Source organism: Macrobrachium rosenbergii, chromosome 55 (genome assembly GCF_040412425.1).
Source record: "Macrobrachium rosenbergii isolate ZJJX-2024 chromosome 55, ASM4041242v1, whole genome shotgun sequence".
Classification (NCBI taxonomy): Eukaryota; Metazoa; Arthropoda; class Malacostraca; order Decapoda; family Palaemonidae; genus Macrobrachium; species Macrobrachium rosenbergii.
The window spans coordinates 76,307,663-76,377,662 of record NC_089795.1 but is presented as its reverse complement, the minus strand read 5'-3'; the positions used below and the strand labels follow the sequence as shown (position 1 = coordinate 76,377,662).

The window sequence follows — 70,000 nt, the reverse complement described above, 5'->3', positions numbered from 1 at the left end:
ATATATATATATATATATATATATATATATATATATATATATATATATATATGTATGCATACATATATGTTTATGTTTGTATATAAATATATATATTATTAAAGATAAATATGAATGGACACTAACCATACGAAAGGCTAGTGAGTACTGTCATGCAGTTATTGCAAGAAGATTGCACAAAATAGAAACTGAAGGTGAACTCGAAGCTAGGCAATAAATGACAATAGCCTCTGAACGCAGCTCCTAAGGTTTACCGGTAAAAGGGCAGTCTCTCTTTCGAAGGCTCGCTCTTTCCTTATTACATGCGAAGTGATGTGTAATTACCACCGAGCTCCGCAGGTCTGGGCAAACATCTACTTACAGGCAATTGTGGCTAAACGACTCTGTCTTTATTCCTGCCACCTGTGATTAAGCTTCTGTGATTAACATTCTGGTTTTAGGTTGAACATCGATGAGGCCTCTGTTTCGTTCCGTCTCCGCGACTCGAAATAAAGGAGATACTTAGCAACAAGGTAATAACTGCAGCGTAAAGATCCCGGGAGTACAGTTGTAGTCGGAATGCATTATTACAGTTGGGGAAACAGCACAAATGACAAGATTCTAAGCGCGAGTAAGTCGAGATGTCAAGAGGTCATTATTGTGGCTATTGGAAATACACACATACGCACAGACGTGTATATATATACATATGTATATGTATGATATATAATATACACACATGCATACAAGCAAAGTCTGTGTTGAAATAAGCTATCTAGCTATCCAGTGTACTTTATATATATATATATATATATATATATATATATATATATATATATATATATATATATATATATAAATATATATATATATATATATATATATATATATATATATATATATATATATATATATATATACATACACACACACACACACACACAATATATATATTATATAATATATATATACTCAGAAATGAATATAAGTATAATCTATGCTTTAAACACACAAAATTATCTAGATATAAATTACACAAGTATCAGAGTTGGGTGCACTTTCTTCCTGACTTACGTTTTATAAGAAGTCACAGTCTTCTATACTTAAGAAAAAAAAAAATCAAACACATGCTGATGAGATAACCAAGGAAAATAAAAATCTTGGTTTTGAAAGTTGCTGAGGGAACATGACCAACACTTTAGTTCGAACTTGTCTTTTCGTTACTTTAAGTTTCCTATTGTGCCGGCTTTGTCTGTCCGTACGCACTTTTTCTGTCCGAACTCAGATCTTAAAAATTAATGAGGCTAGAGGGCTGCAAATTGGTATGTTGATCATCCACCCTCCAGTCATCAAACATACCAAATTGCGGCCCTCTAGCATCAGTAGTTTTTATTTTATTTAAGGTTAAAGTTAGCCAGGATCGTGCTTCTGGTAACGCAACAACACAGGCCACCCCGGCCGGCTGAGATTTCATGGGCCGCGGCTCATGCAGCATTATACCGAGACCATCGAAAGATAGATCTATTTTCGGTGGCCTTGATTATAAGCTGTACAGAAAACTCGATTGCTCCGAAGAAACCGGCGCATTTTTTACTTGTTTAGAGGTGCTCTGCATGCTTGTTTCTATAGCTTTCAAGTGATTTGTAGTTTTTTTTATAAGGCGTCATAAAATCAAAGGTCAATGACTTATAATCATTTGATTTCAGCCCTCAGTGTCATTATAAAAAAAATATTTGTATGAGGCTCTATCTGTCAACTGTTTCTAATGCGACCGACTAGTTTGACAAATACGAACTGAATTGCCTTAGGACAACCGAACGCTCGCAGTCCAAATGCTGTCATTTCTAAAACGGCATCATTCATTTTAAAAAAGCAAAACCAGTGACATGAACTTCCATTTTATCTCTCAGGCTATGGACCTCCTACCTTCATCTAATCTTCTGAACAGTCGGGTACAGAGACATGAATGTAAACAACAGTATCATTATCATTAACAAAAATAAATGCAGAACAAGGAAAACCAGGGCTCATTTCTAAAAAAAGAAAGAAAAAAAAAACGCATTCTAAATGACAACTCTGATCCAAAAACATACATTTCACAGACTGCATTTATGGCAAAGTACGGCAATAAAGAGAGAGAGAGAGAGAGAGAGAGAGAGAGAGAGAGAAAGGCCTTGTTACAAGAAAACATTTTGACATTTGAACAGAGGAATTTGCCACTTAACAAAATACCACGTTATTTAAAAGGCTCCTCTCTCTCTCTCTCTCTCTCTCTCTCTCTCTCTCTCTCTCTCTCTCTCTCTCTCTCAAACAGGTCTACGATGATCATGGAAAGTTAAACCTGTAATTATCCAAGTAGTCGTCCCGAGAAGAAGCAGTCAGCTTCTGTATGACGTAACAATACCCACTAAGTCTTACGCCACATGAGAAATTAACGTCAGAAATACGCCATTAATGACTATTTATTTTTTTGGTTTTGTTTTAAACAGGCCGTTTTCCAGCGGTTTCAAGGTTATACTTTTGAATGTAACCTTTCTTAGGCATATGAAATCCACTTTTCAAGAGAGCATAGCACTAGCGGAGCGGGGCCACAATTTTATATTATATATACTGTATATACATATATATACTGTATACATATATATATATATATATATATATATATATATATGTATATATATATATATTATTTCTTTAATCGATTTTTTATTTTTTCCCATTTTTATATTTATTTATGTTATTATTATCTAAATCTTCAATATTATTATTTTATCATTATTTTTCATGGGTGGGGGCCGCGTGCCCAGGTGTCCCCACCCTGGATCCGCTAGTGGAGTATAGTTATCCTCAAGAATTCACACTCTTTTCTTGTGAATATTTTTATATACATGATAAAAATTTCTGCATTCAATTTCACTGCATTTTCAGTCCACAGGAGAGCAGAGGCCTTGCTACTTTGTGGTTTTTTATTACTGTATACTTTACTTTTCAATGAAACCGAATTCATTTCACATTGTAAGAGCTTACTGCTGTATCTCAGTTATTTTATCTATTCTCTGTTATTTTATTTGTTATTATTTGCTTGGCTCGCATCTCGGTCGTGATTTTGTCTTTGTTGTTAGCTTAAGCTGGCACTGTGCCAGTATAGGGCCTGGCTCCTGGAGCAGCCCGAACAGTGGTCCGCCTTTCCTATTGATCCTATCAGTCTGCGATCTTCCTTTAAGGACCCTTCACTTAAAACCACTGTTTGAATCTGTAACCTTTAACTCATCTTGAATTTCTGATTCCCAGCTTCATATCCCCATAAAACAGACTCACTGTCTTGCTGCTAAAGACAGCTGACATCTTGGATCCATGATCTTTTATTCGCAGTGCAAAGAGCGCGCATGCGCACAATCATCACAATCGAGTTAATAAGGCCATCATCCACTCTGTCCGCCAAAACAGGAAGTTTTGACGTTATAATCGCTGTCGGGAGGAAATAAGGTTTCACAGGTTAATCTCATCTACCTGGAATGAAGGCAGAGGCTGCTGTTGCTGCCACCGAGAGTTTCCTCATAATGACATTTCATTCTATGGGTGTGAGCTCCTGCTGCCAGAGGTCAGGTCAGTCTCATTTGAATGCCGCGCCTTTTTCGTCCGACCTTGATCGATGTAACTGGTGAGAGTCAAAGTCGCTTATTATTTTTTCATTACATTTTGAGAGTCACTGCCAATAACTGATAATAATCTGGGGTTCGGGATGATTACGGAAATACTGGGGGAGAAATCTGAATGCTCGGTGTTATTTTGTTTGATAAGTGACGGAAGACTATCGTCGTCATGCATTCCCCGGAATTAGATGCTATTATTCGAGGCATTTGGAGTGAAATACTTCATCGCTCGTGGAGGTACATGACTGGTATGCCATTTAGTTGCGACTGACTACGCAGCATCCTCCTTTAACACAGGTTCCATTACTCTGCAGAAAAGGTACAATGTGGTATACTCATCTGTCTGCTCGACAGCGAGAAAGTTTTATCTGTAAACATCCAAAGATCGGCTAACTAAAGAAGGAGACACGAGGGATCATCTAATTTAGTTTCTTGAGAGTTCCTCCTTAATGCATGTACTCGAATTAAAATCTAATCACTGCATATAACTCATACCATAGCAAGGAAATAACCATCAATATTCATAATATTTCCAGCATCACTGAGGCATGGGTCTTGAAGGTAAAAGTGCTGTTGGTGATGAGAATCATGAAGTTCGCAGCAGCCGACATAAATAGTAATAAACTACATAAATGGTAATAAACTACATAAATAGCAATAAACTACATAAATAGTAATAAACTACATATAATTGGAAAGCAAACGCCAAATAAATTGATATATCTCAATTATGGGAAATATTCCTATTACAGCGAAGTAGCTAAATCTTTGTTTTCAGCTGACATAAATTCGTAAATTTGACTTGTAATATTGTTTCGTTTTGTTGAACATACTTCGATAACGTTCAATTATTCAGTTTTAAAGTGCCGTAGAAACTAACCTGACACAAACCAATCGACGATAAATACGTATAACAAAGTTCAAATACTGTCGGCATGAGTTGGGTCGACCCTGGTGTTACGCATAACTAACAATATACGCAGAGCGCTTTATTTAACAAAGACACAGGGCGCCGGGGAAGGGTGGTGTTGGGGGGGGAGGGTTAAAAGATTAGCTGGACGGCTTGTCACATTTCCCTGCAAATCTACAGAGCCTCTGTTGACCCAAGAATGAATTATGTACCTGGCAGATAGTTAGTTTGCGTGGGTCACAAACGGGGTGAAGGGAAAGGGCTAGCAACATAATCTAAAATGGTGTTTTCAAGCGCTGTGGAAGAGAAAGCGTTGAATCGAAGGTAGCCCCTAATATTGTCAAGTATTCGGAATAATTAAATACAGTGTTATTTATGCAGAAGGAGTCACAGAGTATGAGAATGGTTCAAGATCAGTTAATCAGTGCCTTGGTTATACTGCCCAGCAGACTACAACATTTTTTGTCCTATACCTCTCCTGAGATCAGCAACCAATTCCTTTCACAATAAGAGGAACAGATAACTGCTCTAGGGTTGCATCATCTGGATACTGTACTATTGTCTATCCATGGTCATCAATAATGCCAAGAAACACAAGTCTTTGATTACATCTTTGTTGACTAAAACACGACATACGACAACTGTCAAGTCGTTCACTTGAAACCTCTTGTGAATATGCCCTAGATCAGTTCTCAACAACTTAATTCTGAAGTTTACGCAAGAGCCTTTAGGTTAACCAAGCCCTGATCAAAATCAATTTCATCAAGTCTAAGATGACGTCTTTGTCAAGTTTTATTTAATCTTTTCAACTGACAAATTACATCGACATCACTTTTTGGCACAATTACTTTTTTGCCCCTCAAATTTTAAAAGTCTGGCAGTTTCCTTATTCAAAAGATAATCGGTGTCATGTCACAAGCCAACACGGAATTAATAATTATGCATCAGAGTTTTCACCCCTGATATTATCATGAATTTCCTTCATGCGTGTTTTCCTTAATTGTGTTTGCGCAGGGTGATAAGCCATGGAAACTGCAACATGCCATTACCAGTGTCAAAACACCAGAACTCGCAATTATTCTGCTCTCTCTCTCTCTCTCTCTCTCTCTCTCTCTCTCTCTCTCTCTCTCTCTCTCCAATTAACGTTTTTCCAGGTTGACAAGTCATTGAAAAGAAAACACAAAATTTCATGTTGACAACGAATGCATGTGCAATTACATTCGTATTAAAGCACGATCTTGAAGTGTGCAACATTTTTGAAGAGCAACTCGTTATTGCACTGGGTAAAAAATGGGTAATTGGATTAACCCCCGCCCCCTCTCTCTCTCTCTCTTTCTCTTTCTCTTTGTATAACATTTTTGAAATGCAATTCGCTATTTCATTGGGTAAAAAATGCATAATTGGATTACCCTCTCTCTCTCTCTCTCTCTCTCTCTCTCTCTCTCTCTCTCTCTCTCTTTGTATAACATATCTGAAGAGCAACTTGTTGTTACTTTGAGTAAAATAAATCATAATTGGATCATCTTTCTCTGTCTCTCTCTCCCTCTCTCTCTCTCTGTTTGTCTGTCTGTCTGTTTGTCTGTCTGTCTGTCTTTCTCTCTCTCTCTCTCTACTCATATACAGAGAGACAGAGAGGCAATCCAGTTTTGTATTTTTTACTCAGCGTGAAAATTTAACACACTTCATGCTTAGATAGGAAAATAATGGCACATGCGTTCGGTGTGCGAGTGTGTGTGTGTGTATGTGTGTGTTATTGTGCATGCACATTTTTTCTTAATACCAAGCCGTTTTCCTTAATAAGAGATACCTTTGGGATAAGGGCAAGATAACTATTGCAACTACATTCATACTTTAACAGTTCAATCGTGGATGGACCCACTATAAAAAGATGCACAAGCTCATCCTTCCTGTGATTTCTCGAAGGCTTAGGGATTCGGAGGAGCCTAGTGTGCCTGGTCCTACAGAGGGGCTAGCTTCTGGTGCTTCCCAGAGAAGCCTAGAAGTCACTGAACAACAGAATGGGTCATTCTAATTTTCTTATGGACGCCACAAAGGGGTACCTGACAGTCTCATCCTATAGTACCAGCTTGCACTTCTTAGAGGAAAATGTATCTAGGCGACCTATCTATCTATCTATCTATCTATCTATCTATCTATCTATCTATCTATCTATCTATCTATCTCTATATATGTATATATATTATTTTCAACATTAAGTTTTCCATAATGCGTGGGGCTCCAGAAAAAAACAACAACACAACAGTCAATGCCATATTTGTACTTTTCCTGCTGAATCGAAGATGAACCACTTATGCAGAACACTTCCTTAACAGGAGCTGTTTCATGCCCTTTCACAAAAGGCTCATCATCAGTGCATCATACCCTGCAAAAATGCACTCTCCTGATTCCTGGATATTATGGGCCTTCCTTTGCAATACCTCTATCACACCACCTATCCAACCCTTGTCAGTCTTTCTCCTCCTCCAGACACTTCTAATTAGACACTTTTCATCAGCCTATCATCATCCATTGTTTCCACATGACCAAGCCATCTCAAAGCACTCTGATCAATCCTTGCACGTACACTAACTTTTATACCACCTCTATGCATCTTCTCGTTTCTTAGCTTTTTTTCATACATCACATATACTATACAAACAGGAAATTTCAAGAGCTATAAACTATTTTCTTTCAATTACATCTAACATCCACACTCAACAGAGAACCGAAGTCTCTCCCAAATCTTTTGCACACATACCATACCCTTGTCTTATATCTACTTTACACAGACCAGATACTTCTCCAGATACTTCTCCATTCACTTGGCCTCCATCAGCAAATTTTTAATTGTATTCAACAACTTATTTTGTATCCCAAACATTCCCAGCACCCTCCACGTTAAATCCTTTTTCTAACAAACGCTTGATCCACACAAACCCCTTCTTGCCTAAACCAACACTGTTCTTCCCCCATCCGTCCTTCCATAATCTGTCTTACTTTCTCAGTATCCTATTGTTTGCCTTCCTTGGTATACTAAGTGACTTTATGGCCCTACAGTAATTTCTACAGTCACCTCTATCTCCTTTACTTTTACGCAATGGAGTAATTATTCCTCTCGCCTATTTTTCCGGAATATTGTTTCATCCAGTCGTACCTTACACACCTCGGTTAGCGACTTAATCACACTATCATCACAGTACCGCAGCATTTCATTGTAATCTAATGATCCCTTTGTGCCTTGTCACTCTTCAGTTGCCTAATAAATCTTTCTGCTCATATGTCATTCAGGGTTGCTTCTTCTATTCTCCACATTCAACAGATCTTTAAAATACTCAATCTATCGACCCGAGACTGCTTACCCATCAGGCAATATCTCTCTATTTGCATCTCTTAATCTAGGAGTTATTTGTTTACACTGTGCGTATGTGCAGTCATACATGTACATCAAACTAACTGAAAGCACTTGAAGAATAATCGTCTCACTTCAATATGCACTGGACATAAAATCGTCACTGAAAAAATAATTTCTGATGTCAAAACAGTTGTAGCATTAAAAACTGAATTCTAGAGACGTTAGAGCTTTTGCTATTACACTCCGTTCCCTCTCACATACGACATTATTTAGACCTTTTAATGAAAGCACATTTACAAATATATACTGAGTCACAGACACTTTTTGACAGCGTTCCAGAAACTCCGAAGCAAGCGGTTCATGATCCTAGCAGAAGTTGATGGCTCTTGTTGTTAAACAAACTGGGGAGACAAAGACGCTGAGAGAGAGAGAGAGAGAGAGAGAGAGAGAGAGAGAGAGAGAGAGAGAGAGTCAGCCACTAAAGTACCATGGTCTTTCTTGATGACTCATTTCGAGTGAGGGCGAGGGAGAGACTCGACCGCAAAAGGATCGCGTTGCTCCTACATGACTCCTATTTGTTCAAAAACCCTGGAGAGAGAGAGAGAGAGAGAGAGAGAGAGAGAGAATGGGAAGCCCTTACCTTCGTTAAGGTCATAGTAGCGACTGAGAGACGAATGAGTATCCGAGACGTGGATTCGAGGCTTATATACCTTCGCCAGGGGTCCAGCCAACGCCCCCTTGTTTCAGCCCGCCCCTGCAAGGTGACTGACTGCTCCTCTTCCCGTTTTCCTCTGGCTCGCAAACGTACAATTTCCTTGAAATTATTGGGAATGTTTTTCCCCTCTTTTCTTTGTAATTATAAGACACCTGAGAAGTAGAAGGAAATAATTTTTTTTCTTTTGTAGTTTGTAAAGGCAATGCATATGTATATGAATAATAGCCGCTATTTATTGAGGCTAATAACTTCATAAACCTGTAGATGATTGTATACAACGAGATCATATTCCTCTGTGTTGCATAAAATATTTTATTGGTAATAGGAGAAAAAGGGGGAACGTCACAATCAATGATAAAAGGAAAATATTATTATAATGTACAATATCAATCAAATATATTATTATTAAGACCAATTCCGGCGACTGAACCATTAACGTAGTATAAATTTGAAGTTTCCAGTCCCATTTTTCTTATTTACTTTAAGCTACTATTGTTCACTGTACTCAGTTGAAAGACCTAATTTTACTTTCATTTAAATTTATTTTGGAAAATTATAAAATTTGTTTAGAATTATGAAATAGAAAATACAGTAAAAGACTTTAGATCACTGGCAGTAAATAACAGAGCAAGAAACAGCAATTGTTCCAAAAACGAAGTTAATTTACGACACAAAAAACACAGTACAAGACTTTAGATCACTGGCAGTAAATACTATAACAAGAAACAGCAATAGTCCCAAATATGAAGATAATTTATGAAAAAGTCTTGAAGGGTAAACGGCAGTATTGAAGAATCAGAATCTTCAGCCGACCTGTTTCCATGTCACCTTTGGTAGTGTGGAACAAGTTACTCATCGCGTAGAGAATGAACAGACGATCAATGGATTCTTGTCGTGTCATTGGTAACTTGACAAAACAGCTAATTCTTGGTTTGACGTTCTTGCAAGCAAAGTATGCTTGTAAATCAGAAAGGGAACTTTGTCATTTTGAAGCCAAATATCATGGAAATTCCAGAATATCATCAGAACAAGTAAAATGTAATGCAGATTGTAGCTATTATTTTCCGATACGCGATTTAGGCATTATGATGTAACAAGTTATTGCAGAAAACAATGAAAAGAAAAGTTCTCTATGGATAAAAAGGCATCTTTGAAAGAGGCTTTAACTATAATAATAATAATAATAATAATAATAATAATAATAATAATAATAATAATAATAACGTTAAAAATCACAATTTCAATGTAATAAGTTGTAAAATTAAAAATTCACAACTATATCGCACCAATTGTATTATTGTATTATTTAAAAAAATGCTGCTGCATTATTGTATTATTTACAAATAATACAATCTATTGATATAATTGTTTAATTTTAATTTACAACAACAACAACAACAACAATAACAATAATAATAATAATAATAATAATAATAATAATAATAATAATAATAATAATAATAATATCTTCGGGTTCCATTACCAGACAAATTCGACTGTAGTGAACATTAAGAAACCGCAAGCATAAAACCTCTTTAGAACATTATGATAAGTAAATTGCACAGCTTATACACTAGGAGACGGTGTTTATTGACTCCATTCACACGCGATCTTTTGCTAGAGCATGAATATTACTTTCATATTTGTATAACTATCAGAAGAATATTAGGGTTGTGGATGAATCAGAGGCCTTGTAAACGTTTTTTTGTGACAGATCGTACGTAGTTTTCTCTGCATTGATTTCACGCAGTTCTTGACAGAATTATCCATCTGGTAGCTAGACTCTTGTAGATAGAGAGAGAATTTTTTTTTCTTAAAGATACCACAGTTTTTTATTCATTTGATATTGAAAACAAACTGTGCTTATCTGGACATTGCCGTCCCGTGTTTGTCAGAATGAATGTCATGGTGAAATCCATTAGTCCTTGAAGGAGGACGCATAATGATTTAAACTGTTAAAAAAAAAAAAAAAAAAGAATAAGGGCTAAGTTAAGAATAAAATTAGCTAACTCAAGTAAAAATAAACCTTTACAAAGGTCAAAGAATAATATTCAAACTGACCCACAATATTCTTCAGTAGTTCAACTGACCACCACTGAAAGAGAGAATGTTAAGGTAACTCAGGAACATCAGGAATTAATCAAGGGAACAGAAACGCATTTTCTCACGATGAAAATAATCATCAACCACAGGATGACTTCGCTACATGGCTATTTGTAGCCGAGTCCTGCGCTAGATTGTAGAATTGGGAAAATTATGGAATGCAGAATTTCCCCTATCTGTCTTGTGGCGTTAAGTGATGTGAAGAGTATGTCCTCATTCTTCATGCGTATTTGCAGAAGACATTACGTATGTCCGTATTGAAATAAAGATTACAATTTTCATTAAAAGTAGAAGTATTTGTTTTTTTGAAATTACTGTTGATGGATGTACTTAATTAATTCACATGATAGTGGCCTGAGTCCGAGTTCCTAAATGAGGGCTAAACCTTGTTTTTCGGGATTCAACGAAGAAAAATGTCGTGTCAGATTACGATACTTTGTATAACGCTACTTGCAAAGAGAGGTTGTGGGTCAAGACTTTTTATATTGATATTCACAGCTCTAAAAAGAATATCTGAAAGATTCAGACCGTTTATGACACCGGTAAGTAACGGCAGTAGAGGGCTGATGCTAATAGTCTGTCAGGGATTGGATGGACATTTATAATTAATTTTGTAATTTAATGGAGAGGAGATGCGATAATTCGCTAAACTAGAGATGAGACGATTACATGCAAGCAATATTTTTAAATTTTCATATTTAATTACGAGGATGACATTAAGGATATATTATTGATGAAATGTGCATTCAGTAATGTAACGTTCACACAAATAATCATATGTAAATGGAATTTTTCGTTATATGTATCATATTCGTCCAAGTGTTTAAGCAGAATAAAAGAAATGAATAAGTGACTGATTAAACACCCCTCCTTTGACAGTTACGTGGTGTAGACAGTTTTTTTTTTAACACGTGACTGCAGACAGTCTCTTTCTCCACAGTACCCTCAAGATGAGAACCAATATTCTCTAAAGAAGTTTTTAAGCTTGGAAAATACAGTTATGTTGCTTTGATATGCAAAATAACAAGCTACTGAAATTCTTGAAACTAACCATAACAATGATTTTGACTTTTGAGTAGAAAGGTTCAGACAGAAGAGACTTTTAAACAGAAAAAAACATAAAATGTTTTTAATTTCAACTGAAGCAGTAAAAAAAGGAAGGGGCGGGGATAGCTTTCAGAGGCATGGGGATGAACTTACTAGATCCAGATGAGAATCTAACTAAAGGTTTTTTATATATTTTAAGATCACTTGAAATGGTACGTCTTCGGTGAAGGAGAATCTTAAGTAATAGCATGTGACCAAAAATTACATTTTTGCAGTTATGAGCAAAATACTGATAATGCTAAAAATGACGTTCACTGAACTAATTTATAGCGTTAATAGTCTCGGAATCTGGTCAAGTGTCCTTAAGAAAAGAGGAATACGTAAATGTAAAATGTAAACGATAAAGAAGTCTAAAAAAAAAAAAAATCAATTAAAAAAGCATGGAAAATGGCAACTCCAAAATTTCTGTCATATAAACAATACAATTTAATCTTAATTAAGATTATATATATAAATATATATACATATAAATAAATAAATAAATATATACATATATGAATAAATATGTATATGTACATATATATATGTATGTATGTATATATAGACATATATACACATATATAAACATATACATATGTAATATACACACATATATATATATATATATATATATATATATATATATATATATATATATATATATATATGACACAATTACAGGAGAACACAAAATCAACAGGATGCTTGCAAGTAAGATCATGTGCTGGGTTCAAGGTCGACTAAATTTAACAACAGCAAGAATTATAGCTGAGCTGATATTGTAATGAGCGTGATTTACAAAAAATACTGTCAGATGTTTGTTGCAATGCTGATGAACTCTGAATTAATTATGATGAACAAACGCAATCCACACTCACATATACATACACACACACAAATAAATATATATATATATACATATAAATATATATATATATATATATATCAAATATATATATATAAATGTATATATATACCCTATGTAAATATATATACATATAATACGTATAAATTTCTGATTGACCTCAGGAATCAAGACCCAAATCTTTCAACTTTGAATGCTAAGGCACCACTAACATATATATATATATATATATATATATATATATATATATATATATATATATATATATATATATATAATGTGTGTGTGTGTGTGTGTGTGTGTGTGTACTATATATATATATATATATATATATATATATCATATAAATATAATATATACATGTACATATAAATATAATATATGTATACATATAAAAAATATATATATATATATATAAAAATCATATATATACATTCCTTTATATATATATATGTATGTATGTCTATATATAGATACCTATAATATGTATATATGTATGTAAGTATGTATTTATATATATATAGATTGACTAATTATAAATATATATATAGATTATTTGATTACAAATATATTGTTATAGGTTTGTTTGCAAATATATTTGCATTCACTTATACAAACATACAAACACTCAGAAAATATATGTATTTAACTAATCTAAGCTAAAGAAAATTAAAATCGAAAGACAAGCAAAAACAGAAATCACTGTTGCAGAGAACTGATGATACTGCAATTACTGTAAAAAGAGAGAAATGAGTTTATCTCTTATTACCAGGTTGGAAAACTTTCTCCAAATCTGAATGATAATTCCTGAAATAATACTGGCCGCCTACTTTCACCGAAATTTCATATGCATTTAACGCTGAGGTATGACTGATTGATAGATATGAAAGTGTACCATTATAATTTAAAAAAATATGTTAGCATCGTAGAAAATAAGTGTTGCCAAAGCGTAATGCTGGAAACCATGAACAACAAATACAGTGAATTGAAAAAAAGTACGATTAGTCTTTTGAGATTTTTTGTTTAAATGTTCGTTAAAAATTTCTGCTCCAAAGTAACAAGTATTAAACAAAGAATATCCCTTAATGTCGAGTTCATTTGATCCTAAGGGAACAATTTACACCCAAAGGGTGTATGAGACACCCTGAGGGTGTCACTCCCTTTTCTGAGCGTCATTTAGGATGCTTTTCGTGTGTCTGTCTGACACATAAACACATATTCATACATACATACATACATGTATGTATGTATATATATAATATAAATAAACAAATAAATAAATTATATATATATTATATATATATATAATTATATACATATAAATAGATATATAATATGTATACATATATATATCTATTTATATGTATGTATATATATATATGTGTATGTGTGCGTGTGAATTAATAGTAAGGTAGTCTACGTTTAGCTCTTAGAAAATCAAGTACTTTCCTCCAAAGCTTTTTACCTTTTCGCATCTGCGTGCTTATTTGCTTGTCACGGCGTAACGCAACTAAAGAGATGCGCCAAATTGAACGTGGTGTTAATTCACATACCAGGCAACTCTTTATCTTTATTTGCTATGAACGGTTACCCAGAGTGGTTTTTCTCCAAATTATTATTTGTGTTTGTTTCAAGAAAGCGATTTTCGTTTCTATTTGCTCACCAGAGCACATATTAATACTGATATTGGCATCATTGATATTTCATTTATTAGATGATTCTGTCTGCCACTTTTCCCGTCAATCCGCCTAAGGTTGATTCACATTATGACATCACGTCACCGGCACATCAGGTCACATCAAAGTACGTGAGTATTTCTTTCATGTAATGGACTTGTTCACACCATCACGTCACCATCAAGCACACGGCATCTACCGTCACTTCACGACACGTTTTCTTGGAAAAAATATTTTGACGTGACGTGACGGTGCTTAATGCAAGTTCCTAACACTAAATCTGTGAAGCGCCATGACTACTGGGAGGTTGGGCACGAAATGAACGGGATCGTGATGGATAGCGTGAACACAAAGCACGGCTGATGGGACGGTGACGTGACGTGATGTGTCGGTGACGTGAAGGTATAATGTGAATCAGCCTTAATGTATGGCCTTCACTGTATGGTGGTCCCAAGTTCAGTCCCAGCTCACGCTTGATCGATTTCTGAGACAAACATTTTTATCGGCTGTGAACTAGGGATAGAAGAAGGGCCGGGAGAGCGGGGAGGTTGTTGTTGAAGCAGTTGGCTGGGTCCTAAAGGCCTACCGGCTGAATCATCAGCAGCCAATGCCTGTTTCCCCTTGGCCCTAGTTTGGGTGGAGATTGGCCTGATAATCTTTGTATACATTTGGTCTTTAGAACATATGCACCATTGTTATGGCTTTACCTTTCCCTCCCTAGCTCATAAGCGACCTTGAAACCTTGAAACCTGTGTAATGTAGTCCTTAGAGGGGCAGTTGCTTTAATCAACAAGTTTTTTCCCTTGATGGCGGCGGGGGCGGGGGTGGGGGAGAGACTAAATGAAAATTAAAGAGAGCGGTGTCTACAATATTCTTCCCTTAACTGCTAGGTCAATAGTGAATCCTCTGTGTACAGAATTTCCACAGTATCTGGCGATCCATACTCTTACACAGAATATGAATGTCATTCGTCACATGCTGTATGCAGTCAAGGGAAATTTTCTTGATATTAAGCCACTTTTATTCTAAAGCATCATTATATTCCCTTTCTGAAATATCTGAAATCTAAAGATTTCAGAATAATATAGGCTTTTATCGGCTCACTATTATCATAACTCATCACTGACTTTTGAGTTGTATTTACGTTCTTATACTTCTCCAGACTTAGACCTTTCGCTATTTACGTTCTTATACATCTCCAGACTTAGACCTTTCGCAATTTCGACAGCTTCAAAGGTCGTTTCCAAATTTGGCATAAAACGCTCAGACCAACCTCGCCATCATAAACAAATAATAACGACAAATAAAAAAAATAACATTATTACTTTCGAATTACTATTAGCTCTGCTCTAATGAAGCCGGGTTAGGGGATTTGTATTTGTTCAACAGTCTGATTATCAATCTCTACGTTGTAAAAATGTAATCTTCCTTTTTGGAAAAGGCTAACATGATCGAAAATATTTATAAATGAACATCCAGGTATTTGTAATTCTGGTTTCATTCTGATAAACGTTGCGTGCTGAACAGATCGACAGTAAATCTCACTCAGTCTAAATATAAATATCAACTGTAAATCATTAGAAGAATAAATAAATTAGAAGAAGATATATAGAGTATATATATATATATATATATATATATATATATATATATATATATATATATATATATATATATATATATGCATAATATAGATATATATTGTATATAATTAGATATATACAAATATATATAATTATATACAATATATATATATATATATATATATATATATATATATATATATATATATATATATATATATATATATATATATATACATATACATATGAACATTTCCAAAGATTTCAAATTTAGTAAGTGAAAGAGCAAGTTGATATCAACACATGCAGACTCAACTGTGCAGATTTCCAACACGTGCAGGTTTAATTGAACATAATTACAAACACGAAAATAAAAATGTCCTCCCTAATTCCAGGCATTAAAACGTCGATAACTATGTGCTTAACTATGTTCATAAAGCTGTGGATGAGGTTAAAACAAACGTTTCCACGGGCCCTTGGTAATCTAGGTAACACCTGTCAGGTTTCCACTTCTCGTTATAACCCTGTAGAGACCGTTGTTATACCCCTATTCACAGCCTGTAAAATTCTCCCTCTAATTTCTATATCCTTCCCTCTTTCAAGAAGCGAATCTATAGCTTCGTCCTGAATGAGGCTCGACTATTTCATCGTCCACATTCATTTCGCTTTTGGCTCCAAGTCCGGGCTACATAATGGACCTACGTTGCCAGTTACGTTAATATTAACATGATAAAACAAAGCGTGATGATATGGTTGTTTTTTTATTTTTTAGTCAGGACGAGTGTTGTGAAATTGTGCACCTGTGGAAAGTATATTATCTTCGGAAACTATTTTTGTGCCACTTTGACGTGTCAATAAGTGGAGGAAGGTTTACTAAGTCTTTTCTTGAGCAAGTCTTTTGGTCTTTGGTTATGAGCCCCTGACTTTTCTTCATATCTTTAGGGCGTGTGCCTTAACATAGGGTGGCACCAGAGAAAAGACATATATACACTAATGTATCAGCTATCCATCCATCTATCTATCTACCTATATGTGTATATACATATTTATATATATATGTATATATACATATTATTAATAAAATATGTATATTCATTATACATACATACATACATACATACATACATATATATATATATGTGTGTGTGTGTGTGTGTGTGTTTGTGTAGAGAGAGAGAGAGAGAGAGAGAGAGAGAGAGAGAGAGAGAGAGAGAGAGATATGTTCATCACTGATCGATAGTTGGCAATAGTTGCGACCAAACAAAAAAGGATAATCTTTTTATCATGTGGTAAACAGATGTTTGCACTCATGTAACCTGTAACAGTACCGAGCTTACGTCACAGTCCTTATACAAACGAGTGAAAGCAATATAGGCTATCAAGCAGGCGACAGAAGGCCGTATTCTCTTTGTTTCTATTCTGGTTGCTATTCGAAGTTTTGTTGTTGTTAGGAAGCGTAAGTTACTGAGCAGAGCTGCCAATTTAATAATAATAATAATAATAATAATAATAATAATAATAATAATAATAATAATAATAATAATAATAATAATTATTATTATTATTGCAATGTGCACACGTTCACATTCATAAGGCCGTTAATTTGTTGATCAAGCGTCTGAGATCCAGCCCCAAAGATAAGAAAGATAAGAAAGAGAGAGAGAGAGAGAGAGAGAGAGAGAGAGAGAGAGAGAGAGAGAGAGAGAAGGGAGGTATTAATACCTGAGTTGGTTCTCAGAGCTATGGAAGGCGATATGACCTCATAAAATTAATGGTAAATTGAAAATCTTTAAAACCTATTTTCCTAATTTTGTTTTAGCATGGAGTTCACTGCCGGAACAGCATTAAAAATTTAATTCATAGTTTTGCAATCAAATACAATTGAATGCAACAGTGGCCAGTGACGAGTGGCAGAACAGTATGAATTGCTTATTGCAATACAGCATCTTGCCCAACGACGACTAAGAGCAAGTAAAATTTGATCTTACTCTTTGAACTTCGATCATTTCTTCGACAGTCAAAAAGAGCTGGACATGATTTGAAATGGAAATCACCTGACCTTTTACCGGCACAAGTCTGGCGTTCTTTATATAATTCTTGAAGGAGGAACACGAAACGATGTAATTTGTGAAGCCACAAGTCCAGCCAATTCATGACCCTTCGGCTAAGGAGCTTTCTTTGATCTCTCCCAAGGCGAGTGTGGGCTGTTTCTGTTTGGTTATTGCTTCCAGTTCGAAATTATTCACTCGGTCGTACACGCGTGTAGGTGAATTGTTTATATTTGTGTTCACGGTACATAGAAAACATGCGCTTTTACAAAAATTTAATACACGCGCACGCATGCTTACATGTACTTTCATGTAATATATATATATATATATATATATATATATATATATATATATATATATATATATATATATATATATATATATATATATATATATGTATATATATAATATATGTCTTTTTACTGTAATACCATAGTACAATATGAAGAAAGGTCCATAAAACACTATTTGAACCTTGCAAACATATATTTCGAAATGTATGGTTGCAGCGTTCAAATAGTGTTTTATGGGCCTTTATCTTCATATATATATATGTATATATATATATATATATATATATATATATATATATATATATATATATATATATATATATACATATATGAAATAAACTTCTACACTTATTCATTTACTCGATTCTGAAGCATAACAATCAGACGGAAAGAGAAAACATCTCGCAAAGTCCATTAGGCTAAGTAGGGAACTAATCACCGGTTCCCAAGCAGTGGTTTTCTCTGCGGAATATTTAGTGGTCCGTGAAGATGCAGCTGAGAACGACTTAGAAGTCAAGGACGCGCCGCGATGTCACTGTCATTACTATTTCGATGAAGATGATGCGTTTTGCCTTGGTGTCCGAAGTAACGACGGAAAGAAACAAGAGAAATGACCAGGAAATTCCGCTGAAGGTTTTTGGTCCCCGTCAGTGGGCTTTGCGTGGCATGGTCGATGTTCTTTTGTTTACGTTTTCTTTGATTTTGCTCATTTTCCATGAGATAAGAACATTCTTTCTGCAAGCATGTTACGAGTTCGTTCAGTCACATTTTGTTCTTACGTGGGCTTACATTTGAAGAACAATACAGTAACTTATTTTTGTGGCTGTTGGGGGAACAATAATGTTTACTCTTAAAAAGTACCTTTGACGAATAATCACCTAATACCACACACATTTATATCCTTGAGGTTTGCATCTGAGCTATTCATCGCAAAAATATCAAGACAGTTTAACCGTGTAGTCATTTTCCCGGCAAGAGGAAGGTGGAATCACCTGTGAATAAATAACTTGCCTTAGTGGCACTCTAGACGCTCTCTGCCAGGAAAGCGGATTTCACTATTATTGTGTTCTTTCACTCTTTTTATGAATAAACCTATTGAAAATGGCAGCTATTTTCATTTTGAGTTTACTGAATTTCTATTACTTTTCAGTCTAATGTAAAGATTTTCTAAATTGTGTTCATTCCCTTAATTTCAATGTTGTAAATACTTCTTAAAGTTGGTATGAATAATTCTTACCTTTTTAAACTCTTAATTTTTAAATTCTTAATTCTTAGTTTTTATAACTTTACAAGGAATTTTAAGTTTCATTTTAACAGCCCTGATGATGTAATTAAATGGATAATTACGAAACCTCGGAATAAAGACAGTTTGTACATCTGTGTGTCCTCTGCCCCTTATTGATGGTTATATATATATATATATATATATATATATATATATATATATATATATATATATATATATATTTCAGGCAAAGGATGTATGATTGGTACTGCCACCATGGCAGCGGGCAGGTCGTGACCTCTGAAAGGTCTCAAGCAACTGGCAGTTTTTTTCAGACAAGGAGTCATCATCAATGGTCCAGGTGCTTGTTCGAAATTCAATCTGGATTTATTCACCGTGCTCACACCTGCTTCTACAGGTGTCTGCGCACCTGACGTGGAAAGAAACCTCAGTAACCAGAATTTTTTTACATTCGCCAGGTAATGTAGAAGCGGGCTAACTGAATATACCTAGAGACGTAAGTCCTAGTTTAACTGTGAGGACAATAGGAAGAGAGAGGCAAGAAAGCATTGAGTTTATCGGGAATGTTAATAACGAAGGTGTTCGAGATAAGTAAAAGAAAAAAAAATAGGCAAAACCATACAAGGCACAAGTGGCTTTTTTTTTCTCTGCGTTTAAATTTTATCTAACTTCCCTAAGAAATAAAGTACAGTCCGTTTCCCAAGTTGTAGTGTCTTTTGCAAAGAATTTCATACGATTATCTAAGATTACATGTTAGTTATATTATATATATATATATATATATATATATATATATATATATATGTGTGTATGTGTCTATACACCACACACAAACACACACACACACACATATATATATTATAGAGAGACATATATATATATATATATATATATATATATATATATATATATATATATATATATATATATATATATATATATATATATATATATATATATATATATATATATATATATAGAGAGAGAGAGAGAGAGAGAGAGAGAGAGAGAGAGAGAGAGAGAGAGAGAGAGAGAGAGAGAGAGAGAGAGTTAATTTAAGAAGACCAAAGTTTCTCTGGTTTTCGATGTGAATGACGGATTAGTTATGGCTTATTTTCATGTAATGAGACTCGTCTCTTTAACAAAAGACTAGAGAAATAGTAATACAGAAAATCATAAGGTAAAAGTGCATCCTGCCTTTTTGTACTGTGATACAGAGAACAAAGTGGTAGATGTGCCCAGTTCCAAATGGTATAAAGCCAATTCCGTAAAAGCAGTTGGCAATATTGTTGTATAATCAATGAGTTTCATTATTTTTGCAGCGACTTAAAGGGTGCCTGATAAAGAATGGGTGAGCCGTTGTAGAGGGTTTGTGAGATTTGGGATGTCGAGTGCAAGGTTCCCGCGGTGGTAAGAGTGTTTAGGAATGTGTTCTCTGGCCCTGTTTTTGAAACTGATATTTAATGGCACACATAGGCTTGCAAATGAGTTGAATGTGTTCTTGTTGAACGTGGCCGAGTTTTGGTGACTAGCCTGACTAGGCTGGAGAAGTTATAGATTCAACTGTCTTCTGAAAAAAATGAATATATTCCTTACTCAAATGACTCGTTTATAACTGTGAAGACAAGTGTTGTCTCCCCCGTGGCAGTTTGAACAAGTGTTATTTTTTGAAGTCATCACTTCGTTCAACGCGAATATGGAAGATCACCTATGCGCTGACTTTATGTGTGGGAATGGAAATGAATATATCTCTGTTTCGTCACTCATATTTTATCTTCAAAACCACGTCGGCTGTTGATTTTGGCAGGGTATCACGCGATGTTATAACGGTTACACTCTTCAAGTTCAACTTATATTCATAATCGCAATGTGGTTCACACACATATATGTACGTACATACATGCATACATACATACATATATACTGTACATATATATATAAATATATATTCGTATATATATGTATATTCATAAATACATATATAAGTATACTTACACAAACACAATAACACACATACATATATATATATTATATATATATATATATATATATACATATATATATATATATATATATATATATATATACAAATACATATTAATAACCCACATAGATATATATATATGTATATCTATGTTTTATATATGCTTTTTCCCCATTTTATATACATATATGTGTATATATGTATATGTATGTATGTATGTATATGTATTACAGTATATATATATAGATATATATATATATATATATATATGTATGTATATATATATATATATATATATATATATATATATATATATATATATACTGTATATATAATATATATGTATGTGTATATTGTGTTTGTGTAAGTATACTTATATATGTATTTATGAATATATATACGAATATATATTTATATATATATGTACAGTATATATGTATGTATGTATGTATGCATGTATGTACGTACATATATATATATATAAACGGCTGTAACGGTAAGCATACAAACTCTAAGCAGTTGTTATTAATACTTACAAGTGGCCCGTTATGGACAGACAAGCTCAGCCAGATATCACAGCAGGTCTTGATAAATAATCAATTTTCAATTTTAGTTAACTCACTTATGAACTGAAGTTCGTAAAAACGGTGCATTCAGAAAATCGTTTTGTCCTTCCCAGTTTTTCTGATTTGGCTTCAAGTGTCCAAATTTGGTTAAAATTTTGGCGCAGATTCATGGGGAATAAATTGACTTTGGCAGTTTTGTTTCCTACCAATATTCTAATAGGTTTTTTCTCATAACTCACCATAACTGTTTTGCGTTCTTCTTCATTGTAATTTCTTTGTCCTTCGTAAAAATGAGATCCTTACTATTATTTCGGTCATCTTTATATGTCTTTTATTTTAAAAACTTTTAAATATTGGATTTTACATTTCTAATAACTAAAGTGCAGTGCAATGTCTTTGTTTTTGCAAGTGCGTAGAAAGGATGAAGATTAATGATACAATACCTAATAGGCCTAAGCTGAAGGGAGTTCGCATATCAACAACCAAACTCTTGCGACGTATAGCAGGTGTGACAAACAGGCGCGGACTCCGCTGTAGCACCTGTGGACGGAAGCGCTGTCGTAAACATAAATAAGATTTATGCAATGAAAAAAGGATAAAAAACACGAAAGGTATCAATGAAAACGCGTTTAGCTCTTGAGGTACCAAATACTCGTAAATGTTGCGCAGCAACTAATCCCAAAGTGTGACGTTTAGAAATGTGTTTTCCTAAAACCTTCACTCGAGCTCTAAATGCAATTTTGTTTCGTTCTCTGTCTTGTTTGATGAAGCATTCTGTTTATTCTTTTAATATTTTCCCCTCAATACTTTGAAATCCCAGATGAGATGTCATCATTTGCAGGATAGGTGAAGCTTCAGATTGTTGAAGTCCTCTACTTTTGTCTCTAGTTCACAAAAGCTCTAGATAGATTTAAAAAGAATGGTCATCAGCTCGAGGAAATTGGTGTCTTCGTCCAGCTTCAAACTAAATGTAAACAAGAACTTTTTGTGTAATACAGTGCTCTCGATAGTGGCAACTTCCTACTTGACCTTTGACCTTTAACTATGACCAACCTTGACCCATGGATCTAACATAAAATATTGAATTCAAATCGCTACACTGCATCCCCATTACACATATATGATATGTGAAGTTTAAGGTCTTTACCTTCAGAGATATTTAAATCACAGAGGTTATCGGACAGACATATACTGTATATATATATATATATATATATATATATATATATATATATATATATATATATATATATATATATATATACATAATCATGAAGCTACAAATGTCGCAATATCAAATTCACGCTACCTCGGAAGCGACATTTGTAGCTTCATGATTGTATATAAATCACGGTGATAAAAAATGTCATATATATATATATATATATATATATATATATATATATATATATATATATATATATATATATACTCTAAACGTGATGCTGGAGAACGCTCTTAATTAGTGAACGAGTTTCTAAGTCCAGCAGTTGACCCCCTGAAAAGACGTTAAACATCCTCCCTAGAGCGGTAAGCGGACCGCAAACTATTAAACCAGTGCATCCGACCTTTGCGGTCGCTTCTCTGCGGTTCAGTGACACTAACCAACTTTAAGGGCGATCTGTCATTACACGAGTCTTCTCCAGACTGTATTGGATGGCTCGATTTTCACAGCTTGACCTTAAGTGTGTCGCTGGCGTTTTCATGACTGCCCTGGGGACGTACTGTATAAATACGAGGGGAGTGAATTTGAATATGTTTATACGTCTGTATATCTGCATGTATTTATGTGTAGATATATTAGAAAATGTATACGTATATACCTATGTATATTATATATACACACATATATATGTATACTAGATGTATATGTATATATATACACATACAGCATATAATGTATGTATATATACCAACGGCCAAAATATAACGCAGGGTATATATTTTGACCGGTTTCGTCATAGTTTTCTAAGACACTCTCAAGAGGACTGATACATAGTCACACATAGTGGAACTTAGGGTGACAGTAAAAACGAAAATACACACAGTTGACAAAAAAATATTCATTACTAAAATATATATTTATCACTGAAAATACATTTCGTTTTCACACGCATGTGGGGTAGCACTTTTGTTGTTAGGCCCATGTACTGTACCTTTCTTAAGATCCAAACACGTGACTTATTTATTTTGAAATAAATGGATCAATTATATGCACTCCTTGGCTGATATTTATTCCCTTAAAGAAGTGTTCTTTTACAAAGCTAGATTAAGTTATATTTCTTTCGAGCATGTTATTAGAATAAACGATCCTTTTTTTAGCTTCTAATTGATTGTTTGCAGTAACATCAACGAAAATTGCACTATTCTCCTGCGCATTATTTAAAACTTTTAATTTTCTTTTTTCAGTGATTTTCTAGTTTGACCAACATAAAAGTTCTGAAATGATTAAATGGGATTTGAATGCATACCCTTTAGTATTGTCAGGAAAGTCCTCCATAAGCGCTTTTAGTTTTCCGTAAAAGAAAACTATTGAGATAGCTTTGTCTGTCCGTCCGCACTTTTTCTGTCCGCCCTCAGATCTTAAAAACTACAGAGGCTAGAGGGCTGCAAATTGCTATGTTGATCATCCACCCTCCAATCATCAAGCATACTAAATTGCAGCCCTCTTGTCTAAGTAGTTTTTATTTTATTTAAGGTTAAGGTTAGCCATGGATCGTGCGTTTGGCAGCGCTTTCCGCAGGCGTCGCCGACGCACCTTCACTTGACCACATCTGGGGAGCAACTGAGCGCTGCCCAGTCGTAGCTGAGTGTTTCATACAGTAATATACACTGTACAGAAAACTCGACTGCACCGAAGAAACTTCGGCGCATTTTTTGTTTTCATTGGTCATAAATGGTACGTCAACACTCAAGTTCTCAAGGTGGGGAATAACTTTGAAATTAACGCTTTATCTTAGTACGAGCAGTTTTTTGGTGTTATACGTTTCTCTGTTGCCATTAAAAAAGTTCTTTTCGCTGCTCTTAATTCATTATCTAATACAAAATTTGATATTTTAATTTCTCGCCTGTATTCATAATTACTTCTGTTTTATCATCAACTTACTCAAGGCTAAGTATGCTAACGTTCTTGCTCTAAAAACAAGGATGTGAAAACTAACTTTTTTACTTGATTGCTTTGGAGGGAACAAAAATATACATACTGTGGGTACAAATATTGGTAAGCTTCCTGCACCCACCTTATTTAACTCAATTATATTTTTCTAAGTGATATGCAATCCAAAAAGGGTAGGCTACAGTCATTTTCCATTTCAAAAGTGAATTCTGTAAATAGAATAATTTAATTTACCAAATAAAGCATTTACATTTTCGTTTCCTGGACAAATACGTACGCAGCCAAGAAACATGTAACAGACCAGGGAACGAAAATCCAAATTCTTTCTTTGGTAAATGAGGCGAAGTGGTCCCATCTACTCTGGAAATGGAAAAGGAAGGTAGTCTATCCTTTTACGATGGGATGAACTCCCTTACATCAACTGATACAACTAATACTGTATCCGAAGGTTTAGTTCATTTCAGACCGCCGGTAGTATAACTTCCTAATTGTAAAAGGGTTTTTGTTTGTCTAACAAACGGAAAACCTTTTACTGTTGAAAATTTGTATTTCAACACCAGAATGGTTTACTGGCCTTTAAGACACGCCAAAGTCGCTAAAGCACTGGGATAAAAAATACTTAAAAAACGAGTTTTTTTAATTGTGTGGAACATGATGATCAACAGATAAACAATTAAATTACATTAGTCACACAGGCAACTTTACCACCCATTAGACATCATAGGGAGCAATTCTGAGGTTAGAAGCTGGGTAATTCATTTAAGAACAGCATGTCTAAGAAAAAGACACATCAAAGTATGGAAAGCGTAAGGAATAAAGAGTGAAAACAGCCAAACATTTATATACGAAAAAATGCTGAGGATGATTCAGGTGGTGGTGACAAAACTAAAGGGTTTTCAAAGTTTCCCTCGTGATAAAGAAAACCGAATAAAACTAGAGCTTTTCAGTGTCTTGTTGAATTACTACACTTTCCTGAACTTAACTGCACTGGTAGTTTTGCCCTTTAACAAATTTAGAAACAATATGTTCTAGAAAAAGTGTCATTTATATGTTAAGACCATCTTTACAACCTTTAAAAGTGGCACTTTTATACAATGATTTATTTTTCAATGAGAAAAAATAAATGACTCGGGTCTGATATCATGGTGTAGCCTCATCTGGTTTTAACTGAAATGTCATATAAGTATACATACAACATATCTAGAGAGCGCATTGTGGCTATTACAATTGCATATGTATCTGGTAAAAGTGACCAGTAGATTCTACATATCTAGAGAAATTCATATAATTCACTAGCCTTCAAGATAATGAAACTCTTAAACATGCAGTGTAAGAATTGCATAAAAGATTCATTTGGAAGGTAAATATTTTTACCACTTGTCTCAATCTTTTATTCAAAGACTTAGCGTAAATACAATAGGATTTAAAGTTCTGTTGTCACAACGCACTACAATCCACACAGTGTGTCTCGGAAGACCATAACAAGGCAACACATACCTAGACAACTCACAACCAAATCATTTTCACATTAAGATCCCATTCCTGCAAAAACTCCTCCCCAAGAAAAAAACCAAATCAAATCAAAAGTAAAAAATCAAATTAAAGGAAAATTTGTCCATAGCTAGATAAACAGGGCTGGAATATATTGAACGTCTGCTATAGTCTCATGAACATCGCACAGATTTAGGAATGGGTATTCCAAGTTGTCAAGTACAGCTATTCATGAAATTGTGTTTTAGGGAAAATGTCAGAATCACACGTAAACTAAAATTGTTGGAGGAGAGTGAGGATTGTACTCAAAAGACCACTTCTAGCGACGAATATTGTTGATAATGAGAGTTAATTTTAACTCCTAGAGTTCATTAGCATCAAACGAAGGAGTTTATCAAACTGCCTAAGTTTCATATACAGTAATTGCTCGATAGGTTGCAGTTACTGCCGCATATTGTCTTGGAATAACTTACAAGAATTTTGAGCGATCACTGGTAATGTTCATTTCTGAACTTGATTATTTATTTATTTTTTTTTTCCTGGCACTAAGTATGACTTGTTCTCGGTTTGATTTCATTAAGTATGAGTTGATCATATAAGCATGATCTGAGTGTGAGTTGTCCAGAAATGAGGTGCTTTATACCCTGATTACAAATAAGGGCACAGACAGAACATTAGTCTTAATATATTATTCTAAAAACAATTTAATATGAATGTTATGATTTTGTCATATGCATTCAATATTCACTTCAATCTGATCGTGCAAACTTATTCAGATATTATTCACACAACATTCAAATAGTATCCACATCCAAATTTCGTGTCTTCGCGGAGAAGGACGTCATCAAAGTATTAATTTGTTGCTTGAGCTCAGTAATTTGTTCATTGTGTATTTGTTTTAACTCTGTGATTTGCTCATTCTGCACCTGATTGTCATGCATCAGTTTCTTGCACATCGTCAAAAGTTGATCTAATTTGGCATTTTGCGGGTCTAATTTCTCTTGCAGCTCACTTGAAATAGTGAAACAATCGTTATCAGCACTGTCACCACTAGCAGGCGAACCGAAAAAATTGGTAATTTGTTCCATTTTCCGCGTTAACCAGGGTCGTCGGTGTGTCGGAAGGCCCATCAGCGTAAAGTTCGTGGTCACTGGAACAATAATTTTATGGATCGTAGAACAACGGTTCATCCACCAATCCTCCAGTTTTGTTATCCATGACTTGCGGTCTTTGTCGCCGTACTTGCTAACAGCGTGTTTTTTTCTTAGCTGGGGCAAGCAAACGTCTAAACTGAGCACAAAGCTAGCGAACGACGCCGCCTCATTGAATGCAACCGTGCGGGGATCCACGGAAGGAGCCTTGACGAGACTGACAATAAATGCCCCAACCATGCAGATGAATCCAAGGTACAGAAACATGGTTATGAGTGGGTAGGTCAGTTCTTTGGTTCCAAATGTATCGTCATATGCCAAATCACCGAGAACCCATACCACAATTTTGATAACAACATAGGACATGCTTTGAAAAGCTTTATCATTCCTCATAAGAAGATGAAAACTATATGCAAATGTCAATATAATTACTGATATCAAGAAAAGTCCCTTTAAGTATGACCTAATAAACTGGTGGGTGATATTGGAAAAGTAGGCACATGACGGAAGTTTGTTGATGGTGTTCATAAGGCAAATGGAACTTAGCATGAACGACATCACACCAATCTGCCAAGGAATGGCCTGAAAGGAGGGAAAGTTCTTTAAAGCTTTATCACTCAAATGAAAAACCAATGTGGAAAGGTAATACATTTCTAATCATACTTATAAGGTTTTTATTTATGCTAAATATGCTGTATTTTATAAGTAAACTGTACAAAAGTTTTCCAAACATCCTAAAATTATGAGTTCTTCAAAGAAACACAGAAGATACTTTATGTGAAGACAAGCTGGAAGCATAGCTGTAAAAATGTTCCCCAATTTTAACAAAGAAACTTGAAGAACTTATAATGCAATTTAAAAAAATTAATCTTCTTAACTCTACATGTCCATGTGGACTCAGACCACACTTCAATTTCTGAGTCTTCTGTTGCTGAATCTTTCAAAGATGGCATGGTGTAGAATTTCAAGACTATAATGTTGTAAACAAAACGATTCTGAGAAAGATGACATGGTGTAGAATTTCAAGACTATAATGTTGTAAACAAAACGATTCTGAGAATGTCCTTTTTCCCTGATGCTTGTAAGTGGTTTCCAGAAAATAGCAGTAACCACTGCTGAAGTAAATGCTTCATCTGAAAAAAAGGAGAGGAGAGGCTGGACTTATGCAGCAATACATCGATCCTCTCTTGAGATTACAATGAGAAAAGTGGGAACACTGGACAACAGACTCTGGAAGTAGATCTTGACTGACCAATGTAGTAGCGTTTATAGCCATGACAGGTCACCAAGATCACAGAGGAGGCATCAGTCACGGACATAACAGCAGAAGTCAAGACTTGTGGAGCCACTAGTCAAGCCTACAACTGTGGTCATGGCAGTGTCTGAGTCTAAGGAACCTGGACCACATGGGTAAGATGGGAGCCAGATGGACGACACTGGTAATAGTAAGGACCAAACTAAACGCCATGCACAGACTTAATTACGAGAAACTGAGCTCAGTTATGCCTCGAACCAGACAGGAAACTAGGCATATTTATAATCAGGAAGAGGGCTCTAGTGTAAGAATGCTAAAACCTCGGTCTTTAAATCAACTTGAGGTCTTAAGAAACCCAAAGTAAAAAATATTGGAGAAAATAGTAAAAAACTCACAGCATTTTCACCTAACTACCAAGTTTCATCAAAATTACAGAAAAATAAAATTTTTGTCCTTTTAACTGACTTGCTCCCTTGAAAATAGATCAAGGTAGAAAAATATTCATTGTACCTACCAGTCTTAGTAAATATCAAAGAAAAAAAACGGGAAGAAATAATTTATAGCAAAAACAAAAGAGGTCAAATGGTAGGTATTGAAATTGGCCTGTGTTTTTTTATAAAAAAGTCATGGTAAAAATATTTGAGGAAAATAATCACCAAACCTAAGGTTCTTACAGATCAAGTTGAATTAAAATAATAATAATAATAATAAAAATAATAATAATAATAATAATAATAATAATAATAATAATAATAATAATAATAATAATAATAATAATAATAATAATAATAATAATAATAATAACTACCTAGAGGATACAAACACCATCCCACATCAACAGAAAGAAAGGCAGCAGAAGGAAGTGCAGGGGTACAAAAAGACCAGCTCCTGATAAGCAAAATGGTAATGAAAAATAGTAAGAGAAGGAGAACCAACCTAAGCATGGCATGGATTGACTACAAGAAAGCCTTCGACATGACACCTAACACCTGGCTAATAGAAAGTCTGAAAATATATGGGGCATAGGAAAACGCCATCAGCTTCCTAAAATATACAATGCGTAACTTTAATACAGTACTTACAAGCTCTGGGATAAGACTAGCAGAGGTTAACATCAGGAGAGGGATTTTTCAAGGTGACTCACTGTCCCTACTACTCTTCGTAGTAGCCATGATTCCCATGACAAAAGTACTGCAGAAGATGGATGCTTAGTACCAGCTCAAGAAAGGAGGCAACAGAATTAACCATCTGATGTTCATGGACGACATCAAGCTGTATGAAGGAAATAGGTACCCTAATCCAGACTGTAAAGATTGTATCTGGGGACATGAGGATAGAGTTTGGAATAGAAAAATGCGCCTTGGTCAGCATACAAAAAGGCACAGCAACAAGGACTGAAGGGATGAAGCTACCAGACGGGAATAGCATCAAACACACAGATGAGACAGGACACAAATACCTGGGAGTAATAAAAGGAGAGGATATAAAACACCAAGAGATGAAGGACACGATCAGGAAAGAGTATACACAGAGACTTAAGTTGATACTCAAGTCAAAACTCAATGCCGGAAATATGACGAAAGCCATAAACACATGGGCAGTACCAGTAATCAGATACAGCGCAGGAGTAGTGGAGTGGACGAAGGCTGAACTCCGCAGCATAGACCAGAAAACTAGGAAACACATGACAATACACAAAGCACTACACCCAAGAGCAAATACAGGCAGACTATACATAACACGAAAGGAGGGAGGGGGAGGGCTACTAAGCATAGAGGACTGCGCCAACATCGATTGCAGAGCACTGGGGCAACACCTGAAAACCAGGGAAGACGAATGGCTAAGGAGTGCATCGGAAGCAGGACTGGTAAAAGTTGACGAACACCCAGAAATATACAGAGACAGGAGAACGAAAAACAGAACAGGGGATGGCACAACAAACCAGTGCACGGACAGTATATGAGAGAGACTAAAGAACTGGCCAGCGATGAAACATGGCAATGGCTACAGAGGGGAGAACTCAAGAAGGAAACAGAAGGAATGCTAACAGTGGCACAAGATCAGGCCCTAAGAACCAGATATGTTCAAAGAATAATAGATGGAAATAACATCTCACCAATATGCAGGAAATGCAATATGAGAGGCGAGAACATAAACCATAGCAAGATTGAATGTCCAGCGCTTATTGGCAGAACTAGTACAGAAAGAGGCATGATTCAGTAGCAAAGCCCTCCTGGAGCCTGTGCAAGAAACACCAGCTAGCTTGCAGTAATAAGTGATACGAACACCAACCTGAGGGAGTGACAGAAAACGATCAGGCAAAGATCCTCTGAGACTATGGTATCAGAACAGATAGGGTGATACGTGCCAATAGACCAGACGTGGCGCTGATTGACAAAATCAAGAAGAAAGTGTCACTCATTGATGTGGCAATACCATGGGACACAAGAGTAGATGAGTAAGAAAGAGAAAAAATTTATAAGTATCAAGACCTGAAAATCGAAATAAGAAGGATATGGAATATGCCAGTGGAAATTGTACCCATAATCATAGGAACACTAGGCACGATCCCAAGATCCCTGAAAGGGATCTGGAAAAACTAGATGCCGCAGTATTTCCAGGACTCATGCAAACCACCCAGACGAAGAGGATGACTGTGATAGAAAAAACTAATAATAAAGGGATGTAAATCAATACACAAGCACACATGTAATCAAATATCTAACCAACACTGGGATGAAACTTGGGATTCCTGAGTGATGGTAAAGCACTTGCCTTTTTTTTTACTCGAGAGTCCTGGGTTTGATCACGATATGATGTGCAGATTTACTAATAATAATACTAATACCTTTTGAAACTGCTGAAAACATAAAAATCAAGATAATAATAATAGCTCATAGTTATAAATAACTCTTTCATACTGAACTTGGCAGAATACCGGTAGTCGAAAGCAGTAAGACAGATAGAGGGCTTGAATTTGCATGTGGAATGCACATTGAATGCAATTATACTTTGCGATGAGGATGACAGTTGGAAAAAAGTATTTCACACACATATACCTAGTATGTTATTTTGTAAACAGAAGTGGAAGACAATATTCCCTGGACAATTATAACCCATTTTCTATGGAATCTGAAAGAAGGCTGGTGCTCGACAACTTTTGGCTATATATTTATCTATGGCTCATAAAAAGAGAATACTGGAACACAGAAACTACAAAATGTTTGAGTCTGTCAATTCAAGATGAGAGATTTCAAAATAGAACGCAAGTTTGGATACTTAAGAATCAAGGGTATGAAAAATTTGGTGTACTGCAAAATGTGTCATTCCCTATAATTTCTCACAACATCGAAGATACCTGTACAACGAACACGTGCAATATCTTTGGTCAGCAATAACAAAGTTCAAGATCATTAGTACGATCAAATTTCATCGAAATTTCCTTTAGGTAGACTACTGAATAGTGCAAGAGAAGTTTCATTTGTTTGAAACAACACCTTCCAAAATTAAACTTACCGGCTTAATCAGAGTCCCACAGGATTCGTAAGGAATCAAAAGAATGAAGGCAAAGACAGTGCATATAAGTCTCAGTAGATGGGTGAGGTCTCGGAAGTAAGTGTGTCGCATCTGTTTTAGGGATAAATTAAGTAAGATGTAGCATTAGTTAAAAAAAAAAAAAGGAAAGTTGTCCAAGCAATACAATAGAATCACAAGTTTTGTTGGACCCTTTATTTTTTTAAACTATAGTACTCCTAAAATAAGAGATATCATTCGAACAATCACTTTAATGTTTAACAATGGGAGTCCCAAATTATAACAGAGCCCTTAAAAACAACCAGTCTGTTCAGACAGTACGAAATATTGAATTACTTGTCAACACCATGATTTGTATTATGACAAGCTATTGTCTTACTCCAGCCATTTGGTATTCAAATGGTGGATGAACAAAGGAGTTTCCATGAACATCTTATTCTTACAGGAGGTGAGGAATGCCCAAACAGCCTCATTCCCTGATGAAATTTCAAGCCTCCTGTTAAGTTAACCATCATTTTTCATGTGCACTGTCTTAAAAATGCTTATCAAAGAATTTGAACAACACCTTACAGATATACAGCAGTTTATGCACAACAGAAAATCTAATTACCCAAAATTCTTCAGACCTTTTGCTTTAAAGAATATATACACACACACACACACACACACATATATATATATATATATATATATATATATATATATATATATATATATATATATATATAATAATATATATATATATATAAACAGTGTATATATAATTATTCAAGGACTAACCTTTAACAGACTAAAGACTTCAAGAGAGAACACTGAAAGTGCTGTTAAAAACACCAAGATGTGATATGCCACGAAGGAGTTGTATTCCTCACGAATCTTTGTGATATATGGATCTTGCATTTGCTGGAAATCTTCGCATGATACTTCTTGTGACATGTTGGTGATACGTGTGGAAACTGCTTTCCAGTTACTGTGGAATAAAATTCAAAGGACATTAAATCATATATATATATATATATACACACACATATATATATCTATATATATATATGTGAATGTTTGTTTGTGCACTATATAAATCTAAATCGCTTGACAGACCCAGACAGAATCTGGCACGTGGCCCCTATGTGACCCCAGGAAGATTATGACTCAAAATCAAACCCTACCTCCGTGACAGACATACAAACACTGACAAATTGAATGAAATTTCCGTTTTTACCAATTCCGTCAGGTTTTCCTTCAGGTGTTTTATGTGTTAATGGTTATTTTTCTCCTGAACGCTCCAAGTTTTCTTCCAGGCGCTGTCAGTCATATGATTAGCCTACAACAATAAACCCCTTTAACATCAATTTTTGATCAGAATTTATGTGAATTTTAATCATAATTTATGATAATTAATAGTACAATTGTTAATTACCTCGATAAAATCAACACTGAAAACCTATATCGATAATTTCTATGAGTAGAGATACGCTCTTGATAATTTCTATAAGTAGAGATCCATTTTCTGTAGTAACTGAATCCAATACAGAAGAAAATCCTTCCCTATCCGCACATGCATAGTATCTACTGACTAAGCCCAACGTGCAAGGTGTACGGTATTTCCTTTTTTCTAATTTGTTAATGCGATTTTCCTCATTAATTCGTTCGTTCCTCCTCCGTTTTTACCTTCTGAATTCGTTATAACGACTGCTTCGTAACGTTATGGTGACGTATTTCGTTATAAAGTCGGTTTAAATGAGGTTTGGAATTAATTATAAGGTAGTTTGGCAACAACACTTCACTACATATTTGGTATTCACTATCGCCTTTGGTGGGGACAGGGTAGGTAGGGATTGGGACAGTAGGGGAGCCCTGTGTCGTATGGATTTCCTCATGGTGGATTTGCGAGGAATTAGGAGGAGGAAGAAGGTTGGATTTGCGAGGAAGAAATACGAGGAAGAAGGTTGGCTCTGCGGGGAAGGAGGAGGAGGAGGAGGAGGGGGAAGGAGGAAGGTTTGTTATCTGAGGAAGAAGGAGGAAGAAGAATGAAATAATAATAATAATAATAATAATAATAATAATAATAATAATAATAATAATAATAATAATAATAATATCATCAGTAATTTCAACTCAGTATAGTTATAAGAAAGCTGTACAGTTACTTGCATGACATGGCTGATAATAATAACAACAATTAATAATAATAATAATAATAATAATAATAATAATGTATATAATGATAGCGATATGTTTGTTTTTAAGGTAAGTCATAAAGTGAAGAACTGCAGCACTAATGATGGTAATCCGTAAAAGGAAAGTTATTGATGATCTGAGTCCTTCAAAGTGTTTGATACACACACACACACACACACACACACACACACACACACACACACACACACACACACATATATATATATATATATATATATATATATATATATATATATATATATATATATATATATATATATATATATATATATATATATATATATATATAACAAATAATGGTTACTACACATCAACACTATCACAATTTCCAGATTTCAATAAAAAACAGTTTTGATTCAATTCTTCTCAAATGATAAGTCACAAAGGAAGGCTCTCTAAGAAAAAACCCTAGACACATTGAAAGATTCCTAAAAACAAAAGGTACACAACAATATTGCATGATAACTTATATGAAGCAACACAAATCTTTCTTATCACTGTTTGTGGAATAAACTGCATTATACTTACGGAACAAAGTTCAGAAATACCATGAGGAACAGAGAGAAGAAGGTCTGTAGTAAAAGCATAAAAATATAGATGTTCCTGATGTAAGCGTTCCATTTGCACAACAACCAGCCCTCGGTTAAAGAATGTTTTAAGAGGTGCAAGCATTTCCATTTGGTCATCAGGTGAACAGGGTGTTGATTCTTCCACTGAACAGAATCTGAGGTAAATTCTATTGCCTCACGTTTCAGTACTCCTGTCTTAGCAAATGGGTCACATTTGTTTTCCTCCACAGTCGTCGTTTGTGATGCTCTGGCTTCTGAAAATTAGGCAAAAGAAATATTTTTAACTTTACTAAGGCTCTATATCAGGATGCAATAAAAACATGCCTAACAGAAAAAAAACAATAATTTTGGTTTTATAAATACAAACATCCTTATTTTACTTATGCCTTGATTAATTAAGATAAGGGCGGAATATCTAAGTTTTGAATTCCTATTTGAATACAAAATAAACAGAGTTTATGAATTCATACATAAGTAAGAACGTCTCACTACAAGGGAAGAGGGCAACATCAGGAAAGTCAGAGAACTCTTTGGAAGGATTTAAGGAAATTAGCTTAAATTAATCAATTGGAGGGCATTAAAGTTGGTAATGTTTACGTGGAATTTATATACTTGTAAGTATCTTTGTATCCTGGGAGGTATTTGTCTTGAATTATTCACTCTTCAACAACCAATGTTTATGGAATTAATGATGACAGTGTGGGCTACTTATGAGAGCCAAAGAACTCATGAAAGGAGGACTGAAGTAAAGGTATCCTTATTGAGAATCTGCCAAAGAAATGATAAATGATGCTCATGTCTTTATCTACTTGAATTTTGCTACATGAACGGCTGATAAAGTCCACTCAAAAAGAACCAGCCTTAGCATGAACATAATTCTGGCTTGGAGCTGTATTATATTTCCCCTAGTTTACTCCACTAATCATAAAGCGTTGGTTTTCTTGAACATCCTCCTATGTTGCACATTTATGGATATAAATATGCATGGTCATCCAGGTACACATATTCGGAAGCACTTCTCTTAAGAGACAAGTGACATCTTTTCCCTATTTCCTGAAGGTATTAGTAAAGGGTGGGGCTATGGTAACCTTTGCTCTGTCTAGTTTTGGATCTTTGCCATAAAATCAACGCAAAGGCTAAGATGATTTTTCATTCAATGGCTTATATAATTCCAGCATCAGGTAGCTAATGGCTAGGGTAAGGTTCCATTTGACAGTCTCACAGAAAACAATGTATACATAACTTCTTTTAAGCTGTTATTCAAGCCTGCCAGCACAAGTTGTTTGCCAAGTGAATCACTTCTGCGACTGTTATCTTGGTATACTGACTTCTGTTGTTCTAAGCTGAGATCTTGATCAGGAACTCCTTCTAGCTGATATGGAAAGGAGTTGCTCAGGTCCATTAATTTCAAGTCAGTCTTTCTCTTGCTCAAGCGCAAAGAGAACTTGACATGATAGCGAGAGATTATTCTAATTCTGAAATAAGGTTTTGACACAGGATGGCTGAAATTCCAAGCCTACAAGGTCTCTATATTGTCAAAATTATAGAATTTAAACTTAGATTAGAGTTGAGGATAACGAACGACTATGCAGTGAAGGATGAGCAGTTTACTGCAGTAACAGTTTGCCTGTGGCATCTGATCATGGGCAAAACAATGTTTTTTAATGGAGGGAAGGTGCTCCTACCAATATCTAAAACTTCCTGGTAGACTCAGATCTTAGATGACACATTGGACTTGTAGCATTCAACAAGGATTCACCCCGTCTATTTGGGTAAGGTTGATTAGTTCCATGTGTTTCCCGTGGATGACTTATCAAGAAATGTCATACCTGTCTACTACTTTATCAACTAACCGAAGATTCTCCACCATTCCCTGGAAACGTCCAACTTACATATTAAGGGAACTGGCCATTCACCTCCTAGAATGGTTGCCAAGAGCAAGAGCCTAGCTCTTATTTCCCCAAAGGAAAATCAAGTCAACTATAACATCTGGTAGGTATTGCTTCTTGATACTCACTCACTTCCACTTTCTTGTTGTGGCCATTTCTTGCTCCACTTTCAAATTTCTAACTCTCCCTTCGGCAGACTTTTTCCTTATCTATTGTATATCACTTTGCATGGATGCAATTTCTGTAGGAAAAAAATGAATTGGTGGAACTCCATGTTATGGGTTTGCTGGATGTGAGAAGGAATGAGAGCACATAGGGAGGCTTTGGTAAGACAAGGGCCTTGGATGGCTACTGGTAGAGTGCAGTACTGTGACTCATTGCCCATAGCAAGGGTAATAATGATGCATGTTGGCAGCACTGGCTCCTCCAGAGATGGAGCTGGGAGATGATGGCCACCTCAAGATTTCCACAGCGCACGTACACATCTTTTAAGCAGAATTAAGGGGGAATGAGTGAGGGTGCTGTGTGTGTGTCAAGTAAAATAAAAAAAAACACAAGGCTGTAGCTTTTGATGACGGTTGAGATTCTACTCAGTGAATAAGGAAAGAGTAGCCTAAAGCTGGAAATTATTTAGAAATAAAGGAGATGTGGAATCGAGCCAGCTACTTTACTACTGTTATTGAAAAACAGAACCAGTGGAACAATGGTACGAGTATGCACCACGATCCATTGCATAACTCACACGTACAGCTGGCTTTTTTTGTGGCTTGAATTCACAAAATTTGATGCATAACCAAAATGGGGCTAATTAAAGAATTTCATAGGTCTCAAAATGTTGTTTGATTTTTTTTCTATCTGCACTTAGTTATATAAAATATCTCAGGAACCTATATCAATAAATTTTACTTAGGTTTCCCAAATAAAAGTTAGGGAACCCAAGTCAATGGGATGGCTAGTTGTATAGCTAAACTCTCACAGGATTTGTTCTTAAGAATCTGAAATAAGGTAAGGTAAAGACAGCAATGTAAGGAAGCATCAGGAAGGGGAGATGAAAAGTACGAAGCATAAAGCCTTAGAGCTTGGTTTGAAATGAAGCCACCTAAACTGAATGCAGACAATATTAAAGTACCTGAAATACTGAAGTACAAAAGCAGGGAACAAGATTAAGCAAAAAAAGGAATTTTCATGGTAATCCTTCCAAGCTACGTTTAATCTTTGATTAGCCTGGCCATGACAATTTTCCAAACCACATAACAATGGCATAAAAACGGCCACTGCGGAGGAAACTCGCTCTGTAGATTGTGAGAGGTACGATCTTACACAGCCCAGGCTTTGTGAGTTTATATGAGATCACCACCCAGTGCAGGGCAACTACAATATGGAATATAAGATGACACAGCTACAACAAATAACACCAAAGATACCCCCTTCAGTCGTGATTAGATGGCTACTACAGAAATTAATCATCTGCAAACAGACTTGAGGGTCTGAAGAAATATGAGATTGTTTCTTGTATGGTAACAAGTATTTTACTCTTAAAGATTCCCATAATTCAGTTTATTTTAAAAGGTTGTATTACTGTAAAACGATTGTAAATAGTTATATTATATATATATATATATATATATATATATATATATATATATATATATATATATATATATATATATATATATATTTATTTAAAGCAGAATGTTTACATAGCCTTTCAGCCTAACCTGTAGCCACATAGTAACAATCCTCAAATAATCTGAAATTGTAGTCGTTGAAATTATATCCACAAGGGGAAGCGGTTACACATTTATCCATCAGGATCTTTGCTAAGTCTGGATATAGCTTTATAGTCTGTCGGAAGTTATCACAAGGTCCATTCTCATGACGGGTGTCTTGGCTGGAGATGAAACCCATTTCCCACCAAACACTTTTAACGATCATTTCAATGGCTGTCCTGAAAATAATAACGCTGTTAACCCTGGTATTTAAAAATGTACAAGTGTGTTACATTAGTACACAAGGTCTCAATATCGCTATACTATGCATATTTCTCACCTGTTTCTTTCCTTAAGCGCTTGGTGTGTGTGGCTATGAAGATTCTTTGCTAAGCCTGGAGGTGATTTGCTGATGTTTTTGCAATGTAAAGATTGCAAAAAGAACTCTGAAACATCGTTGTGTCCTTTTTGGAAGGCAATATTTATAGGATACCTGTCTTTAGAGTCCATTATCTTACAAAGTTGTGGATCAGCTTCGGTAAGTACCTTACAACATTCAAGGCTTCCTGTATCAGCTGCAATATGGAGAGCAGTGGATTTATTATCATCTAATGCTCTTTTCTGAGCTCCTTGTTTGACCAAAAGCTTAATTACTGCAGAATGACCATGAATGGCACTGATATGTAGGGCTGTTCGACCTCTTTTATCCGTTGCTTCTATACGGGCACCTCTCCTTAAAAGTTTTACACATGCTTCTCTGGAGCCCTTCTCAGCTGCCATATGCAAGGGTGTCAGTCCTTTGCCGTTAGTAGCATTGACGTCTATAGCCTTATTTCTCAGCAGTTCTTGCAGAACATCAGTTGTTGTAGTCTGAGTTGCATAATGTACAGCGCTAAATTTCATGCTGCACTTCTCTTGTGGAGAAGCACCAGCTTGCAGAAGCATAAATGAACACTTGTCACAGTCCCTTTTGATCGCAGTCAGAAGAGGTGTGCACCCAGTATTGTCTTTCTTATCAATGTCTTTCTTAACAATATTTTTACTGAGAAGTAAATTCAAGCACTCATCGGCTTTCTTTTCTGCAGCTAAGTGAAGAACTCCCTTCTTCTCTTTATTCTGTAAACTGAGGTTTGCCCCACTATCAATGAGGAGATTTAGGCAGCCAGATGCATTTTTGGAAATGGCCTCCATGAGCGGTGTGTTTCCTACTTTATTCTTTACATCAAGATCTGGTCTTAGTTTCATAAGGCAAGAAAGAAAGTGTTCAAAGCCTTTTTTAGCAACTATGTGCAGAGGCGTGTTTCCTTGTTTATCCTGCCAGTTAAGGTCTTTCTCTGAAAGGTCCAAGTTTTCACAACACCATGCATAGCCTCCTATAGCAGCCAGCATGAGAGGTGATAGGGGGTTGCAACCACTCTGGTCAGCAGTAGGATATGTGTGGCGTAGTAATGCACAAATTTCATGGTAACCTGCTGCAGCTGCATAATGCAGTGGCAGATACTTACTACTGTCTTCTAAAGTTGCATCAGCTCCCTCTTTCAAAAGAAGAGACACAACTTTGACCTGTCCTTGCTGAGCAGCAAGATGCAGTGGAGTCATTTGACAAGAATTTTTAATGTTGAGTGAAGGGTGTCCTTTATTTTTTTGGTAATCAATAAGTAATTTGCAGAATTCTTCATGACCCTCTCTTGCTGCGATGTGGAGAGGTGTGCTTCCATCTCTGTCTTTAGCATTGCTAATGTCGAGTGAAGGATTTTCTCTTTTCTCGTGATCAATAAGTATTTTGCAGAATTCCACATGACCCTCTCTTGCTGCAATGTGGAGAGGTGTGCTTCCATCTTTGTCTTTAACGTTGTGTTTGGCTCCCTTTTTTAATAGCAGTAATAGAATGTCAAGGGCATGTTTCTTTCTTTTCCCATATTTCATTGCTAAAACATGTAGGAGGGTTGCATTATTATCAAGTTTATCGTTTACATTTTCAGTAGTTATTTTATCCCTACAAGATGCAACATCCTTACGGGCCACAGCATCAACAAGTTCGCAAGCAGCTGAACCAGCTTCTCTGCAACGAAAAGAAATATATTTACTTTTATGGGCTGAGCACTCCATTTTGGTGCATAAAAATACTTCAGAAGAACTAAAAAAATGGTTGTTGAATGCATAAAAGTAAATGATTAAAGGCAGAATTTAGATTATATATATTACAATATATATTGCAGCAGATATGCTCCAGAACTTACACTGCGGGAACCAAAAACTGAAGATAATAATAAACCATATGTAACACGATGTCTGTTCATATATATACATGTATTCAGCAGCACCATATCTGCTAAAGCTTATTTGCTAAATACACAACTAATGAAGGACATTCATCTTTCTAATGAAAGGGCTGATGATGCTTTAGCCCAATCTTAATGTGTACAGCAATGTAAAAGGAAAAAAGAAAATGTCTTTTTTTCCTTTCTAAGAATGTGAGAACAACGAAAAAACACATCGCATTGTTACACATTTTACGATGAAAAATATTGTATCAGCAGCACCAGAAAAGAATGAGAAATTATTTTGTTAAAAGATATCTTAGCTTACTGTTTGTACTCACTCCTATGATCCATGATGAAGACGGTAGTGGTAGGACATTAATAATTCTGTAAAATATCTATGATGATGATTAAATGATGCAGAGGGGTGATTGTGTAGGCACTGTGATGATATGTTGGGCATTAGGCCTTTAACCTTCTGACGAAACGCCACAACAATCAGGATCGTCACCATATTTCGATGCTTGCGAAGGCAGAACAGACGAAGATGGTAATGGCTGGATGACATCAAGAGCAGACGTCGTGGACGGCTGAGGATCGTTGTTAGTAGAACCTTTTTCTTATACCTTTGGGAAGAACATTGTGATAGGGAGCTGTTGCTTTGCCCTTATAATTTATAAAAAAAAATGTAAGCTGAAGTGGTTTCAATGCTTTTTTTACCATACAGGTCACAGAATGTGTGAGCTAAGGTATGTTAGTGACAGTGGCCAGTGGCTTTGTCCCTGGTTATGGTTAAAACACTTGAGCAACGACGTGACCCAGGAGGTACAATAACTTCCAGTCGATCGTCCTAGTAGAAGTGGCGTTCAGGGATTGTTTTTAAAAAGGCTCCTCTTCGTAAGCATACAATGACTGGAAACTTGAGACTTGCCTTGCCTCCTGTCTTGTTCAGCAATCACCAGCAACTACTTATAAAATCGCCTTCAGCTCTAAAAATTCTGACATACATATAAACACTCACACTGAGTACACATTACATAATCTCAGTCAGCTCAGACCAATTGGAGCTATCTCATACACAACATTATGTAAAACTGCACCAACATCGAGCATTCCTGGAGTTCTGGCGTGTTATGGCCCACCTCATGGTCTTTGGGATTTCAGTCTTGCATCTTTGGATGCAAGCAAGTGGCTTGTGGTGTTTTTACCATGTAATCCACTCCTTTAAGTGCAGAAAATCCCTTGAATGCAAATAAAACTTCTAGGCAATCCTTTTCAATCGTGCATTACTGTGTTGATTCTTCTTAGTTTCATATCTGCATAAGCAACTGGAAATATGCTATCAGCAAAATCTTGTAGGATTATACTTGCCAGTTATTTCACTTGATGTACCAGTTTTCACAGAGAAAGTCTTGTTGAAGCCTAGTACTTGTACCATTGGTGTGTTTCCTAAAGTCTTCTTCAGTTCATACGCTTTTTGTTTAAACAAAAAGCATTCTTTCCACCTCACTTTGCTCAGCTGTCCCTTCTTCACTAGGTCTGTCAAAGGCACTGCAAGATTTGTGTAGTTTTTCCACAAGCTTCCTGTAGTATCCTATCAATCCTAGTAATGATTTTACTTGTGTTTGGTCTTTGGTGGTGATGCTTACTGGATTTTAATTATTTTTGCTTCATCCATGGTGATCTTATAACAGCTGACCTTGAGTCCAAAGAATTCAACTTCACTATATCCAATGTAACACTTGGGAGAATGAACTGCCAGTCTTGCTTTCCTCACATTCTGGAATAGGTGAATAGGTTCTTGAGTACCTTAACGTGTTCTTCCCATGATGCTGCATGAGTTAACATATTGTTCACAAGTTAGTTGGTGTTCATATCTATGGCTAGCATCTTCCTCATCAACCTGTTGAAAGTCACTTTTTGAGGTCTTTAATCAAAATGGCACCCCACTGAACTGGTGACACTTCCTTGAAACTGTGAAAGCTGTCTTTTTCTTTGATACTTCTCCTACAAGGATCTACCAATATCCATTGCTTAGGTCCACCATAGTGAAAAATTTTTGTTACAAAGTTTCACCATCATCACTGGTGTCTTCCATCAGTTCATGGTCAAGCTTGGTCATGGTGTTTAGACGATGGTAATTCACACAATCTGTTTGATTCATCCCCTCACCATTAGTACTGGTGAACATTATGGAGAAGTTGACCTTTAAATGATTCCATTTCTTGCACCTCCTTAACTTCTTCCGAGATCTGTTCCCTAGTAGCTTACAATAAAGGATTCATTTTACTCTAACTGGCTGCTCTGTTGCCACTATGGTGCGGTGTTCTCCCAACGAAGCCTTTACTGGATTGCTGGCTAAGATGCCTTGATATTCTTCCAGAAGCTGCAATAACTGCTTCTGCCGATTTCTTAGGCCACTACTAATGTTGACACCTTGATGCATCTTCTGTTCTTTCCATGGTCGAAGTTCTAAGCAACCCTAAACGGCAGTCTCACTCAGGGATCTCTCCTCTTTGATGACAGCTACTGCTGCCTCATTCACTTCCCTCTCATTGTAGATAGTTAGGATATTAGCACACAGTGACTTCACTTCACTGACATCAGTCTTATATATAGTCCATATGATTAACCACTTCCCTGGCTTCATATGGCCCTCTTCCCTTGTTTGCTTCCACTGGCTTTAACTAATACTTTTTGTCCCAGCTTGAACTGATGATCTCTGGTCCTCTTTCTGTAGCAATCTTTCAGGTGTCCCTGTGCCACACACCACTCTCTCTGGCTAATCAACACTACTCTTCCAGGCGGGTCCTTAGTTCCTACTAATACTGGTAGGAGTTGTGCACTTCATCTTCACAGTTGCTGGTCCACAATTCCTTGAAAATCTGCACCAGTCCTCTCACTGTCCTTCTGTACAGTGGCTTGAGTGGAAAAATCTAGTGCTTGACTACAGTACTTCTCGATACATGAACAAGATTGCAGGTAGATGCCAATCTTTGGTCTCACAAGGCACACCTTCTACAGCAAAGATTTCAGCACACCACTGATTCCTACACACAATTAATTACACCTCAGGTCTTGGTGCCATAAAATGGGAAGACAGGCTCTTGCTTCTGTTTTTGTGAGCATGAGGATCGTTCACTCAATATACAAAGGTAGGTCCTGTTATATGCCCCTCCATTTTGCCACATAGTACCAACGTACTCCATACTTCCATGCTTTAAAGCTTGGGCCCAGTTTTTTACTTTTGTGGATATAAAGCAAGGTCTGGCGCACATATTTTCCAAAATAGAAACGTTAAATTGCAATTAAAAACTTACTTAGAATGGTAGACTTTCAACTCATAATTTTCTGTAACTCTACTGGAATCCTAGTAGCAGCTTCCATGTTAAAAGATGCAACCTGTCCCATAACTTTTATATTCTTTAGATTTTGCTTATTTCTGAATATTTGCAACCATCCATGGGATACTGTGCATGGTGTCTAGCGTTCCCTCACTTTAAGTAGACAGACCAACAATCTTGTTTAACGTAGTTGTTTTCTATCATGAGAATGATTCACATTTTCACATAACGCTGAAATATTCATGAGAGTCATAGGGTTAAGATTTGCATAGCAGTGGTTTCCAGTTTTTGAAAATCATCTTTATAATTTAAAGATATATTTTGCTTTAAACAACTAATGTAGACGAAATGGGAAAAAATAGTTTCAACGTTGAAATTCTTCATTAAGGCTTAAGACCATCTGCTGGATCATATTCACCCTCATTAAATCCTTATTATGTACAGTTGACATAACTTTTTTAAGAATTGCTCTCACCATATAGTCTGGCGGCCTAGCTTTAGATTTTATCTTTTTCAGTCATATGAAAAATTGATTTTTCCCATGCTTAGAAATACCACCATAACCAGAATTCTTATGCTTTTGGGGGAAGGAATGCAAACAGCAGAAACACTAGAGGCGCACTGGATGCACTTGCTGAGAATTGAAAGGCTTGGATATGGTAAACAAAGGAATATGAGTCATATACTGCATAGGGCAGGCCACATGGCCAACCATTTTTCCATCATGTCACAGCTTGTCGGATGAATGGAAAACTTCCAGAATTTTCCATAAAGTTTTTGATCTGTGGCGAACCTCATGGACCCACGATATGGGAAGTCTATTGAACAGATAATGTTGAATGCAATGAAATGATTAATTTAAAAATAATTTAAATTTGAAGTGAAATTTGAATTTTGAATCCTGGACAATGACTGCTAAATTTATGGCAAGAACATTTGCTCACTTTAAGTAGACAGACCAACAATCTTGTTTAACGTAGTTGTTTTTTATCATGAGAATGATTCACATTTTCACATAACGCTGAAATATTCATGAGAGTCATAGGGTTAAGATTTGCATAGCAGTGGTTTCCAGTTTTTGAAAATCATCTTTATAATTTAAAGATATATTTTGCTTTAAACAACTAATGTAGACGAAATGGGACAAAATAGTTTCAACGCTGATCTTGTATCCCAAATACCGTAAGACATCAAAAATGGAAATATAGAGAAATTTATTAAACTCTCAAGAATTCTTATCGTAATTTCTCATCTATGTAAATCATATTGTGACAGCTATGGGGAATTTTTGATCTTCTACTGATCCCAAGCTCAGATGAAAGGAGGGTGTTGATTACAGAGTTAATGCCCGTTCCTTTTAAAATACTATGCGTTACTGGAACTTTCATCAAACCCAAGCAAACCGGTACAAGTGGCATACGGACTTGATTAGCCCTAAAAGCCAAAAGGGCGTGTATTAAACCACTGAGTATGTCTTCGATTCATGCAAACCCAACTATTTTCTGTTGTCTTTGAGTTATTTAATTTACACTAGAAATCTACTACTACTGATCTGGGTAAAACCTTGTTGCGTGTTTGTCATGGCAGTTTGTTTGGCCTTTTTTTTTTTTTTTTTTTTTTTTTTTTTTTTTTTTAAATATCTGCCTCACTGTCAATCGCTCAATTCCCGTGGCATCCCCACGAAATGTTTATGACGTCTATGACTTCTCAGTTGAACATCCTAACATCCTCTCTCACTTTCCTCAGCCAAATCTCCACAGCCTGTCCCTCTCAAGCCTTCACACAGCAGCCTCTACTTGTGCTTCTTAGCTGTCTGATTCTCATTCAGATATGCACATTTTGGACAGACAGGGGGAGGTAATTGCCAATGTATCTACATATTCTTCCTTGAGTTGTCACTCGTCAATTTGTTACATAGACCAGTGTTTATATGAAATTACTAAGAAAGAAAGAAATGTTATAAAGATATCATAGAATATATTTTAAGAGAAAATTTTACTCACTTATATCAGTAAGAACGGACTCCTAGGTGTCTCCCTCGATAGCACACCGAAAATGGGATACCAGTAACATTATCTAAGGGGATGCAAGTCTTGGCTAGGTAAATTAATCAAGGAGCTACTTCAGGAATAAAATAATTACTCTAATAATCTCAGCGGGAAAGGCAAACAATCTTCCTGAAGTCCCAAAATCCTCACCCCTACGATAACAGAAAAAATAAAACTGGAATCTTGGGTTAATTTCTTGAACAGTTCCTTCCTCAATAAATTAACTTGCCTGACCGTCGTCGAAATTCCTTCTACAGATACAAATACAAGCTTCGATTGCTAACTCTAATTCAAACATTTCCCTGTTTAATGGAGACGATAATTCCTGACGAAAAAAAAAAACAAAATCCGCGGCATCCCCACAAATATTCTAATATATCTGAGATCGAAATTTCTACTTGAACTCGGTGGAAAAAAAGATAAATTATTTGTGTGTGAGAGAGAGAGAGAGAGAGAGAGAGAGAGAGAGAGAGAGAGAGAGAGAGAGAGAGAGAGAGAGAGAGAGAGAGAGAGAGTTAATTCCTGATAATATTATGCTTGACAAAAGATTTGTCGGTTGAACGACTACAATGAGAGAGAGAGAGAGAGAGAGAGAGAGAGAGAGAGAGAGTTAATTCCTGATAATATTATGCTTGACAAAAGATTTGTCGGTTGAACGACTACAATGAGAGACCTCATCGGTATAGTTCCAAGACATGACGTACGAACAGCGAGGTCCATCACCAGATATGCAGTCAAGTTTGCAAAATCAAAACCGAACTTGAAAATAGTGAAGAACAGGTTATCAAAAAAGATGCTATGACTATGAATTATGTATGACTTACCCTATTTCTTCATTTATAGGGACAATACTGTATCTCTTGGTAGTCATAATAATGTTACTTTCACTCTCAGGTCTCAGAAGTATTTCAGCACGCGTACATCTGAAAGGGATAATTTTTATTTTAGTCACCGATCGATATTCATGATTTTACGTGAAAGATATATTTTTTCAAGAAATCTCAGCTAATTCACTGACTTTTTGGAAGTTTTTTTTTTTTTTTTTTTTTTTTTTTACACACACACACACACACACACACACACATATAAATATATATATATATATATATATATATATATATATATATATATATATATAGATCTGTATATACATACACACACACACACATATATATATATATATATATATATATATATATATATATATATATATATATATGTATACACACACATATCTATATATATATGTATATATATACAGGTGTCCATTAAGTCTCTTTACAATTTAAAAAATATATTAAAAAGCAAATGAACAGGCAAATATGTAGAAATTATTACAAAATGAGGAGTAGAAATTGAAGTTTTTTGCCTCATTTAATATACCTCTATATGGGCACCACTAGTTGCACGACGTACATCAAGACAATACTCGATTTCTTGCTATATTCGCTGTAGCATAGCCTCATCAATGGCGGCAATGGCATCAGTGCTGTTTTGCTTGAGATCAGTGATGTTCCGTATCTTCGTTTGATGCACGATATCTTTAACATAACCCCATAGAAAGAAGTCCAGGGGAGTGATATCTGGTGAACGAGGTGGCCAGGAAATTAGGCCATCCCTTTCAATCCACCGGTCTGGAAATGTTTGATTTAGGCACCTACGCGCATGCAGTCCCCAGTGTGGTGGTGCACCATCTTGCTGGAAAATGATGGTTGGTTGAAGGTCATCTAGTCGTGGTGCCACATATTCAATCAATAGGTCAAGGTAAACATCTTCAGTAATTGATGTCTCGTTGAAGAAAAATGGACCAATGATTCGATTACACATGACCCGACACCACACATTCACCTCTGGACTACCTTGGTGGAGTTCCCTTGTCACATGGGGATGTTCTGATCCCCAAATTCTCACATTATGTGTGTTCAGTTTCCCAGAAACATGAAAGGTTGCCTCATCACTAAAACAAACTCAGTTGAGGAACGTTTCATCCCCAGAGATTTGTTCCAGCATGTTAACTGCAAACTCTTTTCATCTTGGTTTATCATTTGGCTCGAGGGCCTGCATGAGTTGCATTTTGTGAGTGTACAATCACAAATTCTTGTGTAGGACTTTGTGCACTGTTGAATGTGGTAGCTGCAAGTGTCTGGCAGCACTGAGGATGGTCTTTGTGGGAGAACGATCAAAGGCTTATCTTACTCACTCGATGTTTTCCTCAGATGTTCTTGGTTGTCCACTCCTCCCTTTATCGAATGCTGTCCCTGTCTCCATAAATTTCTTGTGCCAAGCACAATTGACGGACATGACAGTGGATCTCTTCCATACTTAGTTCTGTGGTTTCACCGTGTCTGGATACCTGATTTTGTTTCAGCAAACCGTGACACACATTTTGCCTTTTCTGGAGGAGTAGCCAATTTTTAAGGGTTAATTTAACAGAACCTCTTTCATCAAAAGGGTACCTGAAATACACAAATGCAATGTGACTGAAAACTTTGATAACTACTGAGTACATAGAAAAAACCTGATTAAGATATCTCATCAATGGCTTTTGTTATATATTTTTAAACTGTAAAGACTTTTGTGGACACCCTGTATATATATATATATATATATATATATATATATATATATATATATATATATATATATATATATATATATATATATATATATATATATATATATAATATATTATACAAACATGTTCTACAAATAAATACCAAATTCACTCAACTTCGGAGTAAACACCAAAGGGGAATTTAGGAGACATCAAACCGCCTGGTGAGGGATCGCTTATCACTTAAAAATTCCCCTTCGGTGTTTATTCCGGGCTGAGTGAATTTAATATAAAACGACATTTGTAGATTAATGTTTGTGAATATAAAAAATGTCACGGCGTATGTATGTGTGTATGTACAGTATACATAATTTTACATTAAAAACATATTTTTCAATTAATCTTTATTTTATTCACTGACAGGAACATATTTGGAAAATTACACACACACACACACACACATATATATATATATACACATATATATATACTATATATAAATACATACATATAATATATATATAAATATTTATATATATATAATATGTATATATATATATATATATATATATAATATATATATATATATATATGCGTATATATGTGTCTGAGTGTGCATAGACACGACTATATATAAAACACTGGGCCCTTTCCCTAACAGGAATGACTGCCGCACAAGTAAAAGACAATGATTACTGCCACATTCACACCTTTTAAACTGCTGAATCGTGAATGAACTCCCACAGCAAATAACTTCCACAACATGAACTGCTTTATACATCCACACAGATCGTTTACCAGCAGTGCGTCGAACACCCTACACACACAATACACAACTCCTCTCTATCTTATAAGTATCCTTTATTAATCTTTTTGTCATCTGGCTTACTTTCTCAATAAATATCCTATCATAAACCTTCCCGGCATATCGAGTTACGTTATGCAACTATAAATCTTAATCTCCTGTATCATCGTTACCTTTATAAATCAATAAACAATTACTACTCCTGCATCCTTTCAAAATCTTTGGCTCAATCGCACATACCATATAAACCTTGCTCAACCACACAAACACTCATTCACCATCTACCTGCAGGACCTCATCTCACCTCTTTAAAAATTAATATAAAATCAGGAGAATTGCGCGAGGTGTTGAGGATAACAGAAATCATCTTGGACGATCACAGAAAGAAATACATCAAGAGTAGTTTTACAGTATATAACTGCTGAAGCTAGCTGGAGCTGAAAATTAAAGGCATTACCTTCGCATCGCGGCTTATCCTCCTCACCAGAACGATTAAAAAATGAAGAAACTACACGGATACCTTGATATCAACACTTCCCCTAACTAAATCTACGTGACATCATTTTGTTACTAAAGTGACAAGCTTGTGAAAAAGCAAGGCAAGATTAAAGCCTAAAAATCATTACTGAATGGAGAAGCAGAAGAGGTATTATTTTATAAGTTGCCAATACACGATATGAAATTGTAACCCACATTTCTGAAAAGAGCTCTTCATCCTCGTTATTTTGAACCATAAACACTATGCGCAAATGATAAAAAATGATCAAATTACGACTTATAAGTAAGACAATAACAGCCCCCACATCCATAGCTAATACGGCAAAATTGTAACTGGTAAACACCCCTAGGTTACGTTAGGTTGGTATTTTTAAGTTCTTTTAGTGCCCTATCATTTCCAAGCCATTTTTGCATGAAACCCAAAATGGTTTTTCACGCAAAAATGGGTGGCTGGAGTCTTATTAGCAACTTATAAAATTTTACCGAAGAAGCTTGCAGATTTGAGGTTCGGTATTTTCAAGTCTTTCTATAATTATTTTTACTTTATTGGATGGGTAACTCACTAAAAACGCTTAATTTCACGTGTGTGTAATTCGCGTTTCAGAAGCAATTTGTCATTACGTGCACATTCAACTTAATATACTCACTATTCGTCTTTGAAGTAAATCCTTGACAAATCCAAGTCTCGTCGTCTTGTCCCGTTATTCTGAACCAACACGGTTGCTTACTTGTAGAAGCAAGAACCTTTCTTCCTGGCACTACTGTAAATTGAATATGACTTCACATGCTAATGCTGCCACACCAGTGTTGAATGTTTTAAGGTGAATAAAACAGGAATAAAAACGCCAGTACGCGTGTGCACTAGTTATAGTACGAATGAACGTATCATACGTACCGTCTCAGATGGAGACATGGGAGAACAGGCAGGATTCCTCTAATACTCAACAAGATGTGTAGATGGCGCTTATACGGCATCAGACTGAACGTCAGCATTTGGAAGGCAATATGCTCTCTAAAATGCTTTTATGGCTTTGTTTCCATGTGGCATAATAGCTGGTTCATGAATAGGCGCATTGCTTATATAATGATTAAATGGATGTTCTTATAGACATTACTCAGACGTTAGATGAACCCAAAGAATCTTCCTGAGCAGAACACACTGGCTGACGTATGAAAACCTGTCTCGCCCGCAAGACGTTTTTCCCCGGGACGAGCGAATCGGCAATGTCTAAAAACATTTTTTACTCCTTGCGTAGATGATAGAAATCATAGATTTATATGGCTATGGCGATGTGCCGTTCTATGATACATGGTACGAAAATAGGTTTTCTATAAGTAAAGTTATCAGTTTTCTGCTAAAAAATCACACACACCCACAAAATAAACAAAACCAAAGCAAGTCTTTTACAATTAGGATGTGAGCATCTTAAATCCATATGCCAGGCAGATGATTTTTCCCTTGTATACTAAAGACTATTTCATCACTTGATCATTAGGATACAAACTGCTATTAACACAAAACCGTTTTTCACCTACGTGTTTGCAGTTGTTTCAACCTATCACGGTAATTCTACGTGTTTTGTTTACGTTTCTCAATTTTGATCCTAGAACAAAATTCACATGATGTCTCTTAACTTATCCGGTTAGACATGCTTTTTCGTCTGCCTTTTATCAAATACACAGACTATCTAGGCAATTTGCTTCTCAACTAAAATAGCTCACGTCAGAGAATTCGGGCTGATTGTATACGAAATACTATGTAAATGATTTGCTTTGCCCAACATGCTTAGAGGTTTGTTAGGCGCAGCATCATATAAACAAACCCGCTCAGGAGTAGGGATGTCCTTTGCTTATGGCTGAGTAAGAGCCTTGGAGTCGTTATTGAATATCACTGCTAGGCCCAATTCTTTGCAAACGGATGTAATACTCCTTTATGCATCGTCTCGAATTTAAGCAACTTGAGCGGTACGAATGCTAACATTAGTAATAATCATTCAAGCAACTTCAGCTGTGCGAATGTTAACATTAGTAATGATCATTTGTCCTACGAAGGAGAAATTGTACAGTGCAGAGGATTTACAAATAATTTGAAGCACAAGACATATTCATATAAATAAACGAAATATATGAACGATATCAAAACAGCATGAACAGATGGACCACGCATCTCGAACACAGATCGCACAGAGCACCGTCCGGAAGTACCAACCAACCCGTGAACAAGGTCATTTGCCACAACGCAGACGCCATCTGAGTTGTAGCTAAAATGCCGTTCTTTCGTTAAAGTAATTTTCCTGTCCTTTCGTAATTTTGCTCTTACGTGCAGTGATTCATGAATGAATTTATAAATGTAGTAAGGTGTGATGCAGCTTCACTTTCATATTTCCGGATGAGATTTCAGAAAAGTGTATTAACCTACGACAATCGTATTTATGATCTTACTTTTGGTACTGTTTCTGCTGATATATATATATATATATATATATATATATATATATATATATATATATATGTATATATATATATATATATATATATATATATATATATATATATATATATATATATATATATATATATATAAAATAAGGTAAATTTCGTCACGAATACATATAAGTATTTTTCGTTCAACAATTAGGAATACAGGTGTATACATACATTCGCGTATCGACAACGCTTCTGGTTCAGGTCGCAAAGGGCTTCGGATATCCTGCAGAGGGACATGTATTTGCGTCTGTCGTCATTACAAACTTAAAAAACAGAGCATCGGCAAGCTTGCCAAATACAGGAGCGTTGTCGATACGCGAGTGCATTCACCTGAATTCCTAATTGTTGAACGAAAAATACTTATATGTATTCATGATGAAATCTTACCTTATTTTTTTTTTTTATTAAGAAGCTAGAGTACTTAAACCTTTAAAGATAACAAATACTTAAGAGAGGGCCAAGAAGGCGAGTGCCAATGGTTACAGCCCTGAAGCTCTGACCAGGGAACCTCCATTTTAAACACTCCTACAGGGAGGTACACGGAAAAATATATGGACGTATTTTGTATTTGATAAAGGTCAAATTTTTAATATAAAACTTGCGAAAGGTCAAGAAGATGCATTTTGCCAGAAAAAGTAAATGCGCTGCTTCATTTTAAAACGACATGAGGACAACTGATGTTACAAATATGGCAACAATGAATGATGATGGCTGTGTCCGGAATGCACGATTTTCTCCTCTGTGTAGAAAACAAATAGCTTTTTATGCAGTGAATTCCATTTACTGTCTCTCATCAGAGCATTTCAATGGAAGTGCAGAAATGCAATGGTAAGTGAGTAATCAATTATACGTATAAGTAGAAGTTACTAGAGGAGCCAGAAAAATTTCATGGGGCGGCACCAATTTTCATATTATACATATAAAAGTATATATATATATATATATATATATATATATATATATATATATATATATATATATATATATATATATATATATATATATATAATATATATTTCTTTAATCGATTTTTTCCCCATTTTTACATTTATCTATGTTATTATTATCTACATCTTCAATATTATTGTTTTATTTTTCATGGGAGCCCACGTGCCCAGGTGCCATTCGCCCTGGATCCGCTAGTGGGTAGAACAGAAATCATACATCTAAAGCAAAGAGGAGTGAAAAAGAAAATTTAGATAAAGCGGGGTGTAAAAGTCAAAATTTCCCAGAACAGTCCCCTCACTACAGCTCTGCATATCTGAAATGTTTCTCTCGCCTCTCTTACTAGATAGCGATAAGGTAAAAGCAAAAATTGATAAGGATATCGAGAGATAAGGCACTAAGCTTCTTATCCAAGAACACTCAGATTTAGATTTGGAATTTGGTTATCAATTTAAATGTTAAACAATTCATTTTCACCAATCATTCAATAATTCAAGTTGGATAATTTGTACAATCTCAGTTCAAGATCTTACGCACCTCAAACTCAGGGTCTACTGTCGAAGACATTAAGAGTCAACAACTTTATTGCGAATTAAAGTTTTTGATCAAAGATTAACAAATGTTCCATGTAAGTCACTAAAAAAAGATATCTCAAACCACTAAAAATTCTAGTGTGGCAGCTATTAACCAGGATGGCTGCCATTTTTCATAGAAAATTCGACGTTATGGCTTACGAACTGATTGGATTGTCGTGACTGTTTCAAAGATTTTACATCAGGCTGGTATAATTTCCTTTATAACAAAGTACCAACCATACTTTGCAAACACCTTAACGCATGTTTTCAGAAATCCATTCTTCGTGACTTAACTGATCTCCAGCTTATCCAAGTGTAGCATTGCAGTGTTATAACGATGCCCGTCTTCCACAGTCCATCTAGGCTGGATATGGGGTCAACTCCCAATAACATTTTGTGATGGATGTCAGCACAGTCAAATAAATTTTCATGTCTCCCCATGTTTGGTCAATTCAAGCAAGACAGGTGGTGTGTCTCTAGCTACCATAGCAATGCCTTCACCTCACGTGTTCTGCCTGATGACGAGATAAGCACTTGCATCGCTATCTTTGGGAAACATGCCACACCTTGCCTCATTAGCAATGGACATGGCAGCAGGTTTATCATGCGCTGATAACACATATCTTTCCAGGCCTTATTGGTCATTATTTTTTTTTTTTTACCTCAGGTGGGGATAGTTTTAAGAATGTTATTAATTCTTGAGACCTCTTCACTTTCGCTTCATGTTGGCCAAGAGAACCTCTTTGCTTTGCTCTGGGTTTTGACAAAGCATTACACTCACGGAGGACATGAAAACATAAAGTTGCGAGTGTTTTCCCCCTGCCCAGCGACCTTTTAAACTTTTAGTGTTTGCCTCGACTTCAGACTAGACTCTCCAGCAAATAACAAAATACAATGCAGGTCATCTTGCACGCATTTCTGTGTCTTTATTTTTTAAAGCATATCAGACATCCTACACGAACTTGTGGTTTAGGGAAATCACAACTGCATATCCAACAACTATGAAAGCATATAAAATCAGGGCTGTACACTTTCACCCTATTGCTGTGAGAAACAGGAACTGGTTTGTTCTTAAGACAGAACGCCTGGAAGCGCCTCTGTGAATAGTTTGGAGTAAAGTTAGTTGCCATCATTTAATTCTTTCATCTTGGGATTCCTTTTACTGAAATAAGGTCTGTGTTTAGAGAAAGATACCTTATTCTTTCTTTGAGGTTTCTCTAAAGACCAAACCTAATCATGCTGTACATCTGCTGGGTTACTGTAAGTTTACTTGCATTGGCATCAGCTATTTCTCTATGTACCAGTACAGTACCCAGTAAAAATGGACAATTTGACAACTTACAACTGTGGTGATGTTTTGGTCTTTTCTTGCCACTGTGCTTCCTCTGCCACTAACTTTATCTAGTCTAACAGGACTCAGTAGTAATGGGAGTCACTAATAATATCAAACACTGGTACGCTTTTTCTAGTTGTGTCATAACCATCCAATGGTTTTAAGACAAGGGTTAATATTTTCACTACCTTTTACCTTGCACCTTGATATACGCAATGTAACTAGGTTGATGCTTGAGACCTCTACCTAGTCCAGTCCTTCCTTTAAATCCTATGTGATGTTTACGCCATCCAGGTAAATACAACCTACTTTATCCTTGGTGGCCAATCAGCTAACTTTCAGTTAACTGGTAACAAACATCTTTCGAGTTTAGCAGCAGCTAAGTTTCATCAGTGTGCCATGGCAGTGCAGATATTCATTCTTCTGTGTTTCTTCTTATAACTTATCCGCTAGTTTTGAGTTCGTCACTCGTGAATTAAAATTTTCAAGAGTATAATAGTATGCTTGGCGCGCTTTTATGTTAGATTTATACATGTTCCCTCTCACACACTCCATTTGTTACTTTGGCCAAGTTTTGCTTGTTGTACAACACATTCTCTCAGGAATGTCTGCCGCTTTCCGTCATGTCCTTGTGACGTCTAGAAATCAAAGGCGAGTGTTAGAAGAGTTGTGAGGACTAATGTAAGCATGATTCTTTCAATGGTACTTAGCACCAAAGCTACCCCACTAGTTTCACTGGTAACAGGGTTAAGCCTTCAACAGATTATGCAAGAATTTCCCTCTGTCAATATATCAATACTCATGAAATATCCTACGGTCTTTTTTCATGGCAGAGTTAATTTCAACAAAAAAGCAAATATATGAAATAAAAGTAAAACTACTTTAAGCCGACAATACCATGAGTCTGACATTTAAACGCTCTGATGCTCCATGAGATAGTAATCAAAGATCTTAATTTTTGATGTACTATTTTTATCTGCATTTAATTATGTGCATAGCAAGTAAAACCCAAATCATAGAATTTAGAATACCATCCTGGACATATTTTTTATTCAGCAAAATGATTCTAAATAAAACTGCATGGGGGAAGACTGTTATCATTTGAGGTGTTTCACATCTTCATACTTCTGCTTCTTTCTGGTAATGATGAATTATATTTAGGCCATGGTACTCATTTTGATAACTAGAAGTTTAGACTCCATTCAGTTCGTAAAAGACCGAGCTTTCAAGCATGACTTGATTTCAATTAGACAACCATGTATTCATTCAGACATCAATCCTTATTACATGTTAGAGAACTCTATGTTTCATGACTCCTGCGGTACTGCATAGGGTATAGTTGCTTATCAAAGGTTTTGATTTCCTGTTTAACACCACGAGTTTATGAATGTGACTTCCATGAGTTCTGTGTTGCAATCTTTTGGCAATGTAACAGGGTTACGTTTTGGGAATCGACTATATTTCTAAGAGTGGCGACTATATTTGAATGTATGTTGGAAAAACATGCATATTTTCGAAGAATTATTAGCCATCTATTAAGTTTTTGCTGTCTTGTTCATTAGAGAGCTTACTCACATTTCTTATAATGTACAGGGCCCAATTTTAATGGACATATTGTCATACATGAGTTTATCGGTACTTTTATTACTGTGCCATTGGGATGGATACCTCACTGAGACAGAACACTCCTTGCGTCACAGTTATAAAAGACAGTCTGTCGAAAATCTTGTGTCAGCTAGGGTGTATTTCGGAAACAGTTATGCTGACATAAATATGCTTGAAGTTCACCGTCCTCCTCAGCCTATAAAGAAACCAGATCTCGTCAGAGATGGTAACTCATTCTGTCCTAAGAGTATTTCAGTAGAAGATGAACCATGGTTTGACGATTTCCGTTGGGAAAACAAGATCAACAGATCTTGTTAAAATTCATCCAAAGTGAACTCTCAGAATTTTGCTTAAGTTGCCGAAGAACTAAATTGAGAAAATTTACCATGCTTTTGAAACTGAACAGCCCTTGACTGATGTTCACTGATGAAGACCTGTTGTCCTGTGATATTGCTCAATCATTTTGTTTTTCTATTTGAGACATTTTAAATTAAAAGCAAAAATACCTTGGATAGTAGGGTAGTAATTATCCAGTATCCAGGTAAGGTTTCTGCATCTGCATCTGTACGTAGTTTTTATTTTTTACCTGACTCAGAAAATTTTGGTCTTTTACTTTACTAAAGCAATTTTTCTTCTTGTTTTGAAAGGAAAGGAAGCTCTCCAGTTACTGTGCCAAAATATATAATAAGTGCTGGAAAAATATCAGACTGCTCCATAAAAAGAATGTTTCATTACTTATTGCATCTTAGCTACAATGTTCAGTATCCCGAAAACAGGGAATCAGAATAATTTTGTAAGATCCATTTTCACGCTTTTTATGTTTTGTATGTGGGACAACCTCATTTCAAAACAATGACAATGATTATCCCATAAACAAAACCACACAACCAACAGCACATCTTACACATTGCAACTACAGACACCTGGGAAAGTAGCTAGGTGTAATTCTTACTTAGTTGGGCAACCATGTAACAATATAAGACTGTTTGTTTAAATTATGTTAAAAAAAATAAACTGGGGAAATTTTTATTCATAAAATTAAAAGGCATATTTTGACTGACTGAGGGGTATCATTGCAAAAGGATGTATATTCGCAATGGCATACAAACAATTGTTAAGGTCAAAGTTTATCTTATGGAGAAAGGCTATATTCAGAAAGGGTTTAATTTCTTCTAGTATTCATAGGATTACATGCAAGGTACAGCAGGAAATTAGGTTGACGTAAGAAAAAATATTTGTACAGAAGTAAGTTGCTTATAATCAACAAATCTGTCAGCTTCTGTTTTCCAAAGTAATGAGAATTTTGCTGTGTGGAATTGAATTAATAGTTTTAAATCTAAGTTGCATGTTAAGCAATGTCATTCCCAAACATCATATATTGAATGATAATTAAGTTGTACTGTATTCTTCCTAAGACTAATTTTAGTTAAGAAAAAGTTACAGAAAAGGTTGATAAGTTCTTTCTTTGTTCCTAATAGTCAGTCTTAAAAACTCTGATGATGATCTGTATGAATTAATAATAACCAATTTGACAACGTTTAAGAGAGGACATAGAAATAATTTTCTTCTTAAGAGAGAATCATTCTTAACCTTGATAATATTGCGTCAACAGTCATCAGTTTTAGAGGATATCTCTCCCTGCGACTGTGTATTAATAGGAACACAGGGTCTTAGTAAAATAGGAAATCACTGATCCTTGGATTAGAAGCTTTCCAAAATTGTAAAAAAAATGGTAATGCATATCTTAAATAGCATGTGGTGAAGAAGAGTTACAATTTTTCAAGTCACTGTGGTGACAGAAACATGTTTCCATACCAGACTTGCTAGTTCTCGTATAATTTTATATGTATAAATCTTTTGCATCTAACTAATATCATATTATTCTAACTTACAAAACCTTATTACTGCATAAAAAAATCACAAGTTTAGCAATAGTGGAAGGGACACTGTCAAGCACCACGTATGAGCAAGATGGGGAATTACTCTAAATAACAACAACTTCTCTCACCTGCTGAGGTTATGTGGTAACAATTCACCAAAACTATTGTACTGATGCAAGTGGCATCTGCAGGGTGAGAACCCTAGACTTCATCCGTGAAGCAGGAATTCGAATGGGTGCATGAGTATAATAACTTTCTCTACCAGTTGCTGGTGAGTATTAGCGAGTTTTGAAAAAAAAAAACGCATATTATTATTTTACCCATTGTATTTTCTAGGAAAAGGAGTTCTCAACATGCAAGGGTTTTAGAAATTTTAATTCGGTTATTTCAGTGAAATTTTAAAGATGTCAAGTCGATCTGTGAATGCATTCATAGTGAATAATGAAAAGGCAGATGACTTAGAGAGGAAAGAAATCTGACAAGGGGCTCTATGAACGTTTTCTTTCTCACTTTATCAACCGTTTGGTATGATGTACAAACAAGCAAGAGACAGATGATTTCCAGTACTTTTGTCGTATTGTTTAATATATCCCTTTACCGTTTGAGGGCATTTTTCCAGTTTTATAAAACAAGAACAGATTATTTAGCAAATCATAGAAGTCTTGTTATTGATGCCTAAAATGGGAAGATGGGAGGTGGCTTCATGCCAATAAAGAACCGGTACTCTCGTATAGCACTTGGCTTCCTGATGCCTGGTGACCGCTGACATTTTGAGATAGTTGTCAAGTCTCTTTGACAGAAAAGCGTTCTTGTTGCCTGCCACCATCTTGAGAACAGTGTAATGTATTGGCTATCTGGGGCAGGAGGAGGTGAAGGTAATCCTGATTTTTTGGGTTTAAAACTAGTTTATACTGAGCCTGTTAAAGAAGTGGACCTTCTTCAGCCTACTTATACTGTAGGTTTATCAAGAGTCTTAACATTTTCATCCCTTTGATACGAAAGTCATACTCTGTCACGCAAATAAGCAACACGATAAGGAACTGTTTTAACGATTTTCGAAAATGCCAAGTGTTTGGGTTGGAACAGATCAGGCAGAACCTTTCGCCAAGTTGACCAATAAGTAAGGGCAAATGAATGAAGTTGAATAAGAGGCTTGGTGTGGCTCTTTGAACTAGGATCTACCAACCGAGACCTCGGAAATGCCGAGAATCTGGGCTACGGGTGAGGTATAATAATAATAATAATAATAATAATAATAATAATAATAATAATAATAATGATATTGTTATTATTATTATTGTAATCTAAAGACTAAATATTTTTGTACTGCTGCATTTTCAAGGAAATCCAAAAGTTCATATAAGAAACTCTTAACAACCGTCTGTACCACGAAAACATAGCACCAGATACGGGCTTGTCAATACACAAAGTAAATCTTGAAATGCTAAGACAAAAAAAAAAAAAAAGTAACTAGAATCATGAATGGTTGCGGCTGAAACTTCCTTCCACACTTTACTTTTATTGAATAAAATTACAAAATATGACAGTCAAATGTTGAACATTTCTTATAAATACGCTTATCTATTTCCTATATATATACACGGATTCACGCGTGAAGGGCATAGTGGGTTCTTCTTCCCTTCATTAATACTTGCAGAAAGGCTGTCTTCACAGAACTGTGTTAGACCTCCTAAGCACATTGGCTAGACTAAACATTCGCATCATTCATTCATCTTGTCAAAAAATCCTTCATTCAGAAATGGAATTTTTGACACTTCCAAAAAAATGGTAAGATTATGAGCTTTAGTAAAAAATGCTAATGAAAATGAAGGTATGTGAACCAACAAAATCTTTTAAAACTAAAAACAGTCCCTGTATTTGCAAAACAATTTTTGTTAACCTTAAACTGTTTATATCATGAATATTATAATACTGTTTAAATGGAAACCACAGGAACATTGGTTTTAACCCTTGCTGATATTTTGCCGGAAAATATCTATTGATCGGTTTAGCTGATCTTAGCAGAGGAAAACTTTGAGGAGAACGAAAAAAGTTTTTTTTCTATACTCTCACTAACTTGAAGTTGCGTTCATAATTCCTCACTTAAATTTGGATTCAATGAATGTGTCTTTCAAATATATCGAGCAATTTTTTTATTCTAATAGTCTTTCAAACGTTTTAAATGAAATTGAATCAATTTTTGCATCCTTCAAAATGCATTAGACAAACTTTAGATTGAAAAAATCTAGCTTTGAAATATATCGAACAAAATTTTGATCGAATACTGAGTCCTTCGAATGTACCGAAAAAAATTTTGATCTAATTCCCAAGACCAAATATTAGCCGGTAATCACATTTCCCTCCTTGGAAGCTCACATGACTTTCTCTCTCTCTCTCTCTCTCTCTCTCTCTCTCTCTCTCTCTCTCTCTCTCTCTGGACTACACATCACAGGGAAGTATTGGTTATTTTGACTGCAACACAGGAGTACAACTTTTCCGAGCTGCAGAATTATTAATTCATTAAAAAACAGACAAAACAGCACACTGCTTAAAAGTAGCATCAAGCTGAAACATATGACTTGTATATACACGATTGTATATGGTTGTGAATGTGTGTATGTGTGTACATGTTACAAAATTTCAACACTCCTTTGCCTACAGGATGAGCAAATGCACCATGAGTGGTGTTATTTGTTCCTTACCAAGAGCATGTAAGGAAGAAATGATTTCTATCTTGGCGAAAGTATAAAAGATGGGGTTTCAGTTTTCCCTTTGTCATTCATGGCTAACGTCAGCAACTACAGGAGACGAGAAAAATGAAACAGTTAATGCCTCTTATCGTCGAATGCAAGAGATTCAAAGTCGAGAACCACCCGAATTCTTCTGAGGCCTGAGGCTAAAGGCTCCTTTAACGAATAAGTCATTTCAAGGAGTGTGAAAAGAAATGCTCGGTGAATGTTCACGAGATTGAATCCTGGATTCGATATCCCCTGAAGAGATATTTTTTCTGGTAATATATGTCAGAAATTTATCATGAGATTCAATGATTTTCACAGGTCACATCGAACCACTTTAGCGAACATTTCACGCGAGCATGAATGCCTTCTAAGACAACTTTCACCCTCTGAAAAGACTATTCATTTTGCACTCTCTCGGTGATACTAAACGAAGTTAGTGTTGTTTCTCATTCCGAAGGACATCTTCCGCTATCGCCTCCGACGTCTTTTAAAACGTTTCGGTTTCTTCTGTTGGGACGAAATCCTGCGTCACTGAGTCCCACTCGGCTTCGGTCACCGTCTGTCAAAGAAAAGAGAGCGTCATTACTAACACCTTAATCACTTCCACATGAAAATTATCTGTTTACTGGCTGCTCAGTGATAGCATAAGGCTGACATAATCTGTGAACAATAATTATACTTACAGTATAGACGGGCCGCTTTCTAGCACAAGTTCCTGAGCTGATCACTTTAATCTAGCTGCATGACACGTAGGTTTACCAAACTTCATGTTGTATAACACAGAGCGAAAAACGAGCTGGTCAGCTTACTAGTTCAGTTAAATCCGAGACAGCATACCCCCGAAAAGCCCGCTTGTCCTCTTGAGCTAGAAGCTAGCAACACGATACGTAGCTTTGGTCAGGTCAATGTGGGACAGCGCAAGAGAAAAGAGCCACCTGGTCACTTTAATCTAGCAGCGTGACTAGAAAGTCAGTTCAGCTTAAAGTGTGATGATCAGCATGATTAATAGCTTACTTCATCTTTATGTGAGATAGAACAGAACAAAATGCTCGCTGGTCAACTTAATCTAACAATATTACACGTAGTTTATGGAGGCTTCGTGTTTGATAGTATTGGTCAAAACATTGCTGACCAGTTTACTCTACTGGGACCTGATTTAGTTCAGTTTGCTCCCCAGAGAGAAAAAAGTTCCGTAAACTGGCGCCGCAACCACAATGGTCATTGACTCCCAGAGTGAGATAGGAAAAGAACGTAAAATATCGAACTGTCTCGCTGGGAAACACAGCGAAGAGCACAGTCACGTAAATTATCTCTGAACTCCTTTGGTAAAAGGCTAAGATAACATAACTGCATTAATAGTTGATCTGATATATTATTGTGCAATTAAAACTTACAGACATAGACAGACAGGCAGACACACAGAAACACACACATATATATATGCACAGTATATATATGTATATATGTATATGTTTATATATATATGTATGTAGAGTATATATATATATATATATATATATATATATATATATATATATATATATACATATGTATATATATTTGAAAACGATCATGGTGGATCGCTACAAGGATGGAAAAGGGCACGAGGACAACAACCTCATCCCAAAAAAGAATTGTTGACAACTGGAAGATTACACCCTCTGGAATCATACATATATATACTGCATATATAAATTATATGTATGTATTTACTTTTATATATATATATATATATATATATTTATATATATACAGTATATATACTCTTTGTGTGTATATATATAAATATTTATATATATATGTATATATGTGTATGTATGTATAAATGTATATATATATATACCTTTACTTAGACACTCACATACATACATATATTGTGATATATGTATATATATATGTATATATATATATGCATGTATGTATGTATGTATGTATGTATGTATATATATATATATATATATATATATATATATATATATATATATATATATATATATATATATATATATATATATGTACCTTTACTGGACACTCACATATATACATATATTGTGATGTGTGTATATATATATATATATATATATATATATATATATATATATATATATATATATATGTATTTACTAGACACTCACATATATACATATATATATATATATAGATAGATAGATAGATAGATAGATAGATAGATAGATAGTGTATATGTATATGTGTTTGTGTCTAATAAAGGTTGTTCACAAAGACACGAAAGGCACCCTTTATTAAATGGAATTCTGTTGTAACAGCAACTATTTCAGTTACACGCACACACACATATTATATATATAAATATACCGTAGATATAGATACAGATATTCTTATTTATAGAAATTTATAGTGTGACTTCATTATTTGCAATGGATTAAAGTATGCAAAAGAGTAAAATGTCTAGACTGTGAACGTCCATAGAAATAAGAATTTCACTATATTGGCGGAAATGACGTTGTACTGAACTCGCTTTCTTCTCTTGTGTTCAGTTCTGTCCTTGGGTCCTTAATAGAGTGTACCACTGTCTTTTTAATGTTTTGTTACAATTTTACCATGGAAGTGATAATTGCTGTACATTGTTGAAATTCCCCCCCCCTCCCTCTCTCACTGGGGGGTATGATGTACAAAAACTACACAAAAAGTTTCTTTTATTTCTGATTCTAAATATCTAGACTAGACCAGTTTCTGACGAGGTTTGTTTAGCTAGTAGTTTTACTTTTTTTCTGCAGAATCTTTTAATTAACGAACGGAAAATACCCTGATCTTCTGAAAATAAATGCCAGGGTATTCACTTCTTTATATTGCTAAATGTGATGCCTTTTATGAGAATTATCAAGTGCTGAAATAATTTCTGTAGCAGTCTTTTCCAGGCTTTCCACAGATCAGAAGTGAGGAATCACTTGTTCAGCTGGTAATGTGATCGGGTTACAGCATTATCAACGCACTTTACACCCATTGTAGAATGTTCAGATATTCTTCTTTGTGCCTTATCCTGTTTTTTTTATGTGTTTGGAACTGAGATAGCTCCACGATCAAGAGGTCTTAATTAATTACATTCGTGAGCCAATGTCAAGTCAGTTTACAATTTACAAAAGGTGTACAGTACATCTTCTGTAATTAAAAATCCCACAAATTTTTAGCAATTATTCATGATAATGATGATGATAATAATAATGATAATAATGGAATAAACATTTTTCTGTCTTCTGTGATTAAAATTTGCATTACGTTAACCGTACCTAAGACTGAAAGCCTATCAATGCTGGATATGGGCAGATGACCGCGCCGTTACATTAGGACCCGCAAAGATTTGGCTTCAGGGTATCAGTTTGGGAAAAGGACCATCCAAAATCTTTATATTGCATATGAAGAGTTCAACCTTAGTGATAATTTTGACTAGTAAAATAAAGAGTTTGCATTTAACCTACGGCCACGCAATTACATATGTGATTCTTTAAAGACTTGCCTGGTCAAAAACAGCGACCTCGGTAACGTTCTCTGACAATCTTTCCGACCCTTCTTCTGGAGGTGCTAAGGTGGAGTTTGCTACCTCTTCTTCTCCGGTCAGAAAGTTGTTGACTACATCCGTCGTCTGAAAAAAAACAGAAAGGATGTAGTGGTTTCTCTAAATGTAATCAAAATGAGGGATAAAACGTATTTACGTAACCCGAGACCTTGGTGAACCTTTACTAGTTTCTTGCTCAACTCTAGAACCCCATGGCTGGATGTCTGGTTTTGCATCATACAAAAAAACACACTTTTCTCTATGGACGGAGCAAAAACATCCGAATGATGTTGCCTATTTGATAAAAATTACTGTTACTTTTCTTTTTCGCAGTACTTGAAATACAATTCACCTGATGCTGTGAAAACCCAAGCATTCTTTATAAGTCTTCCCAACTCAACAGAGATAATTATTATCAATGCCACATGCTTTAGATCTTTCGTCAAACACTGGTTTATTTAATACATTAACGGACCCGTGTCATAAGCATCACGGATATCTCCTTAAGATAAAACATCCTTTAAGCCTATAACCGGTCTCACCCAGAACCTTTTCGGGTATCTTCTAATACCTTGCAGCTAGACTTTGAACCATGAGGCCAATAACTGACTGATTTATCTCATGACTGATGTCACAAATTAGCTAAATCACTGTAACAAAATACTCTACGTTGCTTCGATTGTCCGAGAATTTGGAGAAAAAAATATTGGCTATTTGGCACAAAGCTTTCTCGCGAGATGGTAAGAGAAGCCCAACGCCCCCCGCCGCCCCCCCCCCGCCAAAATGCTCGTATGACGGGGGCTTAAGATATATGAGCAAGTGCGTTTCTAGTGTTTTCAAGGTCTAGCACGCTTACTCAGCTGAGGTTTTACTATGCCATGCTTCTAGGACAGCGAGTTTTTCATTTCCTTGGAAGCAACGCTTTGCCTCAGTCTCCCTGGGCGTGTGTTTTGAAAGTATTAAGTTCACAAGAGATTGTGATATCACCTTAAATCGCAATACCTTTGGGCTCGAGCTTATTTAAGTTATTTACTCGCTTTTGCTAGTAACCTGATTTATTTATGAATTTTTCATTAGTTCTCCTTACATGTGGTTTTATTCTAATCATCTTCTTTTTACTTTTTTTTAATATACTGGCATTTTATCTCATAGAAGTTCGCTGGTCTAGTTATTTTTTGAAGCCGGAAAGGTGTTTATACATTATGAATAGTAATAATATTAACAATAAACCAATAAAAGCAATAATTATAAACCAAAGAACTTTCTCAATATACAATTTAATTGTTTTTTAAATGTCTGCCAGTGATCAAACTTTGACATTTACTAACACGCAGACGCATTTATTATGTGGTGGTATACGATCCGAATGTCATTTCTATCAAAGAGAACATAATAAACCAACTTGTTTAGACAAATCTAATGTTAAACTAGTCCAAGAAACGGAAAACAATGTAACGTTCATATTTACCAACGGAATGTCAGTAGATTCTTCCGTAGCCTCAGTGAACACGCCGAAAGACGACGGGAGTGCGGGAACCCTGAAGGCGGGACTGCTGGGGAACAAAGAGGGGTCCACTGGTCTCGCATCATCGGCTGTAAACACTTCGCGGTGTCCCGCGTCGTCATGGCCGAAGACGGAGTCAGGAGCGCCGAAGGCAAAGGATGCTGACTCTTCATTTGCAACAGGGGCATTGCCGACGAAGGAGGAACCATCGTTTGCTACGGGAGCATTGCCGATGAAGAATGACCCGTCGTTTGAAACAGGAGGATTGCCGAAGAGGAATGGCTCATCGTTGGCAACAGGGGCATTGCCGAAGAAGGCTGACCCATCGTTGGCAACAGGGGCATTGCCAAAGAAGGCTGACCCATCGTTGGCAACAGGGGCATTGCCGAAGAAGGGTGACCCATCGTTGGCAACAGGGGCATTGCCAAAGAAGGCTGACCCATCGTTTGCTAGGGGAGCATTGCCGATGAAGGCTGGCCCATCCTCTGCAGCAGGATCATTGCTTAGGACAGTGTCCCTTGGGAAGTTTTCAGGGGAGAACAAAGAACTGGGGGATTCTTCTAGGACGCTGAACGGCTTGGGTGTGAATGAGAATCCTTCGGGAAGCAAAGGAGCTGTGTCGGGGGCCACCGTGCTGTCAAAGAAGGGCGTCTCCGGCGTGGTGACTGGCGCAGGCGTTGTCGAAGTTGTCTCTGGTTCTAGGGCTAGCGAGATATCTGTTGATGGCGCCTCGTCTTGAGGGACTTCTGGTGCGTCCCCTTCAAGTTCTGGTGCTAATGGTTCATCTGTGGATGGTGAGTCAGGGCTTTCTTCCTCCAGTTCATTCTGTTAATGAAAATATTAAGAATAAGAATGATAATTCTGTAATGATGCTGATGATGTTACATCCTTCAAGGAATTTTATATATATATAATGTATATATATACATTGTATATACAGTATATGTAGATATACTGTATATATATATATATATATATATATATATATATATATATATATAATATATATATATATATATATATATATATATATATATATATATATATATATATATATATATATATATATATATATATATATATATATATATATATATATATATGCATAACTGTGTAAAAGATCATTAAGTAGTGTAAATCACTTAAGAAATGTCACACCATCCATTCTCCCCAAAAAAAACATTTTAAGGATGTAGTGATATATTCCCCCTAGCAAATGTAAAACGGAATACCCTTTGTCACATTCTGTGCCACTTAAGCAAATCTAAAAAGCAAAGACACTGCTGTTAATTAGTATCTAACAAGTGAGTGGATCATTCAAGGGGGACCTTCTACAGAAGAAGGAGGAGGAGGAGGAGGAGGAGGAGGAGGAGGAGGAGGAGGAGGAGGAGGAGGAGGAGGAGGAGGAGGAGGAGGAGGAGGAGGAGGAGGAGGAGGGAGATTTTGCCATAACTTCTTTCTTGCAAACAAGCATATTTTCATTCAGAATTCAGACGTTTCTATAGGTTATGATGACGATCTTTGCAATACTGTCAGTGCCTACTTTGAGACAGCTAGATATTCAAACTCTTGTTTATGAGTAAGATACCTAACTGAATTTCTTTGCGTTCTGTTTCTTGAAAACATTTAATCTCTTTACAAAAATGTAGGATTTTGTTAGTTCGCTTTGATTTGAAAATTGCACCTTTCAAGTGACGTGGACTATAATAGTATTTTGCCAAGTTTTTTTTTAAATAGTTTTCAGTGATAGTTGTATTTTAACCCATTCCTTATCTTTTATAAAAATCCACACCTTTAAAGAATTATGGAATAAAGAAGTGAATGAGATTTCCACAGAATTTAACCCTGGACAGCACCCAAACACTTTTAGCCTAAATTGGTTCATAAACCTTACGTGGGAAGGAACGAATTGCAAACACTCTCCGGAAAGGGAAGGAAACGTCAATGGCAAGCTAAGAAAAGTAAGAGAGAAAGTGAAATGCGGCATATGAAAAAGAGAGAAGAAGAAGAAGAATAGACCCACATGCTCTACTTTTACGACCTCTAGAGTTCTTGCTTTGTTCATTTTCGACTTTGTGGTACCAAAGGTGACTGTGCTGTGTTCCTTCTCAAGCCGCGAGATCGTCTGAACTTTGCTCTCTCTATTCTCTTTGCCCAAAGGCACGAAACGGCTGAATCTCGAGCTCATTTTCGTATTCTTGAAAAGAAGACCATTAATCGATGCTGAAACATCCATGTTTACGTCATCAAATTGTCTCTTTTAGCTGATATTCGATATAACTGACGTCTTATCACGAGACTGACTACATCATAACGACTAGAACACATTCTGTTGCAAAAAATGATACACTGCCAAACGCAGCGATTAAAAGGAAGACATCTTACTATATGTAATTCTTATGGAATCTCATTAAAAATTTTATTAAAAGATTTTTGTTTCGGGAAATACTTACCTTAATATCGTCATCTAGCGCTGACGGCAGGGTTTGCTCTGAAAAACAGAAAAGGCTAAATTAGTGACTTGCCAGTTTCCTTTGGGAAAACATATACTTATCATAATCATTACAAAGAATATAAAGTTTCTGCTGCTGTTCTCCTGCCAAACATAAATATACATATATATATATATATATATATATATATATATATATATATATATACATTTACATATATATATATATATATATATATATATATATATATATATATATATATATATATATATATATATATATATATATATATATATATATATATATATATATATATATATATATATATATATTACACAATACACACATATATATGTGCATGTATATGTATATCCATATACATATGTATATGTATGTTATATATATGTAAATATATATATATATATATATATATATATATATATATATATATATATATATATATA

The 70,000-nt window shown here is 35.6% G+C and overlaps 3 protein-coding genes across 4 annotated transcripts in view; all 3 read right to left on the bottom strand.

The window, feature by feature from the left end:
• Positions 1-22,602, bottom strand: part of LOC136835449 (adhesive plaque matrix protein-like) — a 29,319-nt gene extending 6,717 nt beyond the window's left edge. Inside the window, exons 1-2 of the mRNA XM_067098992.1 lie at positions 22,506-22,602; positions 8,535-8,761 (exon numbers count right to left, since the gene is read on the bottom strand). Coding sequence (XP_066955093.1) covers positions 8,535-8,549 — 15 coding nt within the window. The 5' untranslated portion in view covers positions 8,550-8,761; positions 22,506-22,602. The remainder of the gene's footprint in view (positions 1-8,534; positions 8,762-22,505) is intronic.
• Positions 22,603-25,800: 3,198 nt separating this feature from the next.
• LOC136835448 (transient receptor potential cation channel subfamily A member 1 homolog) lies at positions 25,801-51,637 on the bottom strand. Of its 2 annotated transcripts, XM_067098990.1 has the most exons (9): positions 51,132-51,427; positions 48,011-49,022; positions 47,452-47,550; positions 39,315-41,036; positions 38,984-39,213; positions 35,336-35,630; positions 33,389-33,578; positions 32,591-32,701; positions 25,801-28,401 (listed from the first exon to the last, which is right to left on the bottom strand). In XM_067098990.1, exons 3-9 carry the CDS (start codon positions 47,496-47,498, stop codon positions 27,463-27,465), a joined length of 3,534 nt encoding a protein of 1,177 aa, XP_066955091.1. In that variant the 5' UTR covers positions 47,499-47,550; positions 48,011-49,022; positions 51,132-51,427; the 3' UTR covers positions 25,801-27,462. The 2 variants fall into 2 exon arrangements, with proteins under 2 accessions (XP_066955091.1, XP_066955090.1); XM_067098989.1 differs by lacking the exon at positions 48,011-49,022 and having other exon boundaries at positions 51,132-51,637.
• Positions 51,638-60,815: 9,178 nt separating this feature from the next.
• The window catches only part of LOC136835447 (uncharacterized), a 70,984-nt gene continuing 61,799 nt past the window's right edge, over positions 60,816-70,000 (bottom strand). Inside the window, exons 3-6 of the mRNA XM_067098988.1 lie at positions 69,537-69,574; positions 67,048-67,908; positions 65,541-65,666; positions 60,816-62,606 (exon numbers count right to left, since the gene is read on the bottom strand). Coding sequence (XP_066955089.1) covers positions 62,535-62,606; positions 65,541-65,666; positions 67,048-67,908; positions 69,537-69,574 — 1,097 coding nt within the window. The 3' untranslated portion in view covers positions 60,816-62,534. The remainder of the gene's footprint in view (positions 62,607-65,540; positions 65,667-67,047; positions 67,909-69,536; positions 69,575-70,000) is intronic.

Coding starts and splice junctions, on each gene's coding strand:
- LOC136835448 (XM_067098989.1), bottom strand. CDS start 47,498: ATGACTACCAAGAGATACAGTATTGTCCCTATAAATGAAGAAATAGG. Junction 39,214..39,314: donor GCGCTTAAGGAAAGAAACAG/GTGAGAAATATG, acceptor TATTATTTTCAG/GACAGCCATTGAAATGATCG. Junction 32,702..33,388: donor AAGTCTTTAGTCTGTTAAAG/GTTAGTCCTTGA, acceptor TCCCTAAAACAG/ATGCGACACACTTACTTCCG.